At 40.2% G+C, this 72,089-nt stretch overlaps 2 long non-coding RNA genes across 2 annotated transcripts; both read left to right on the plus strand.

Annotated features, from left to right (window-relative positions):
• Nucleotides 1-20,254: 20,254 nt before the first annotated feature.
• LOC131912756 (uncharacterized) lies at nt 20,255-26,213 on the plus strand. Its single transcript, XR_009379707.1, has 3 exons — nt 20,255-20,563; nt 23,714-23,778; nt 25,892-26,213. It is a non-coding gene; the product is annotated as an uncharacterized LOC131912756 (long non-coding RNA).
• A 6,134-nt stretch (nt 26,214-32,347) lies between these two features.
• On the plus strand, nt 32,348-57,246 carry LOC131912757 (uncharacterized). Its single transcript, XR_009379708.1, has 6 exons — nt 32,348-32,878; nt 34,669-34,844; nt 35,741-35,788; nt 54,613-54,704; nt 56,172-56,229; nt 57,045-57,246. It is a non-coding gene; the product is annotated as an uncharacterized LOC131912757 (long non-coding RNA).
• Nucleotides 57,247-72,089: the final 14,843 nt, after the last annotated feature.

Raw genomic sequence — 72,089 nt, forward strand, 5'->3', positions numbered from 1 at the left:
TTCTTCGGTGTTAAATATTATTAGAATTGACTTCAAGTATTGACCTAAGTATTTTTTAGACTTTTTCTTTCCATCTAACCAAATCTAGAGTAGATTTTAAAAGGACTCTCATTCTATATCCAAAAAGTATATGCCACACAGAAAAGCTAACTTGGCTGTGACAAATGATGAAAATCAAATCCAGAATGACAAACAGCACATTGTCTCTCACATCTACAATCTACAATCTAGATTTTTCAAAGACAAAGATGTGAAAGTGAGAGAAGACTATTTTAGGAGGAGGAAGATAACCACAGTGAGGGATGAGCTAAAGAGAAAGTGAGAAAAACAGAGAGGTGAACAGGACCAAAGTCCATTATGTACATACTTGAGAATTTCATCATGTAACTCATTTTATGCAACTAGTATATATGAATACAAAATTTTTATAAATCAAAAGAAAGAAAGTCATTAAGAGGAGAAAATGGGATAAGTCAATTAGGAAGTAATGAATGTTACAAGTTCCAAGATGGCCAATAGCAAGAAAAGAAGAGGCTATTGCTGACTTGTTTTAAAAGCTTGGTACCTGTTATCTCTACAACACTATCCATTAACAACCCAGGGCAGGAACAGACTGTGACTCAACTAAAAATTACAGGCGCTGACCTCAGGTACAACTTACACAATAAATAAAATGACAGGTGTAGTTTCTGATCTTATTTGCTAAAGCCTAAATCCTAGTTATCTTTCTTTTCTTGACAAAAATGAAAGATAAACTGGAAAATACCATGATCCTTTGCAGATTGCTTGAGTTAGCCAGCCCTCCTTTAATTCATGGGATTACTGGACAAACTCAGTGCCCATTCAGAAAACACTCCTGAAATCTGCTCAGGATTACCAATATTGTCAGCAAAACCTGTTTCAAATTTATTGCTTTTATTCAGGTTAAATAATAAAAGGGTCCATTTGTCCCACCACATGTACATACACAATTTCAGCTTTCATCATACCCTACAAGTTTAATCCGGTGATTTATGCATTTCTAGCTCATATTCAAGGATTCTGCTGAAAAAATCACCCAGACAGACAGAAGAACTGGTGGGATTAATAGGATGTGTGCCAGGTTCAAAGCCAGTGAATTCTTTCCTGAGTAAGAAAAAACAACCTTAACATCGTAACCATCCTTCTGGGGTCTAATCATGTTAATGACTTTTGCAAAAGAGAACGGCTAAGGTCGAGAAAGTTCAGAGATGAGGACCATGACTCTAGACACATACTGCATGGAAGGGAAGCCATTCCTGCTGGCAGGTTAAAATGTAGAAGACACCATCCTGGTTTTCTCGGAGGAAATCTGCCCTCTGTGTAAGTCATTGTACTAACAGTTAAATTTGAAGTTTCAGAACTTTTTATTTTCTTTCTGAATCCATTATATCTCACCCAACAGCACAACTCACTGTAAAAAAGCAGGAACAAATATCAGGTGAGCTGACTTTAAAGACACTTTTCTGGAGTGCAACGCTTTGGTTTAGCATCGTCAGAGAATGAGATCCCAGACAGGGAACAAACACTCTGCTTAGCTATTGTGGATGGCTTTAAACTCCTAAACACATCTAGTTTACGTCTCTCTAAAGGAAAGTATTGGAATGGGTGTGGAAAAGATCTTTCAGTTCCACTCTGTTAGTATTTTGCTTCAAGGACATACAGACCTTTACATATATCAACAACTTCTTTCCTTGTTTAAGGAATAAACCCATTCCATCAGCTTCCTCTAAGAGCCTACAAAGGACATCTTGCTGAGCATATTTTGCCACTTCACTGAACTCGATAGTTATTTCAAAGTATTTTCAACTCTCATTTTGTCATAGCACTGGTGTTTTTAATGCCTCGGCCATGTTGTATTTTGTGTTTGTTAACTTTAAAAGACAGTTTTAAAATTTTAATTATGTGCATATGTTTATATGCACATGAGTGCAGTTGTCCATGGAAGCCAGAAGAGACAATGAGATCTCCTGGGACTGGAGATACAGATGGTTTGTGAGTCACCTCCGGATGCTTGTCCTGGGTGCTGGGAACTGAACTCAGATTCTCTGCAACAGCTCTCTCTCTCTCTCTCTCTCTCTCTCTCTCTCTCTCTCTCTCTCTCAGTTTTTGTTTGCTTGTTTTGGAGACAAAATTTTATGTAGCCTTGGCTAGCCTAGAGCACAAGGTGTAGACCTAGCTAGCCTTAACCTTCTGTATACTTGTTCCCCAGATTATTAGTGATGTTTAAAAAGATTAGCATTTGGCTTATTTTTAAATACTGTAGACTTAAGAACACTAGTGTGTGTTGCATTTAAATACGCTGGTATTTGGCTGGTTTACAAAAATTCAGCTGTTCAGGTGATATTTAATTTAAATTTACTTGTGTCAAATTTATGATTTATGAATATAACCAAAATTATTTCAGAGTAGATGGAAATTGCTTCACACTGAAAAATCAGGAATTATTTTCAGAATATATAACATGTTACCAGGGCATAATTTCCTGGTTGTATGAAAAAGCAAACTATTTTCTGGATAATGCTTAGCCTAATAGAATGACCTGTTAGGATTTTTAAAAAAAAAGACAAATTTTTCTGTTCTGTTTTTCTTGGGGTCCTTGCAGGAAGGCTCATGCTTGCTTAGAACACAGGGAAGCTCAGCAGTGTCTCCTTGGCAGTAGTTAGTATTATATTTTTATTTTAAAATGAGCTCATTTAGCTCTGCTGGCCATTGAAACCAGGGCTCTGCTCTGCTCCACTCATTTCATCCTCAGCCCTAGTGTCGTGTTATTTCGAATGTTGCTGCCACGATGACTCTACTTCCACACAAACCTTGGGAGACAGAAAGGAAAGCAGGAGGGGTGGGGAAAGAGAGGGTGCACAAGCTTCAGCAGCTCTGCGTTTTCAAAATCAGCAGACCCGTGTTTCCTTAATTTGCCAGCACATGACTTACTATGGCAAAGCACATTTTGTCCTTATTATTCAATCTACAGAACTGCTAAATTGTCACTTTATCTTTTTCTAGTGTCTCACGTGATTCTACATTAGTCTAAGGCTACAGACACCTCCATTGGGCTCATGTTTTTGTTGGTAATGGGCCCAAGTGAGCAGTGCCATTACTGTTGCCGCCAGCTGTGGGACTGCCAGAAATGATCTCAAGCAACATGATGGCAGCCAGGATATAGGGATGCAATAGCATATTTTCAAAGTGCATACAACACTCTAGTATCTTTTATTTCTAGTAGCCCCCTTCGTATAATATATTTTTTGTTTGTTTGAGTTTATGTTACACAAAGTCTTGCAGGCATCTCCAACCCTGTGACACACTGTGGCATGATGTCATTGCCTGCAACTTAATGCTGGAGAGCCATGCAATTAAGTTACGAGAGAGAGAGAGAGAGAGAGAGAGAGAGAGAGAGAGAGAGAGAGAGAGAGAGAGATATCTCATACTCATAATGTGTTGGGCAGTATTCACAGGTGTCCTGGGGCACATGGATGGTAGGCGGGGTGTATGCTTGCTAGAACATGTCTTTTTTTAATTCCTTTTTTTTTCTGTAGTTCCCTATCTTAATCTAGTCTTTTTCAAACTCCTGTTTCATGTAGCTCCATGCAGAAGAGCCTTAGTAGCCTAAATTCCTCCATCTCCAATCTGTTCTACACTGTCTGTCAATCACATCACCTTCCAAGGTACTCCACTGCACACAAATCAAGTTTGAGACACATCTCCTTCTAATCAATAGACCCTTATAGATTGTTTTAGTCTACCTAAATCACTTCCCAGAAAATATCTTGTCATCTTGTTGCTAAAGGGAAAACATCAGATGAGATTTCTATCGAGGCCATTGAAGAAGAAAGGCAAATGTATGCTTCTGGGGCACTGGTGGACCTCATCTCCAGGTAGTTCTTACATGATATGGGAGAACTTTTTTTTTTCAAGTCAGAGACATGCACAACAGGGGCATTTGGACTGGGAGTGGCCTTGAATCCAGGCAAATGGCTAAGGGAAGTATGGGCTGCCTGGGTGTGTCAACACTACAGAAAGGCTGCAATGCCTCAAAAGTTCTGCAGAGCAGTCAAGCCAGGCCCATGCTAAAACACAAGTCAACCGACAGCAAATGTGGCTACTAATGGCTCCTTCAGTAACAACCCAGCACATTTATCATCCACACCCCAGAGATGGCTGCGCTGTAATGAGAGAGTTAATGTCTGCTAAACAGCCGTTCCTCACATTCTGTCCTGTTCTCTCGCCGAGGGGAACTCGGGCAAAATTTGTGTTTATATTTTGCTCTTTGTTGCTAACTCAATATTGTCCACTGTGTCACTGTATTTGATCATCACAATGGCACTGGGGAAGAACCAGGATGTCCCTGGATTGCCTTCAGGAAACTGACTCAGCTGCAGCCGTCTGTGTTTAGACAGTGGCAATCTTGAGTTATATTTTTAAACATAGTCAGAAGATTCCGGAGCCCACCTTCTTTTTATCATATCATGCAAACATAAGTCATTTATATCTACCAATTTGCTTTCTTGATATTTGAAATGAATGTTTGGTTTTGAAAAGAAATGAATTTTGATCTGGGTAATGTCTGGGTAGTCAAGACATTTCTCAGTTGCAGAAGAAGGTGGGATGCAGCTTTCTTTGTGATGCTACATTATGTCAGGTTTATTCTCTGCTTGAAATAGCAAGGACACGATGAAGGGCATTCTCTTTAGAAATTTCGTTAGAACTAGGCATGCAGATGAGAGTCAGCTGAACCTTTTGAGATCAATAATCTTTGAGGATGCACGATTGCTTTTTAAATACACTTTGATAGTTCTGGGGTCTGGATCTTGGCTTTAGAACATGCTAGGTAGACACTCTAACTCTGAGCTACATCTTCAGTTCAGAGAACATGTTCTCTACTGTGTGGGGCAGCCTCTACAATGGCTCCTAGGGATCCCCTTTTGAGGCTAACTCCCTTGAGTATGGGTTGGATCTAGTGACTTGCTTCTAACGAATAGAAAATGGCCAAAGAAGGGATGCCATATAGATTAGGCGACAGAAAACATGTGGCTTTCTTGATTGTTCACAACGGATGCTTGCTGCCATTCTCAGGGCTAGTCTGTGGAGCATCAGCTTGCATGGAAATGAATGAGAAACTCAACCCCCAGGACAGCATAAAGCCTCTAGTGCAGCAGTTCTCAACCTGTAGGTCAGGACCCCTTTTGGGGGGGTCAAACAACCCTTTCACAGGGGTACGTAAGACTATCAGAAAACACAGATATTTGCATCATTATTTATAACAGTAGCAAAATTATAATTGTGAAGTAGCAATGAAAAGAGTTTTATGGTTGGGGTCATAACAACATGAGGAATTGTACTAAAAGGTCATAGCATTAGGAAGGTTGAGACCCACTGCTCTAACACAACAACTCCTGAGGAGCTGAGTGTTGCCAATTTCTATTTGTGTGAGCTCGGGTAAGAATCCTCCAGGGTGACCCCGAGGTGGCTACCGGTCTGGTTGTCACAGATGTCAACAGGGTGAAAGCCTGGTTCGATGTCCTCTGTTTGGCTGCACCAAAATTCCTGCCCTGCAGAAACTGAGGTCACATACCTCCTTCTGGGGTAATTCACTTCACAACTGCAGAACCCACACATCGACTTCAATTGTTTTTTTCTTGCTTTTCATGGACATAATCCTGTCTACTATCTGTGCTCAATTTTAGAAGTGGATTTGATGCTATGGAAACTGAAGAGCCACTAAGATCATTGCTTTGGAGTTAGACATATCAGAGCTGTCCCTAGATTTAACCATTTATTGGCTTTGAGGCACCGGGGAGTGATGTAATTAGTCTCTGTTCCTCTATTTACTCCTCTGTGAAAGGGTCTACCTACCTCAACTGACACTCCCCACAGGTGTTTGCCTATTCCTTTGAATCTTATTGTGATTGATGAAATAAAACAAAATCTTTAGCAAGTGCAAATATGTAGGAAATGTTTGCTGTTATAACTTATGTATTATGGTCTAATAATTTTTAACCTTCTTGCTATGAGTGCCCACACTCTTCCCCTGACACACCATCAATCAGTCAATCAATCAATCATCAATCAGTCTTAAGCACACACAGCCAGCACACCATTCAGGAGGCAGAGGTAGGCCAGCCTCTGTAAGTTCAAGTCTGGTCTGGCTTACATAAGAAGTTCCAGAACAGGGCTTCCTAGTGACAGCTTTCCTCAAAACAAACAAACAAACAAACAAACCAAAAAACATAAATCAAAACCAAAAAAAAAAAAAAAAACCCAAAAAAAGGAAGAAAAGCAAAGGAAAAAATCATAATGATTAAAGCCAAGCACTAGAACAATGTCACAGAATTACAATAAAAATCAGTCAAAAATATTTTATAAGACATAAAATAATTTAATTACGTGACAGTAACTGATTTGTGATGCTTAAAATGGAAGCCACATTACAATGATCTTCACTAGGTGTTTCTGAAATCCTGTGGGGGCCATCAGCCTATTTCCTCTGTCACATTTCTGAAAAGATAATTGCAGGAAATACTGCAACCATTTCACATTCATGGGTCATACTGAGACATCCTTAGAGACATTGTCAGATACACACAGCATATCACAGCACCAGATACAACATGGTGCCCACCTGCCTGTGAGCATTTACAAATCAAACTAAAAAAGGTAAGCTTTGCTTTGCAAGTAAAAGAATAAAAAAATGTTTGTTGGATGGACAAATGAAGGTTTTTCAAGATTCTTGTCTGTGTAAAATGTCAGTGAAATGATACTAATAGCTACAAGGATTTTTCTTTAATAACATTTAATGTAATGTCCATTAACTCCTTGGGCTTAGAGACTAAACAAGGCATCCAAAGTCGGAAATGCAAATCTGTATACACTTTTCTAAAGAGTAAATAGGAAAACCTTTTGGGAATAGTCACAGAATATTGCTATAAAATTTTTCTTTAAAGTGAAATTTTTATGAAATTCATTTTTTAAACAATGAAAATGAACTTAGTGGAATGTTAAGTGATACTACTGGGGAACAGTTGAAAACAGAGGTTTTGCAAATGGTATTTTCCAGCTGAGATCATATAATGGAACACTTTGGGCTGAGAGGAAAGAAATAAAATGGATTTATTTTTATTAGAAGAGATACTTACAAAGACTTGTAGAAAATGGTTCTCATTTTTGAGAAGGCTAACATTGCCATCTTGCTCATTAGAATATTACACATACAGGATCTAGCTGGAATCATTTAAGATACTTCCTTCGAATGAAAACGTGTGTTGATAAATAAACATGCACTTGCCAGTGGCCATTCAGAAAGAGGAATGATTGCTGTCTTTAGCTGAATCACCGTTCTTACATATGCAAAGGCTTCAAAAAATTAAAATTAATGTCTATTTTAACTGTATACTTCCCCATGGGCCCTTGTGTATACAATTAGTTTCTCCCTCTACTATGGAGCCCCTATCTTCTGTTTATTATTTATAAAATTGTCCTGTTGTTTGCAACCAAAAATGTATATTGATCTTCGTGAATGTCGATTTATCCATGCAGAAGCCCTTGTTCTTGTATCTTAACAGTGAAAATGAACGTGTGTGTGTGTTTAATTTCTTTAAGAAACATTTCAATCAGAGGGACTTTCCTGTAAGTGATGTACATGTATGAATCTTGTGCACTGAACAGAAAGAGAAGAGTTTCTGATTGAGCAGGAGAGACGAAAACCAAGCAGAAGCTTGTTCTTTTGATAACAGTACCATCTTCTCTTATAAAAACGCTAGGCCAGGGCAAGGTTATCATCTCATGAAAACCTACAACCAAAGTGACGTCAGTGTGGAATAAGAATTTTTATTGAATTTAAACAGAAGGGGGAAAATAACGGCAGGAAACAGAATGATTTTAAAAATAAATCCTATGAATGATAATATTTACAGGACAAATTTATTTCTTATGGGTCAAGCATCCTCTTAGGAATGGCTGTTATAGCAGCAAACAAAGTCAACAAAACACTTCTCCAGGGGTTTCTATTTTTGGGTAAGGGCCACTCTGAGGAAGAGAAGGGGAAAATAAATAAAATTGTTACAATGTATCAGAAGGGTGAGGTAACCTGAGAGGGGTTGAGCTGACAGGGTGAGGGTGGGTGGGCTGGAAGAAGGAGGGTGGGTGTAAGAGAAGAGACAAAGTAGGTCTCATTGAAAAAGCCGTATTTGAGCAAAGATGTGATCGAGATGAAATTTTCCCTACAAATGGGAAAAAGGCTTTTGTAGCAGAAGGGAGTTTCAGTGAGTTCCTTAGACTAGTGTGGGGTTCCTCCAAAGGGTAATCAGAAGGCAGGGGGGCTGAAGGAGACAGCCTTGGGGAGGAAAGGTCAGAGGAGCTGTTATCTGGGATAGGGTAACTGCAGATCACTCAGGGACTTGGAGGGCTTTGCGAAGACTTTGGCCTTAATCCTGACTTTTGAGTGACTTATGATTTGTCCTGATTTTTAACTCCTCCTCCTCCTTTTGCTCTTTCTCCTGCTCCTCTTCCTCCCCTTCTACATCCTTATCATTTTCATTGTCAAGGTATTCATTGCTCACCTATTTAGAACGGGTTTTAGGGGCATCTTTCTGTAGTTTTCTTGATTTCTTTAATTCATAATTATGTGTTAAATTCCTAATATGGCCAAAAGTTTAGATTGAGTCTGCGTTTTTAAAGGAGAGACTACAACCCACACATTATTGACTATGGAATGTGTTTCTCTAGGCTGCCACTGCATAGGGCACAATACCAAGCATTTCCCATGTGCTAACTTGTCCTCTCAGCAGCCCTGTGGGGATGAAGGCTGCTGGTGTTCGCCCTTTTGTGACTGAGATGAATGAAGGCAGCAAGATGAGGTAACACAAATTCCTCTCCTAGACACACAGACAGTAAGCCATCCACCTGACCCTTGAACTTGTGTATTTTTTGGCTCCAGTGTCTACTCTTGACTGTTCACAACAATTTCTTCTGTTGTCATAATCCTTGACAATACTCATACTCTTTGAAATGTTTTGTCTGTTCATCTATTAACATCCTACTGTTTGCTCAGCACTCTCTGGTCTTGTGAAGTTGCTAGCCTTAATAGTGTCTTTGTCTGAAGTCTAGAAGGATATCTCTTCTTCAAGGCCCTTTATGAAGAAGTCAGAAAGTCCTAGCAATATTCTGGTCTTTAAAGAGCAAGGAATGGCTTGGGCTGCTGCTTAGTTTTAGTCTGGCATGTGGCCAGACTTTGGGTTCAAGGTGTGTATGTACGATGTAATATGGCTGAAGCAGAACAGCAAGATATTCAACTGCCATTGCTGGTCAGTTCAGCTGTGATAATACACACACATTTATCTATAAGTCCAAATATAGAGTAAACACGAAAGACACATTTTAGTGGTACTAATGATACAAGTCATGCCTTTAGACCTTGTGTCCTGGAAAAGTAAGTGACCCGGAAAGCTGTACTTGAAACCTCTATGTGCATCAAAGAATACATACCACACATTGTTCTCTAGAAATGAAGAGCAAAACCCCCTCAGAGGTTAAAAAAAAAAAAAGACTTTTTTTCTGTAAGACATTTTCAAGTATTATGATAGGCTCAAATTGAAACCCTATGAACTGACATAAATCTGTAATGTTTCTGAACGCTACTAATAAGACAAGCTTTAGCAGTGTACTCTGGCTATCCTTTAGAGATACCTTCAAATTCTTGTCAATTCTGTGTCATGTAGTTTTCATTTTTATTCCAATTAATTCATTTATTTATATACATTGCTGGGACAGGGTCTCTTGTAGACAAAGTTAGCTTGAAAATGACTAAGTAACTGAGGATGACCTTGCATTTCTGACCCTCTGCCTCTCCCATTTAGGTGGGGCTAGGATTGGAACCCAGGACATGCTGAGTAAACACTCTCTTTGTACACATTGAATTCCTAACAAATGCAGAGTTGTATGGTGGGCATATTAAAGTAACACAGTCTATAACCTACAGAGCATAGACCATATTCTGAGTGCTATTGAAATACTGAGTATCGGTTCTTCATAGTAATTATATCCATCATGGCTGACATTAATCAGTTACCTACTTAGAAGAGTCTTCCCCCCCCACCAAGATTAGAGTATACCTTTGCCATTAATTTTATATTAATTAGCACTTACCCTCAAGAGATTTTAAAGTATGATTAGTTATTAATTTCATCCTTACAAATAATGAAAATGAAGTTCAGAGAAGAGAATGGTGAGGCTGAGTTCAAACTCAGGAATTTCTGACCCCAGAACCCACCACCAGAGAAGGGTGCCTCTAGGTAAATGAAATGGGATAGGAGAGAGATGACTTACTCTCCCTCTCCCCTACAGATTGATAGACAGATCAGAGGTGAAGATATGAAGGAAAAAGTCAGCATAAAAGCAGAACTTTGCAAAGGTGAAGAATCTCTGTGTAATAGCCCCCCACCCATCTGCACTCAATTCAGACCCAGCTCAAGTTTTTGCTGTTTGGAGGCAAGTTGGAATACCTGCACCATGTGCTCTAATTTCCAGTACATGACACTGTCCAAGAATGTCTTTCAAGGTTCATTATATCTCTTTTCTTCTCTATCTGTACTTGCTTTTCAGCTTAGATACAGTGATTTTTGAAAGGGTAATTTTTTTTTTTGTTTTTTTTTTGTTTTTTTTGTTTTTCGAGACAGGGTTTCTCTGTGTAGCTTTGCGCCTTTCCTGGGACTCACTTGGTAGCCCAGGCTGGCCTCGAACTCACAGAGATCCGCCTGGCTCTGCCTCCCAAGTGCTGGGATTAAAGGCGTGTGCCACCACCGCCCGGCTTTAAAGGGTAATTTGAAGATAACAGGAGACATGAAATAGGAACAGCAAACATGTTTTCAAAGCCTAACCAGGTGCCTGGTAGCGTTCCACTATATTAATAAACTCATTTGAAAAGTGAGCACTGGACTTTTTTTTTGTTTTTCTTTTTCATCAGAGCAAATTTGAAGAGCTTGGGCAAAACCCTGCAAATATCTATAGCTGAAAGACTTCAAGAAAGAAATCAGATGAAAAAATCTACATCTCACTCTCTCCCAGGTAGCAACATGACCTTGGAAGTGTTCTCAACAGACCATCTGGTGAAACATTCAGCAGAAGTGTAAGTGAAAGCCATTTTGCTCAAAGCTGTTAGGTTTTTGTAGAATCCCTGCATTTCAACGACCACTTATTATTTTTTTATTTGTCTTGTCTACAGCTAATTTGAAAAATAGTTTGGGGAGTGTGTTACTATAAAGAAACTTACTTTCTTATAGTTGATGAAAAAAGTAGTGTTTGTTTTTAGTTCTTTGGTTTTATATATAGTCTTATCCCTGACGGCTTTGTACTAATCATGTAGATAGTCGAGGATGACCCTGAACTTCTGGTCTTGCTGCCTCCACATTCTGAGTGTTATGATTACACACAGGGACCATCACGCTTTATGCAATACTGGGAGTAAAACCAAGCGTTTCTTGCTTGTTCAACAAATGCTCTGCCAACTGGCTTGCTACTTTTTGTTGTTTTTTCCTGTTTGCATTTGTTTTTGTTTTTCAAGACATGGTTTCTCTGTGTAACATCCATGGCTGTCCTGGAACACTCTTTGTAGACCAGGCTGGCCTGGAACTCACAGAGATCCACCTGCCTCTACCTCCAGAGTGATGGCTTGCTGCTTTTTAACTTAAATTTATTTACTTTTGTTTCTTTACTTGATTAAGATCGAGTCTTACTCTGTAGCTGTCCTGGAACTCATGGCAATTCTTCTGCCTCAGCCTCTCTGATCTACATTGCAACCCCTTTCTTCTTTTTTAAAATTTATGTCCACACCGTTTTTTCTACATTGCTGTAAATCCAAGAAAAGGGTAAAAATTTTATTCCTTTTTGAGAGTTCTAGAGTTTACCTCCTATTTTACTCATGGAAAATTCTATTTAGCTCATTTTTTGTTTGTGACCAAGTTTCATGTGGGCCAGGCTAGCCTCCATCTCTGGATATATAACCCAGGCTGACCTTGAATTTCCCATCCTCCTGACTTCATCTCCTAAGTGCTGCGACGATAGGCTTGTCTTATGACAACCATCTTTCATTAAAGTGTCCTGTGATGATATAGGCTTGTCTTATGACAACCATCTTTCATTAAAGTGTCCTGTGATGATATTTTTGAATACCTACTACGTGCCAGATAGTAAATGCGCCTATAAGACTCAGTTTCCATTAACATTGCCGTTATTAGAACATACAGAAGCCTGGCAGGAAGCATGCTATTTCAATACAGTGTAAGATGGCCAGTGCAGTGAACGCTCAAGCCACAGGAAGAGGCACTGAGCTCACTCTGGGGTCAGAGTAGACCCCTCAGAGACAGTGACCAGTATTTCCGAAATTATAAAGAGAGCCACAGTTAGAGGAGAAAAGGCAAAGAGGGCAGCTGGACCTGCAAGGAGCTCAAGCCTCCAGCCCAGCAGGCAAAGTCCTGCGTGCTGGGGACTTGATGCTTCGTGATGGATGAATCAAGAGTGGGGTTCTCCAGATGAGCCCCACCTGAGAGGCAACAGCAGCCAAATCACCAGCAGCACAAGGTTTGTGTTGGGTTTTGGTGTGGATAAGTCTATTCCTACGTGGAATCCATACATGTATGGCTGAAAAGGAAGTCATTGTGACAATCACCAAGTGCTTCCCACAATGTATAAAACCAGAGGGGATGTTCTCATTATAAATTAATCCAACCAGTAAAATGGCTGAAGCATATGGCTGTCTCCTGTTCTGAACCCACCTGCCATCCTTCTCAAGAACTAGGGAGGAGATGAAGCTTGTGGTCAGTGGAAGAATGTTTTTCACATTCTCCAGTGTGTCTGAATACACCACAGTGACCTTTAGGTAAACATAACCCAAATTTTAACAACTACCTGGCCATACAAAATCAAGATAGCTTTCGGCCTATTTGCATTTTGCAAATTAAGCATCTCTCTGAAGGCCTGGATTCTACTGCAAGCATCTTTTAGCTCCTCTGCACCTTCCCTGGCTCTGGAAGCGTTTCTCTAGGATGCTAGGTACTGAACTTTGACGAAGAGTCCACTGCAATAACAGTAAAGTTTAATGGCGCATAACTTTGAGAGACTGACAAATTCCCAGCCAAAGTATTGATTCTTACAGAATTTATGAAGCACACGCTGTATTCTGTGTCATTATGGTCCATTTTTGGCTGAAAGAATCATGTAAAATAGATTTTTAAATGAGTGGTAATAGCCAGACATAAAGAAGGTATTGATGTGCGTCTTGGAGGGTGAAATAGCATGCCAGATTAAGGCAGACAACAAATCAAACACAACAGTCCCCTCTGTTACTACAAACTTAAACTCCCTGTTCCTTTTAATCACCCCCTTCCAGTTCCCATTTAATTTGCCTTCTGTAGACCTCTTCTGAAGAACATTAGGGATGGTAAGATTTTTTTGCATACTTGCAAATACTATTTTGGGTGGTAGTGAGAGTCAAGGAACTGGTTGCTTAAATTTTGCACAGCAGTTTGTTCTCATGTGTAAATAATGTCCTTGAAAATAATGTTAAATAAAATATACTACTATAACAAATACGTGCTTATAAATGGCACAAATATTGGATCAGGGTTTGAAGACCGAACGGTTTTATCATCAATATAAGTATTTTAAAATAAAAGGAACATTTTTACTTTTCAGTAACAAAATTGCATTCTTCCTTTACAACTTTGAGGAAAGCTCATTTCTTTTCCCACGTGCATTTGTGAAGCTGTGTCTATGTCCTCTCTGCGTTGGAAAAGTGTGAAGTTTACTCCACTGTTTCCGGGCTGCTCATCTTAATACCTTGCTGTGGGATGGTCTGTATGTCAAGTGTGTTGCTGATTGGTCAGTAAATAAATCACTGATTGGCCATTGGCTAGGCAGGAAGTATAGGCGGGACAAGGAAAAGAATTCTGGGAAGTGGGAGGCGGAGAGAGGGAGACACTGCCAGCCGCCATCAGGACAAGGAAGATGTAAGGTACCAGTAAGCCATGAGCCATGTGACAAAGTAAAGATTAATAGAAATGGGCTAAATATAAGAGTAAGAGCTAGACAATGACAGGCCTGAGCTAATGGCCAAGCAGTTTAAATAATGTAAGAGTCTGTATGTTTATTTTATAAGTGGGCTCTGAGACTGGCGGGACTTGGTGGCGGGAGCTGGAGAGAAATTCTCCAGCAACAATACCTTTCATAAACAACTGAAACACAAGGTTCCTCCCACCCTGACATTTTGTTTTGACATGCTTGGGGGAAAAGAGTAGCTTTCAAAAATAGTCATTTAAACTTTGATTTTATGCTTCACTGTGGAATACATGTTTATTAAATGCGTGTTTCACCGACAGAGTAATCAATACAGATTGTGTAGTACATTATGAGGGAACCATGTCTGAGATTATTAGAAAAATTAAATGCCTTAGTTTCTGCTTACTTGAGCAATATGGGAAATTAACTGTTTAAATCCTTTTGTGGACATGACTGGATTTAGCCTAGCTCAAAACACATGGTAGCTGGTTGGCTGCTTTATACACATACATTTCTTTTTCTTTAAATCAAGTTACATTTGCCCTGTGCAGTTATCTATAATCCACCTAATAAACATTAAGTTACCCAGCATCCTAATTTTAAAGACTAACGTTGAAGAAAAGGTCTGTAGAGCAATGAGAGACAGACAAGGAAAGAAAACTTGAGTGGCTGTGGCTTTCTCTGAAACTTAGTGGTGTTTCCATTCCATTCTAGAAATCTTTCAGAGCCGAAGAGAGACCACCCTGTCTGGTTGTGCCAGGAACCCAAGGATCCTGGACAACCCCCTCCCCCAACCCCACCGTCCCACTCACACCTGAAACCCTGCCAGAATCAACTAAATCCTTTTCAAACAGCTGGTTTTCAACAATCCAGGAGTTATCCGTCTAATAAAAAAGTAACTTGGCAGGGAGAAAAAGGCTGAGACTCTCAACAGATTTTTCTCAGGCCCAGTAGAGCCTGAAGAACTCAAGGTCTTGGTCAACAGTGAACAGAGCAGCTTGACTAGAAGCCTGGGACAAGCCATAGACTAGATGCGGGGAGGCTCAGAGAGAGCCAGACTTTACATAAGCATTTTCCCAGGACAAATGCAGGCAAATTCAAACAAAATAGGCTGGTGGGGTGGGAGATTTCAACATAAAATTCAAGGGACAGGAAAGCAAGTCCTCACCTCCAATACAAACATTTCACAAGAGATGTCCATTAACATAAGGCAGCTAACCTGAAGGGCTTCCTGTTCACAGAATCAATGGGAGGTTATTCATACGGAACTGGTTTTGGAGAACAATTTTTAGTTTCACGGATTGATGTGTTAGAAGAAGTCAATGCCATGGATGTCATAAGCAATTTTAAAATGTAGTCGTACTCTAAGATCCTTATATCTTCATATCCTGTTTTGTTTTGGTTTTGTTTTCTTCAAATAAGTAAAGCATTTGTTAGACACTATAGCAGATTATATACACTGGATATGTATCTAAGTGCATATAATTGTAACATCCAGTCATGACAAGCTAGTTTTACTGAAATGTAAGATTTAACAGATGATGTGAGGAGGTATGTCATTATAACAGCATATTAGACTTTGCAAATGAATGATTCCTAAGGCAACAGAAATAGTTTTGTGTTCTGACTTCCAATCAGTCTTTCATTTGACAACTAACATTCAGAATCCATCTTTGATCTTGGAGGACTTGAACAGATCAAAGTATAATAAAGCCTGATGCTCAAAGTGACACTCAGACCAAAAATAATTTCTGATAGAATCCCTTTCCAATGGTGTGTGTAGATCTGCCACAGCTATGGTGTCGTGGTGGCTGGCTTAGCTGGTTAGACAAGAGAAAGAATTTGTTTAAGGGATTTAGCATGTCTCTGTGCCCTTCTTCCCATTGAGTATCAAGGATCACCAAATCTAGTAATTATTTATTGGGAATTTATTGTGTGCCACTCCTTACATGTGTTACTCCTGCTCCTTCTGTTCTTTTCTAGGATCTCTATGTTATCCCCATTTCTTGGAAAAAAGAAAGTCAAGGACTCTAAGGGATAACTCTGGGTCTGACCTTGGGTCACACTTCAAAGCCCTCTTGAAGCCAATGACATCATACTGCCTCATCAAGAAGCTGGAGCCTTCCCTGCAGAGTGCACACCCAAACTTGTTCTTCCTGTTTTGGCTCTTTCCAGACTCCCCACCTGGATCTTTGGCTTGGGAGACCAGTCTGAATATAGACAGCTGTAAATAAGTCTTTTGCTTGTTTGCAGGTATGTGTAGCAGTGGTCATGGAGAGCTTCCGGGGCCCCGCCTCTTCTCTTAACTTTTAGCACTAGAGTTTAATTTACTTTTTTGAAATGATGCTTCACTCAGTGGAGTTGTGACAGGATGAATCTCAAGCAGGGTGGCATGTGGTTGATCAGGCAGACGACATGACTGCCAATTTGGCGTGCTGTTAAGATTAGCCATTTGTGTTGTGAAAACTCCTGTTAGCTTCGTACAGACACAAAGCGTGTGATGAGAAATTGTCTTTATTTTGCTTTGTGAATATCTGCCATTTGATTTTTTTTAAACTTTGCAACATGAGCTGACATCTTCTGGGCTTGCAACACCAGTTTTTTTCTCATAGTGAATAAATCCCTGAAAATACTTTCTCTGTAAGTCAACCAACAATGTGTTCAAAAATCACTAGAAATCAATTTCTATTAAGACTCAGATCTGAAATTTACTGTGTGACTTTGGAAAAGCCACTTAACCTCTCCAAAAACCTTCAAATATAAAATGACCGTCATAAGGATCAAGTCAGATACAATCTTTACAAAAGGGCTTTACAAATTGTTGAGAATTATCCAAATGTTAGGGTATTTGTGGGTATCATTTTTAATCGGATTCCTTCCTTTTTGAGAAGCAATCCTGTAGGATACACTAGTGACTATCACCTTCCATCTGTGAATCGCCTTTTGACCCCATTCTAAAAGGGAAAAACTAATACTTCTTGGCTGGTGCTTCTAACTTCCCCTACTCTGCCAAGAATCACCATGCCAGGAGCTCTAAACAGTTCCACCTTCGTTTCCTGATCTTCACTCCATGTTGAATCCTGAAATTATTAGGAAGCCAGGCTTCGTTTATCAATGTCTTACAAAGCGTTTTCTTTTTTCTGGAATTCCTTCCTCTATATGGTGGTAGTTTATCTTTCATAATCACTGATTACAGTCTAAACTGTCTGTTTGAGACTGAGGGAGGGAGTAACAAGCAAATGAGGGATGATAAATGAGAAGACCTCCATCTTCCTTTCTCCTCTTTAATTCTTCCTGTAATGGGAACACACCCAAGTCTTTGAAAGGTACCCTAGCGCCCTCTGCAGGCTATGTGGATCTCTCCTCCCACAATCTTGTTTACACACCAGTTTTTTATTTTATTTTTGTGTTTTCTTATCCTGAAACTGTTGGTTACTAAGCTCTTCCCCGTGGGGAACAGCTCATTGACAGCATGCTCTGAAGAGTGCTGGTTTAATGAAGTTGTTGAAGAAAAGGCTCTAAGATGGTTATTTCCGTCCTTTGTGCAAGTTGGGGGCGAGAAATGATCCCAGCTATTTGACAAAGCAAGTACGTTTTGAGCCCCTTCCCAGACGAGGAGCCGAGTCGTAGGAGCCATTTACAAGTGACCGATTGGAAGCCTGCAAATACCAGGGAATTATGCTGTCTTCCCCAAACTATTCTATGGTAGTTGTAGGACCAGCATTCTGATCTCACAAAACTGAATATTCTTACCTTTACCTTGTTCGTCCTGTTTTCAAAAGTGTCTGCCTTGTCTCATAATCGAATATGCGACAAATCACTCCCTAAGAGCTCCACCCACCCACCACATCAGAACTGACACAACTGGTCTTCCAGGATGTCGAAGGGTCTGAGTGCTAATTTTTTTTTTTTTTTTTTTTTTTTTTTGGTTTTTCGAGACAGGGTTTCTCTGTGTAGCTTTGCGCCTGTCCTGGAACTCACTCGGTAGCCCAGGCTGGCCTCGAACTCCCAGAGATCCGCCTGGCTCTGCCTCCCGAGTGCTGGGACTAAAGGCGTGCGCCACCACCGCCCGGCCTGAGTGCTAATTTTAATCCACTTTGTGGCCACATCCTGGTACCTTTGCAAATGTCTCAGAGATCAGGGGCATGATTTAGTGAAGATCAGCAAACACAGTAAACATGGCAGAGGGCTCTATGGATGACCTGAATCCTGTCTAAAGCATCATAGTCCAGCCTACAAGAGCAGAAAGAGGCAGAAACATTTTTGTTGTTTTTGTTTTGTTTTGTTTCTACTAGGTTCTACAATCTAGTAATTCATGAAAACTTTTTGAACCTTCTAGTTCCTGAAATGTCATTCATTCATCTCAAAATTAATAGGTGTTATCAAAATCCTGAGCTTATTTTGCTTATTCCACAGTGCAGAATAGACTTCCACTGACTCATATCCTTCGTCCTTCAAGAAGCCACAAGTCATGAAAACCTCTTCTGAAAGTATTTTGACAATTTGGAATAAAAATTCCAAGAAGCCATTGCTACAGTTTTACCTAAGTCTTTAGCAAAACAAAGATACAGAGCTACAAAGCCCTACAGCTCAAAATTAAGGGTGCAAACGTCTACGTGAAATTTCTCAAAAGCTAAAGTTAAGAAGACTTTAAAACCGCTTACAAGTGGCAAATCTTCTAGCCCGACTATACTTCTTCAGCTCCAGGATTTCCTCATCCTAAGTAGCTTTAAAACTACTTAGCAGCATTTAATTGACGTCTTACTCACTACTTAGCTTACTTCAAGTCTTTCATACACAAGCTCTCCCAATTACAACTTACACACACACACACACACACACACACACACACACAAATCACCTTAGCCGGATTTCCAACTGGTGAAAGAAATCGGTGCAATTTCAATTCGAATTCTGAGATAGGGAAGGTGGGGGTGGTCGGGCAGTAAAGCAGCATTTTTTAAATGCCAATCATGACCATCCTGTGAATCCTAAAGTCAATTCAGTTGATTATGGCGAGCATTAAAACGAAAGCGGAAGAAATGGAAGAACATAGACTGAGAGGCATTGAGCTTTGTTTCATCATGTGAAACCCTTTCCTCGTGAGCATGCCTGTCAGGACTGTAGCCGTTCTGAGAAAGACTATGCTAGACAGAGTGACTAGCCAAATCCCTACCAGGTCTTCAAAGCATTCCTGGATTCTCTTCTCCTTGTGTGATTACTTTCATTATAGGGTTGTAATAAAAAAAAAAATAAGTAAAATAACAGGGGTATGGATGACCTGAGATCCGCTATGGCTGGAACCCAGTGAGCTTGCTGTTTAACGATTATTGTGGGAATTATTGAAGTCATTTAAAACAGCAGCCCAAACCCCTAACATTTTTCCCTTCCAGCAGATTCCTGGTTTGCAAACAGCAGCCTCCTGAAGGGGTAGAGCCCAGGAAGAAGAAGCTGCTAGTCCTGAGTTTAGAACAAAGACACATGCAAAGGGTTTGCTTTGAATCTCAAAGGCTAGCACTTTTTGACTCCTTTTCCAAGACAACAGTCAGGAAATTGGATTTTCTAAATTCTTTTATTTCTGTAACTATTGAGAAGCAGGCCAGACAAACAGAACTGGAGTGAAAGCAGCGTGAATAAGGGAGGTGGGAAATCCCTGGTCCTTAGTACTCATTGGCAGCTGAGTGGAATGCCCAACTGGTCAGAAGATTTTCTGTTTTCTTTCTCTGGAGCAGTCCCTGATGATGGGGGTTGAGTGGGAAATAAGTAGAGAAGTCCTAGAAGATGGGGGGTGGGGATGAGGGTGAAACAAACAGAACTTTTGCCCTTCCAAGGAGGACCTTGGAAATCATCTTGTCACAGGTTAATTCTGCTTACTTTTTTTTTTTAATGGCAACATCTGGAGTGGTGTGGTCACTCCTCACAAGTCAGCAGCATGTTGTGAAATGAGGTAGTCTAGCAACCTTACCACAGAAGGTTGTCCAGAGGGAATGAAACCGGCCACTGTAGACAAAGGTCTAAGTGGGAATCTTAGTCATGTGCTAAGGACTACCTAATAATCAGCAAAAGTGGGGAGGGAGGAGACTGCAAGAGGAGATGCCTGGAACACTGTCATGGTCCAGTGAATAAACACAAGTGATGTCACCAAGGCAGCTTCTAGAATGTCCAGGACAGTCACTCTGAGCTGTCCAGGAGGAGGCATGGAGAAAGGATACTTTGGAGGACACCTCCTGTGGACTGCATGGTCCCACCCTCTCTGAGATTACACAGGCCTCACTTCACATGAATCCCCATGAAGAAGACACACATCTGACAAACATTTCTGACTCACTGAGACAGAAACTGAATTACATAAAGCAGGGCTTAGGTTACCACATGCGAATGAATCAACAATTTGGCCGAAATAACTTTGACACTCCACCTGGTGAGAGTAGGGTGGTGAAGAAGACCTGGCCAGCTAAAAGGGACCTAGGTCCATGTCATCCATCAGCTTGACATGGTGTGACTACATTCATGATGGCTCTAATTCCTCATTATTGTGCCTTAGCATAAGTATTTCTAAGTTTTTGCCCTAGTTGTATATCAGTGTTAGACAAGGACTTTTAGTCTTGGAGGCCAGGAGGATTGTGGGAAGGGGTAATTTAAATTAGAAGCAAGAGTCCTGTAGAGACACAGAACCATCAGGACTTCTTTCTGAAAACTCCGGCCTTACCTTTCTAAATGCACTGGCTCGGGGTTGCTTCCCACAGAAGTCAAATTCTATCACCGGCCACCCACTAAAGAGCTCGGCCTCCTCTCCAGGCTTGTTGGCTGTTGTCTGCCTCTGCACGCCCTTCCTAGTGGGGAAGACATGCTCCTCCTAGTGCTGGAGATACTGGAAAAGTTTATTAGTGAAGTGAAATTGACAGGGCTCGGCAACTTGGCCAAAAGCTTAATTTCAGGTAGAGAAGAAGGAAGTATGAAATCAGAGAGAGACACCTTAGACATTAAGCTCTTTTACCAAACAGTACATTAGTGCTGATGGGAATGGATTTAGAAAAATACAAGTGCCTTCTGATTAATTTCTTGTTGATTTTAACATGCAACTGACAGCTTTACCTGTTTTGTTGTTGTTGTTAGATTCAAACATGTCTTTATTAGCCAAAATATGGACCATGACAATTAGTGAGCATATTCTTGACAATGAAAATTATTTTATTTATCCCTGTAGCATAAGCACCCATGCTTCCTACTTAATGAGTTCCTGGGAAATATTTCTGAATCCTGCTGATTGTGGAAGCACATTTAGATCCTAAAAGCTTCTTCCTTTCTTTTTCTTTATTCAGTTTTTGGTGTGTGTGTGTGTGTGTGTGTGTGTGTGTGTGTTATGTAGTTCAAGCTGGCCTTGAACTCATTCTATAGATGACCATGACATTGAACTCCTTATCTTCCATGCCACACCTCTGTACATAGCTAAGGATGACCTTGAACTTCTGATCCTTTACCTGCTACCTCTGAGTGTAGAGGTGTCAGGTGTGTGCCATGTTGTCTGGTTTTTGCATGGCTGAGGATTAAATCCAGGGCTTCATGCTAGGCAAGCGCTATATTAACTGAGCTGTATCCCAAACCTAGAATCCCAACCCTGGGATATTGGAATAGAGCCCCTGCTTCGTTTTATTTTTCTTACTGAAGTTCTCACAAGTGCTGGGGCTGTGCCTATTACCATGGACCACAGCAGCAGTTACCATCACAAAAGGAGAAAACCATAGGGTACCAAACCTGAGGTGTAGGGTGAGAACACTTAAGTTGTGGGCAGAAGATTCAGTGGTCTTTCAAAGTTTGCTCCAGAGTCATCTCTGCAGCAAAACAGAGTTACTTTAATTTAGAACCAATGTCTGAGGAAAATGACTTTCAGTTTATTTTAAACCTTTGCTGTGAAGACCTTCTTGGGCTACAGATGGAGCTGAAAGGTGGAAAGCTTGCCTAGCACTCACAAAGCCTTGAGTTCCAACCCAGCACCAGAAACAATTACAAACAACAGCAAAAAGACTTCCTTAACATGGCACACTAGTTGACTATAAATAAATTAGTTGCTATATCATTCTCTTTTCTTTTGGGTATATGGTGTATGTGCATATATATTGATGTGTATATGGGTTCATATGTGTGTGTGTGTAGGGTGGGTGATGTATGTGCATGGAAGCCAGACAAGTTTTTTCACTGGCTTTTTCACTGGATGTATTATGAATACAACCAATAGCCTAGGTAGGCACCAGGAATACGCCTGTCTCTACTTTCCAGAGCTGGAATTAGAATTTATGCCACCATGCCTGGCTTGTGTGTGTGTGTGTGTGTGTGTGTGTGTGTGTGTGTGTGTGTGTGTGTGTGTGTGTTGTGTGTGTGTGTGTGTGTGTGTGTGTGTTGGGGTAATATGTTTATACATGAATATGTCATGTGTGCATGCTGAGGCCAGAGGTTGATGTTGGAAATAGTATACTGCTGGTCTTCACCTTATCTTTTGAGTCAGGGTCTGTCTCTGAACCTAATGCTCACTGATCCTTCTGTCTCTGTCCTTCCCGAGTTAGGGTTACAGTTGTGTGTGACCATACCCAGCATTTATGTGGGTGCCTGGGATCTGAATCCAGCTGTTTATGCTTGCAGCACTTCACAAACAGCTAAGCTATCTCTTCAGGACTGATCTTCTTTTCTTACTGAACTGAAATAAGTTTATTACAATCTCTAGAAAGCAGAGTTTCTGTCAGCCATCTGTGAGTTTGTCCCTTATTTAGACTGAAGTGTTTATAAAGGTGGGTGTGTGAAGAGGCCAGAGTTCAAGATTTCTGTGGGCTGGTGTGAGCAAGATCTCAGAATATACTAGCAAAGTCTAAATTGAATGTTCTTTTAATCTTCCTACAACTAGCTACAATCTGGTACCAAGCCCACATCTGTGACCTGGCTTAAATAAGGGATTCGGGGTATTTGGAAAAGACAGAAACAGCTCTGTTGACATTGGTCTCACTGTAGCTACTGACATAGGAAAATCAAGTTGCAACTGTAATAAGAAATAGTAACAATACAACCTGAGAACTGTTCAGCATAATTCTATGTATATGCCTGCTAATTCAAGAAACAAGGGCCTTTTTTAGGGTACAGAGAAGATCCTGGGAGATCACCAATCCAGTTCACTATTTTTCTTCCATACTGGATGTACAGTCAGACCTGAATTATTGGTGTAGTATAAGTTGTATTCAGATGTAATTGTACTTTAAATATTACAGTGTTTAGGGACAGTTGCTCTTGGACTCTTTCCCACATGGCAAAAGTGATACCAGACTGATGACCAACAGGCCTGATTCTTTCTCTTGGAAATGTGCAGTCTTTTCCTGCTGAGACAAAACTGCAGGAAATGGGACCTGCTCTTTTTACACCTTCTTCTTGGACTCCTTACGGCCTTTCACAGGCTGTCCTCTCTGTTTGGAATATTCTAGAATGTTTTTTCCATTCTCACAACTTGCACCACCAGGTCATTGTCTTGCAAAGGTGTCCAACATTTGCAGGTTACCCTGCTTAATGCTGGCCATCTCCCTTCTCCTCCTATTGAAACATTTGTAGTTTTTCTTACATTGTTTAAGTTATAACAGCTATATATCTGTCCTTATTTTCCATGAAGGAAGATGCTGTGCCAAGCTTTCTCATTATCCTGTCTCTGAGTGTCTAATCAGTGTCCAGCATGTGGTAAGTATTTGATATATACTTAAATTATGATAAAGACACAGTGTGAACATTTTTCATTCAATTTCATGGTCCTTTGTAAGATTGGGATTAATTCTTAAGAGAAAAATCATTCATTCAGATGAAAAAAATTATAAAACAAAACAAACAAACAAAACAACTCAAAATTTTAAGATTGTGTCCTCATGAGAAATCCTGAGCAAGAGCTCCAGTTCTAGTGGGTTCTGGCACTGGGGAATTTGAAATTAGCTATTCAATCCTCTTTCTTGTATTGCTGGAAAAGAGAATTCCAGAATGCTGTTGGATGGTCTTTCTGTATGCCGTGAATATATGTTGCTATGATTGGTTAATAAAGAAGCAGCTCTGGCCTATGGCGAGCCAGGTTATAGCCAAATGGGAAACGCAAGAGGGCGACAGGAAGAAGAAAGACAGAAGTGGAAGAGACAGCAGCACTGCCCAAGGGGCAACATGCCAGGAGACCTGTAACGCCACAGCCATGTGGAGAAACATAGATTAATAGAAACAGGTTAATTTAAGATGATAGAGCTAGCTAGCAAGAAACAGGAACCATTGCCCATATAATTTGCAATTAATATCAAGCCTCTGAGTGATTATTTTATAAGGGACTATGGGACTATGGGGCCAGGTGGCACTGGAGAAACACAGGGCCATGGGGCTGGGTAGGGGACCGGACAAACTTACGGCTACACCACAATCTACGTGGCCTTCATGGGGCTACAAGGGCAAATCCCAGGGCATTTGGAGTTAGATTTCACTTAGGGATTATTTCACAGAGCATGCCCACTATATGCTTAGAGTAACCCGCAAGAACAGTTCTAGAATGGAAAAAATGCAAGCCCCATCTTCTGGGAAAGCTTGTGGAAGATGTTACCCAGCTTTGAGATTGACCTCAAAGAAAAAGACCACACTTTAACAAACAGACAAAATATAACTTTTCCCATTTTATTGATGTTCTATAGGTGTAATAGCTAGAGCTAAAACAATCCTATTAAATCCTTGAAGTATAAACCATCTATGTTTAGAATATAGACTAAAAAGAGAGGAATAACCAGGCTCCCTATGTGCTCAGTCTGCCTCTTCAGTCCTGGAGAGCCAAGGAGAATTTTTATGTGTAAAAGACATACGCTCCGTGCTTCTTAGGGCTGCTTTATGAGAACAATCTACATAACGAGCACATGACTGACAGGTTGGCACACAGGGTGTTCTCAGAAATGTCTAGAAAGTATAGCATCGGGTGATGGGCGGGGATGATGCAGATCCTGAGGCTGGGGATGTGGCCACTCAGCAGGAAACCATCGTATGATATGGGTTAAATGTTATCTTAAGATGCTGAACGTTAGACCATGTGCCAACGTATACTGTAGCTCTAGCACTGTCAGTGTGACCCAGGCTCCTTTGGGGGGCAGGCTGATTATTAAATACGGTGCAGCTGTTTCTGGTCATTACGATATTAGGAGGGAATTTAGAGAGTAGGATCAGGCACTGTAATTGTCTAGGAAAGTATAAGACAGTTTTCCCCAAAGAACGGATCTGTCTTCCATGATTATCAAATACTCTTGTTCAATATTTATGCAGGTAAAACTCTGCATAACTGATAATTATCCAAGCCTAATTCTTTTTGACCAACAACAACAAAAATTGTATTATTTTGTTTTAACAAACTTTTAAAAAAATCAAAGATCACATACATAGAGGGGCACTTTCATGCTGTTTTATTTTGAATTTTGCTCAGTGTTGCAGACCATTTAAAAATTGGACTTGAGGGCGGGGAAAATTTAAAAAAAAAATTCAAACTTGGGTGAGTATGGAGGTGAAAACGGATCTGGGAAAATTGGGGAATGAATGTGACCAAAATACATTCAATGCAATTCTTAGATAATTAATAAAAATATATTGTAAACAATTGCTTGCAATCCATTGACTGACAGGTCGTCAGCACTTTGATACCCTTGGATGGGTTGCTGCCTATAACATTTTATTTGTAGGAAACACATAATGAGGTGCAAACCTCTCTCTACCTTGCTGTGTCCTTTAGTGTGGTTATGTCTGACCATCTACCATAAATCGTGATGGAAGTTATTTGTACAAATTTCAGATTATGTCCTCAGAGGGAAGAAGAGTGTGCTTCCCTATTCCTTCCAGCTGAAGACAAGCAGGATGGCTGGGGCTGGAGCAACCCTGTTGGATCAGGAGACAGAAGCTACAGTTGAAGTTGGCAGAGCAGTTGGGCTGAGGAAGCCTGTGTCTAGGAGTCTGGAAAGCTGCCACAGCCCAGTACTCAGGATCCAGACCGTTACATGCGGGAGAACACATTTTTATCTTGTTGAGCCACAGTTTGGGTTTGTCACAGCAGCTGAACAAAGGTCCTAGTAATAGAAATAAGATAGCCAAACCATAAATAAAGCCTAGTCAAAGTCTCAGAGTTTCTTCTATAAAATTTAAACCTAAAACTGGGTTTAGTGGCAAATAGAAAACAAAACAACAACAACAAAAAACCTCAGCATGATAATAAAATCAACAACTTGAAATGGACATTTCATTTTGTTTTCTCTTTCTTACTATAATCAAGAAAATAGAACTGGCATAAAGATCAAGGGAAGAGAAAATAGCATATTCACATCCAGGGAGAAAAAAAAACACACTTCATTAGAAACAGTGATGCTGTGAGTGAGCTCTAATTCACAATTTTAAAAGGCACAGTATGCATGTGCTTCTGGCAGGCACACCATGCTTTTCTTCTAATTATATTCATATGTAAATATACATATATAAATATACATGCTCATCCAACTTTCCAAATATATACAATGGACATATTCCATAAATTTAAAAACAGTAATTTGAAAATAGAATTAAAAAAACACATAAGGGATTTGAAATGGTTTATGTGTTTGACAAGTATTTCCAAAAATAGAGATTTTTCTTTATGGATAATGTGCGTAATGATCTTTTTTGGGGGGTGTTACTCTTAAACTATACAGTGTTCCTCCCCACATGGTCAAAGGTATTGCCTCCCATTTTATCATGATATTGTGTTTACAGAAGAGAACGAGTAAATATCTGAGCCAAAGAGTGCCATGGATCTTGTTTGTATGCTGGATGCTGTCTTTCAAAAAGACAAAGCAAGGCTGGGGATGTGGTTCAGCTAGTGTAGTGCATGCCTAGTATACACAGAGCCCTGGGTTCGTTCCCCAGCACAGCATAAATTGCCTGGTGGTGCACACCTGTATCCCAGCATTCATGAGGTGGAGGCAGGAGGATTAGACATTCCAGGTCATCCTCAGCTGCATAAGAAGTCCCAGGCCAGCTTAGGCTACATGAGAGCTTGTTTCAAAAAATAAAATAAAAGCTACAGTTAGAACAACCACTAAAGGAAGGTAACACAAAACAGCCACTGTTCCTGGGGCTCACAGAGGTGCAGAGGGAAGGAAAGAAACGCAGAGGGCAGGAAGTCGCAGGCTCAGTCTCAGAAGAGAAGCTGTAGCTCCCCCGACCCTGTGGCAGGGCTGCATTGGAACTGGCCAACTGACTACCTTCCTCTCCAAAATCAATATACTATGAAATTATCTGTACCCATCTCTGGTAAATAAATAGCAGAAATCATTCTTGCTTTGAGACATCAATGTGGAACAATTGCACACATTTGGTTTGTTTTCCTCAGCAGCACTTCAATTTTCCATTTGCCAACATAAAATGAAAGTGAAACATTTTTATAAAATGAGCCAATAGCAACTACCAAGGCCAAGGGCTACATTGAAATGCCATTGAGGGAACTACCTGCCCCCCCCCCAACATACACATATTTATATGATCAAGATGACTACTTACAAAAATATATGTTATACATTCATATATATGTATTGTAGCTGGAAGGTTTCTCGGGTCCCACCAGGCCCCATGGTCCTGCCCAGCCCCACAGTCCCTCAGCCACTTATAAAATAATCATTCAGAGGCTTAACATTATTTACAAACTGTATGGCCTATGGCAGGCTTCTTGCTAGCTAGCTCTTATAGTTTAACTCAACCCATGACTATTAATCTTTGTATTGCCATGTGTTCCATGGCTTTATCTGCATTCCATTACATGTTGTTCCTAGGATGGTAGTCTGGTGTCTCCTCCACTCCACCTTTCTCTTTCCTGTCTCTCCTTGGATTTCCTGCCTGAGTCTGAGCTGCCTTGCAATGGGCCAAAGCAGCTTATTTATTAACCAATGGGAACAACACATATTCACAGCATACAGAATGATATCCTCCAGCACTTCCTCTTTCCTTTCTAATCCAAAAGGAAGGGTTTAGATTTAATATAGTAAAATTATATATAACAAACAGTTATTAAGCAAAAATTATAGTTATAATATCTAGTCTATTTGTATTTGGCAAAATTAAACAAAATATTTTATCATTTATCCTATATTTGTGAGTTTAAAGTTTCATATTTAACTTATCTTTTATCATAACTGTGGGAGCGTGAGGCCGGGCAGGACTGGAGAAACCTTCCAGCTACAATGTATAGCACACATTATTTGCAGACAATGTTTACATGGTTATGCAAATCTGTAATCTAAAAAAGAATTGAAAGTAATTAACATTGAGACTCAGTTTGGCTTTAAGAAATGTGAAAGGTTTTTGGTTTCATGTGTACCAGGAAGTGTACAATCATGGCTAAAAATACATGTACAACATCAATGCTGACATTCTTCCTTGTTGAAATGTTAAACCTCTTCAGGGAATTTCATATTCTGTCTCCATAGTTTGTATTTAGATGAAGAACCTGCTTTTCAGGGATGTGTTGAATTCCATGTTCTTTGCAGCATTGGGCATTCTACTTGGGCTAGGAGCTACTTCATACTGGAGGACTTTCAAGTAAACACAGCATGGTATCATCTGCCAGCATCCTGGTATGCATTTGCACACTTTTGGAAACACAACCCTAGGAAACCAAATAGCATGGCATGCTGTCCACTCCCTGCTTCCTGGAATGTTCTGCTCTCACTTGGTTTTTCAGGGTTACTTCCTGTACTTCAAGATTCAACCTCTTTTACTACAAATTTATTTATGGAAGAAAAGTTTTCATTCTGTGATGAATCTTTAGCATTTAGAGAAAACATAGGGAGGAAAAAGAACACACACATACAGAGGGGGAGGGGAGAGAGAGAGAGAGAGAGAGAGAGAGAGAGAGAGAGAGAGAGAGAGAGAGAGAGAGAGAGAGAGCAGGAGAATGTGCTGTCTCTACAGAGCAGTAACCCAAAGATGGAGCCATTCAATTCAGTGGTTATCAACTGAATTTTCATTTTAAAAAGATTGAAAAACCAAAGAGATATTTAATTAAAAAAATGACTCCCACATCTTCCTTTGTTGCTGCTTTTCAGTCCTATCAAAGAAACCTGACAGCTCTGGGAAAACAAAACCCTTCAGCATTTCTTGGAGCAGAGTCTCAGTCCTCAGAATTGTGTTTTTTTCTTTAGTGTACACACTTGGGCAACTCAGAGGCAAAACAACAGCTCAGCTGCAGCTATTTCAAGCCTTATAAAACCCATCCAGAGATGCAGAATGTTTGAACCAGAAATCCTCAATTGTGGGATGAAAAAAGAGGGGGAGGGTACTTAAATGCATACTCTTGTCATTGAAATAAAAATTTACAATAATCACCCAGGATTTGAATTAATAAAGAGTCTTTAAGAAGAACTTGCACTTGACTGGGTAATCTTTGAAAGCACTTTAAATAACAGTGGCCTTACTTAGCTCTTGCCAATCCCTTATTTTCTCAGGCATAAACCAGGAAAAATGTCACTAAGATGGGATGTGCTTCTGGGAATCATAGATTTTTAAAAAAGAAAAGAATATTTAGCCAGGTATGGCAGCTCACACCTGAAATTGCACCTGTAGGAGACTGAAGCAAGAAGAGATCAGTGACAGACTGGGCTACTGTCTGAAGAGGAAAGGGAGAGAAGGAGGGAGGAGGGGAGAAGAAAGGAGGAGAGAGGAGAGCACGGGGCAGTAGAGGAGAGGAGAGGGGAAGGGAGAGGAGGGAAGGGAAAGGGAAGGGAGGAGAGGGGAGAGGAAGGGAAGGGAGGAAAGGGGAGAGGAGGAGAAAGGAGGGGAGGAGAGAGGAGGGGAGAAGGGAAGGGAAGGAAGAAAGAAGAGAGGAGAGGAGAGGAGAGGAGAGGAGAGGAGAGGAGAGGAGAGGAGAGGAGAGGAGAGAAGAAATCAGCAACTGACATAGGTCCTCCAACCTGGGCCTAAGTCTCTAGCCCTAATTTAAAACAAAGAGCATCATGGCATTTGTGCTAGATATGAGGAGAGTGATGCCCAGACTTTTCCCCTCTCCATTTCTATTTCATTTTGTTTTTCATGTTCCAAAAGGGTACAAATAGGTTCCCAGTGTGTTAGTGGCTCATTAATACATGGGTTCCCAGCAGTCATAACTTGAATCTCAGCTTGAGTGAAGGTGAACTTGGTTTTCTTCTTAAATATAAGGTTTGAAAAAAATGGCTCAGGGGTTAAGAGCACTTGTTGCTCTTACAGAAGACTGGAGTTTGGTTTCCAACATCTGCATTAGGGAGTTCACAACCACCTGCAACTTTGGTTCTAGGGGATCTGATGCCTTCTTTTGGCTTCTAATGGTACTGCATGACCATGTGTATAAAGAGACAAGCAAGCCGGGTGGTGGTGGTGCACGCCTTTAGTCCCAGCACTCGGGAGGCAGAGCCAGGCGGATCTCTGTGAGTTTGAGGCCAGCCTGGGCTACCAAGTGAGTTCCAGGAAAGATGCAAAGCTACACAGAGAAACTCTGTCTCGAAAAACCAAAAAAAAAAAAAAAAAAAAAAGAGACAAGCAAGCACATACACATAAATAAAATGAATACAGTATTAAAATGAATGCATTATTTAGTCAACGCTCTATTTATTGTCTATCTGGTATGTCTTAAGCACATAATGAATTTCTAGATTACAACAGAGAATCAGAGTCTTTACTCCCTGAAACTTCTATTGAGAATTTTCATCAGGGATACCACTTCTCAGCCTGTGGCTGTGGCTCTTCCCTTTCCATGGACACACATGCAGTATCATGTGTTTCCTTTCTGATTCATCCCTAAATATTTCTTTTCAACAGCATAAGAGCATTTCTCCTTAAACCTGGGTTATTGCACAACTTCTAATCTTCCTTCTTTCAAGAAATCTGTACCTTGCCTCGGGGGTATGGATAGACAGAGCGCCAGCAACTGGTCTTGCTTAACCGGGGTTCCCTCCTTTTCCACTCCATCCTGCCAACTCTACTTGTTCCTGAGAGGAATTCATCCCTGAGTAGTACCCCTGACCCTGAAGAGGATGGAACTCATTGAGGATGACAGGAGAGATCCAGGAGTGTTCCTAGGGAAAGGGGCAGCTTGGATTGTTCTTAAGGAAGAAGCCCAACTGGATGGGAGGGGAGAGAAGATGCCACCCTAGGCCTGCTGTCACTGTGGAAAGATGGCTGGAAAGGTGGCTGGTGGTCAGGGTACAGTGTGCATTAAGGAAAGATCCTTTGTGCTCAGCATTGTAGCCATTACCTGGGTTAGATTTGAACTGACTCCTCTCCCCTCCATCACTTACTTCCTGACAGCCAGGCTGATTTCTTCAGTGTTCCTGGATATTTTATACTCATTACTGTCTGCAAGTACTTAGACATTTCTCTTACAAGCTCTATATTACACTCCAGCTCTAAAGCAAAATTCATGATACCACATGTTTGTTGTAGAATAGTATTTAGTCCTGTGATCTTAAAAAGCTGTGCATATACATGTATGTGACTTAAAACCGTCACAGATGCTTATTAGATGCCTATTGACTGCTTACTACACACCACACAACATGTTAGGTTTTCGATTACCAATACAAACAAGGACAGACTCTAGTCTAAAAATCTCAGTTACCCCTTCTAAGTCCTATGGCATTCATAAGAAGATTCATTTCAGTCCTGATGCCATATTACTGGTTTTCCCCAAACTTCTGAATCTATTTGGAGGACTGTAAACATATCTTACAGTGAGCAATTCATAGCCAACAGACATGGATCCATAGCCTTTAGTCAGACTACATGAATTCTCTGTAAATCTACTTGTTACTGGCTCTGTCATCCAGGCAACATAATTTCCAGTGTAAGACAGAGTTTATATGTTTGTCTCATAAAGGTGTTAAAGGGTATGGTGGTTTGAAAGAAAATGGTCCCCATAGGCTCACAGGGAGTGACACTATTAGGAGGTATGGACTTGTTGAAGTATATGTGGCTTGTTGGAGGAACTGCATCACTAGGAGGCAGATCTAGTGTGTCATTCACTTCCTGCTGCCTGGTGATCCAGATGTAGAATTCTCAGCTTCTTCTCCAGCACTATGTCTGCCTGCACACTGCCATGCTTCCTGCCATGATGATAATGGACTAAACTTCTCAAACTGTAATCCAGCCCCAATTAAATGTTTTCCTTTATAAGAGTTGCTGTGGTCATGATGTCTCTTCACAGCAATAGAACCCCAACTAAGACAATGGGTTAAATAATGGTAGCATTCTGACCCACCCCTTGGAGACCTGGCCAGTGTCCTGATAACGTCCCCTTTAAGAAAAAACTGCTCCCTCCCTCCTCTCTCCCCGCTCCCTTCCTCTCTCCTGCCACAAGGTAGCTGCACACCTTCTCTTTTCCTTTCTTCCCCTTTCTGTCTCTCTTCTTCTCCTTCTTCTTCCTCTCTTAGCCCCCACCTGCTTTCCCCCTCTTCCTTCCTCCCTCCCCCTTTGATACAACTTAACACATGAGTGTGGCCTGCACGGTGTAAGTGACTTTGCACGGTGCCCCTTGCCTCCATCTGCCAAGGCTGCTGTGCGCGCTGTTTTAAAAATATAGCAAGTAAGATACTCGGTTTAAGGAGTCCAATACTGCTATGTGCTCTAGATATAAAAGAAGATCACCATGAGAGGGTGGGGCGATCAGAGGACAACTCGAAGTAACTGGATCTTCCACCAACTGGATCCTGAGGCTGGAACTTAGGGTATCAGGCTTGGTGGCAAACCATCTTGATTGCCCTCGACTTTCATCTCAACCAGCGTACTGAGGGTAGGTATTGAAGCCATTGACTCAGTTCCTCCCCAAACACAGTTCAACAGTTACTGTGGTTTGATTTTTTTTTTTTTTTAGCTTTTCACTAATTTGAAAGGGAACCATGGAACCATTCTGCTTCTCACCTTCAGTACTCAAAGAACTGAATGAAACAGTCTGCTCTTGACTTTATTACAAAATAATCTTTGTGTTTAGACGGGCTGGGCTAAGTTCTGTCTTTTCTATAGATCTAGTATAACCTGGACTGAAAAGGAGCATTTGATAAATACCTAGTTGTACTCGGTATCTATTGGACAATTTGTGGTAGGATATGACTCAGTGTTTCTCAGAAGAACACTGCAAGACTCCTCTGAAGTGGGCTGTGTTCTTTCTTCCTGCTGTGACCCATTATTGGTAGTTCTATTGCCTTCTCCTGGTCCCTCACTCCATCTTTCATATTAGAATGCTTAGGAGGTCTTGGTCAGCCATTCTCCGGGGTCTGCTCCTCCCTGGCTTTCCCGCCCTTACCTCAGCACTGACAGTGCAGCAGGAGATGCTGCCTCCCCTGTGAGTAGCTCTGTCCTCAGACCCTTTCCTCCCACCACCTCCAGGTTAACTCCCTAAAACAGCATTTCCCTCAAGCCTTTTTGCCACTGCTCATTTACTTACCTAATAAAGTCCACAGCCCTCAGCCTAGTTTTTAAGACTCTTCATAAATCTCTTTCCACCTTCCTAGCAACACTTAGATCTAATGTTTGGCTCCATGCATCCTCAGTTCTAGTCTGCACAACTTACTCCTTGTCCTCCTGAAGCACGTTTCTTATTTCCTCTCCTGAGTTTGGCTTCTGCTGTGCTCCCATTTATAACCCACTGTTCTGTTTCCTCCTATCAATACAAACCCTGCCCATCCTTCCAGATAGCGGGAAGTCCGTTTTATCTACAGGATTTCCCTTCTGTATCAGCCAACAATGACCCACTGTTCACTTAAATCCTGTAACAGATGTTTATTGAGTGCTTACTATAGACCAGGCAATATGCTAGGTGTTAGATTACCACTAAGAACAGGGGTCAGCTCTATTCTAAGGAATCTCAGTTACCCACCTTCTAACTCCTACAGCATTTATGAGATGACTCATATTGGCACCAGTTACGTTTCTGATTTTTTTCCCAATCTTCTTAATTTTTTCAGGTAGCTTTAAAAATATCTTGCAGTGGGTGATTTATACATAATAGACATTTATTTCTCATAGGGCAGGAGGCAGAGAAGTCCAGGACCAAGGTACCTGCAGATTCAGTTTGGCAAGAATTCTCTTTTTCCTTCCAGGCAGGCATCTCTCTGCTTTGTTCTCACATTACACACATCTCCCATCACCCTCTCGGGGCACTGGTCCCTTTCATGAAGACCCTATAGGAAGTGACCTTGACATTCCCAGAAAACCTTACTTCTTAAGGTTGCCATATGGTGGGGGTGGGTCGGTTCAATGTGTGGATTTTGAAAGGACATACATTTGGATCTCAATACCAACTGAAAACACTCTGAGACAAGGAAGCTGTTGAGAAAGTATAGGGTTTGGTACACAATGTGATCTGCTGTCTTTGGGCTCCTGAAGGGGAAAGCCAGACTTCTATTTTATTGGTAATTGTAATCACATCGAATAGACTAAATCCTTGACTTGAACCTGTTAAATGAAAACATTCTATGTTTATATTGATTGTATGTTTGGTTTTGCAACATTACAATGAAGTATAATTGAAAACTTTTGGCTTCTGATTTCAATTTCACTAAAATCTATCCATGAACTTGCTAGAGACGCTGAACTCAGGGTGTCACCAACAACTCTTCCAAAAGTAAATAAGTAAAGCCGAGGAAGTGTGGAAATGAACCAGAAGGAAAGGGGACCTGAGTCTGAATCCCTGTACTCACCTAAAAAGCCAGGTGCGGTAGCAGGTTCCAGAAATCCCAGCACTGAGGAGACAGAGACAGGTGGGTGTCTGGGGAATATGGGCCGGTTTTTTGGGCCAATCTGCAAGCTCCACACTCAGTGAGAGACCCAGTCTCAAAAACTAAGGTGGAAAAGTGATTTAGGAAGATACTTGACAGTAAACTCTGGCTTCCACAGGCATACCTACCCACATATACACACAGCTATATACCACACATCATGTGCACATTTGCTCTCATGCATACACACACACACACACACACACACACACACACACACACACACACACACACACACAGAGGAGGGGGAATAGAGTAAATAAATATATTGTAGCAGGATAAGTATGTTTGCATTAGCTTAGCCCTTGGGCAAACTTACACTAGAATTTTAACAACAAACAGACAACAACAACAAAAATCTGATTTAATTTTCCTGTTCCCAAATATGGAAAGTTTATATATTTGAAATAAACTTTCCTTTGGGTATCACTGACATAGGTAATGGCAAGGTAGAGATATTTACATAAGTAGAAACTATGTTTAAAGTAGAAAAAGATGTAAGCATTATTTCCAAACAGTATTTCCCCTCTGAAACAGAGAAAAACCTCAATAGAAGCAAATCCTAATTGGGGCTTATAAAAATTTAAACACAAAGTGATGTTAAACATTAACTATTTTTTTCTCTGCATTTAAGGTAAATTTTTTTGAAGATGTATAAGGACATTCAGTATGTCTTCTTACTGATTTAAAAAGATTAATTCCTAGCTACCTATTTATAAGTAATTTACCAGCTACCAAGCTGTAGCACTGAGATGAATTTGTTATGTCAATCACTGGATGAGGTACGGGAGTAAAAAAAAATCCCCAAGTAAAAAAAACTGTGGATCATAGAAAGCGAGCAGGATAGCCAACCAGAGCTCTGCTATCTTTATCTACAGCGTTTCTGGACCACCCTTGCTGGACATCAACTCTCACAGGCTCAGAAGGTATTCCTCACACCTATGTGCTAAAGTTGCTTTGAATTATATATAAAACAAGCAAATATTAAAGCAGTAACACTGCATGTATGGTACAAGGGGACAAAATGAACTTGCAAATCTACATGATTTTCTCTCTTTAAAAAATCTTAATGTTATATTTTATTTACTGTTTCTCTCTCTCTCTCTCTCTCTCTCTCTCTCTCTCTCTCTCTCTCTCTCTCTGTGTGTGTGTGTGTGTGTGTGTGTGTGTGTGTGTGTTACTGTGCATACACTACGTAGATGTCAGAGGACAGCATTGGGGACTTAGTTCTTTCCTTACAACATATTGACCCATGGATTTAACTCAAGGAGTCATCCAGGGCAGAAAGTCCCTCTACCCTCGGAGTTGTCTTACCACCCTTGATTGTATTACCATAGCTTTAATGTAATTGCCTTAAAATGAAAGCAAAAACTCCATTCAACCTAGGAGACATAATGAGTAGGATGTTTGCTTTCTCTTTACATTAGAGGTCACTTACGGTTCATCAATAAGAGGATATAATTAAAAATATCTTTTGGATATATTTATGTGTGTGAGTGTTTGGCCTGCATGCATATATGTGCACGATGTATGTGCCTGATATCTGAAGAGTCAGAGATCCCTTAGAAGTGGAGTTATCTCAGCATGCAAATACGTAATTAAAAGTGAGCCAGGGATGGGAGTGTGCTTAAGTGGGTAGAGTGCTTGCCAACCATTCTTGAGACCTTGGGTTTTATCCGCAGCACCACATATATCAAGTATGGTGGCTTATGCCTGTAATCCCAGCATATAGGAGGTAGGGGTAGGAGAATCAGGAATTCAAGGTTATCCTTAGCTACACAGTGAGTTCAAGGTGACCCTTCAGATCATGAAACTTTGTTTCAAAATAGTGATAATAATAATAAATAATAACAATTTAAAAAGTAATAATAATAATACAAGAATTGAGCTATAAGATCCTTGTTAAGGAAGAGGAAGTTAGACTATTCAATATATTGGAATGAAAAATAAAAATCAAACAAGAGTTAACTTCATTATACTAATAATTTAAGAGGTCAGATGAGTTTTCATTATTATCAGAATTACATATTAGTTAACTGGTTTAAATAACTTTCAATGTAAAATTTTTGTTTCCTTTCTCCTTAAAATGTCAGCTAGTGGTAATTTCCTAAAAATAGGAAAATGCATGTGTCAATCTCTTGGTTCGATCCCCACCACTGCAAATTAAGTAATTGATTAATTAAATAACAAAATACGAAGAAAATAAGCGCAAGTACAGGTTAAACCACATAGAATTTTGTATAATGTACAGGGCTGGAAGAGTAGTTCAGTGGGAGAACACTCGACAGAACTGTGGGAAGCTCTGGGTGTGATCTTCAGATGGAAAAGAGCACACACACACACACACACACACACACACACCATACTCGGGGCCAATCTCCGCTAATCCTGGGTTTCCAGTTCTCCTGGCTGTGTGATTGGTCATTCATACACTCTGTATAAACCATTTGTGTCCCCTGCCGGTGCATGGATTACTTGGAGGTGAAGTGCTCTTGAACTGACCTATAGCATGTCTTCCTATGCCTGTCTAAAGAAACTCCTTCATTCAAATCAGCCAGCAGCTGCCTCTCGCCTTTCCCCTGGTTTTTTGGCGCATACTGTTCCACCATTGCTTATGCTGATTGTATTCTATCAGTGAATTCAAAGAAGTGTGCCTCTGGATCTGGGTATCAATGACCGTACCCTCTCAACACTGCCCACAGCATACAGCAGTTACCACACACAGGGGAAGGACTACTAAATCATACTGTGTGTTTTGTACACTCAGCCAAAAGAAAAGAAGGATTTAATCCTGGCACATCATCTTTTCCCATGTCTCAGTGGCCTGACACCCTCCTCAATCACATAACTAATGTGTGGAAAGAATGAAAGCTCTTTGAAAAATCAGTGACCCAGAAAGTTAAAAACCAAAAATTATGAAGCATCAAATGGCATGTTATTTGTCATTTTTCTCCTACATAAAATAGACTCTGCTTAAGTGTCCATGTATAAACATGTTCTATTATTGGGTGTTTTATATTATTTTAATACAGATGTACATACAAGGTATTTTATTTTAAACTTATTATTTATTTAAAGCTCAGAACAAAGAAAGGGAGAAGGTCTGCAATTCATTTGTGTCCTTAAATTCAAATATAACCTTTCCCTTGAATGCTGAAATCATAATTTGACCTGTGTACACTCCATATGTAATTTTATCCTCTATAATGTATTTAAACATTTCACTCTATTTTAATTGTGAAGATTCTTAAAATCCACGACTGAAAAATGTGACATGAATTTCCTACATCCTGAAGCAAGGTAATTAGCAGTGTGTGACCTGGGAGGGGAGCAGAAAGCTAGGATGGAGGGCAGCAGGAAGTGATCACGGAGGGCAGCAGGAAGTGATCACGGAGGGCAGCAGGAAGTGAGCACGGAGGGCAGCAGGAAGTGATCACGGAGGGCAGCTGGAAGTGATCACGGAGGGCAGCTGGAAGTGAGCACGGAGGGCAGCAGGAAGTGAGCACGGAGGGCAGCTGGAAGTGAGCACGGAGGGCAGCTGGAAGTGAGCACGGAGGGCAGCAGGAAGTGAGCAGCTTTGGGCTTCCAAAGAGGAAGGCATTCAATACACAACCTCTTCACTTTTTCTTCCATTTCTCTCTTTATTGATTGAATTACTGATTCTTAGCTACATCCTGGGCCTCTTAGAACAATGCTTATATTTCTCTTGTTTTCTTGCAGCTGGTAGCTGTAGAAGATGTGATTCCAAGAAAGAGGGACGGGAAAGTTCCAGGCTTTATCTAAATGTAATTATGCATTATTTGGTACTGAAATCGATTGTATTGCTTAGGAATTAAAAAGCCATGAGAGACCTCACCTCCTTCCAGCCTGACTGAGATTTACACATTTCAGTTTCTCTCAGAAAAGACTTGCTGGGCAGTCTGGCAGTCTAGCACATTCCATGAAGCCCTCATGAAACCCAAGCTTACCTGTCTTTCAATCTGCCAACCCAGGAACATACCCTTGCCACTGAGACCATACAACTGCAGCAGTGCCAGCGTTTGTATGTGTCTATCAGGGAACAGAAAGAAAGAAGGAAGAAGCAAAGCCACAAGCCAATACCACAAAGTCAAGGGCACCACAAGACTTACTTTTTACAAGACTGAACTCACTGTTGCCAGGTTGGGGTCACTCATCATTCACCTAAGGCTGGTGACAGTTCTTCAATAAAATCTTGAGTTCTTGTCCAAATGCCAGCAAGAATGACTGAAGAGTGAGTGAGTCACCGGTTACCTGTGTCACGATAGTCATAGTATTGTGGAATTTTCTGTGAAGTGGGGTTATCGTAATACCCAATTCTTAGGAAAAAGTATCATCTGAAGAAGTATGTAAGGTGTGCCACACCTCCTGGATGGCCGTAGATAATTATAAGCATTCTAGAGCTGGTGTTGTTACAGTTGACTAAACAGATGCAAGATCACTGATAATGAGATTACTGCATTGGGGTCTACTGTTTATAAAGCTAAAATTAGTACTTCTTCTTACACCTTTGTTTTTCTTCATCCTCTGCTTTGGATGCGTACATTTGGACATATAATTACTGGATCATCCAATATCAATGGAATCCACTGTGATCCGCCTGGGGTGGTACAGGTACCATAGATAGGTCAAGCACCTGGGCGTGTTCATGGGCAAGTCTGTGAGGCTGCAGACAAGGTGTTTAGAATCAGGGAATTGTGAGCATCTGCAGGCAGGATCCATCCTGAACTGTGTTCATTTCCCCAGGACCAAATACTTTTTTCTTATAAATAGAAATCAATGTGGCAAAGCAGAAAGTTCACAGAACTTGTGTCTGTGTGACACTGGGCAGCCACATGCTACCTATAAGGTGTGAATGAGGGAAGTAACCTACCTTCCCCAAATTCAAAACACTTAAGGGAAGGCTTTAGAAAGTGTAAATCACAAAGCAAAAAACTATAAGCCTAGAAGATACGACCGAAGACATATTTGTGGTCTAGAAAATGATTGCTGTTTATGCTCGTTTTTGAGGAAGGGTCTCCCTACCTAGATCACTCTGGTTTCTAATTTGTAATCCTCCTGCTTCATCTTCCCAAGAGATAGGACTACGGATGTGTGGTACTGTGCAACCCACAATGTGCCATGGCTTTATGTAAAACAAGGCTCCAAGATGAATCTCTTTTTCATATTCCAGAAGCAGCATGTAGTCAGCCCTTCCCATCCCTCAGGATATGGGTCCTGACTCAAACTATACTTATCATAGTGTAAAACTTGGAGCAGAACCCAGTAGGAAATTAGGCCCAGGCAGAGAGAGTTTTCTCTTTTGTTCAGAGTATAACTGTGTGTATTCATGTAAAGCTATACATGTGATCAGACACTCTGAGGATCAAAGAAGGAACACTGAGAGATATCCCTGGGCTAAATTGTAAAGACAGTGACATTTGGTTTTGATATGTTTATATTGATCTTTTCTTTAAAAAATTATTTTTTATGTGTATGTATGTGTACCTAAGTGTATGGCTGTGTACCCTGAGTGCAGAAGCCCTCTGAGGTCATAAGACACCAAGTGTCCTGGAACTAGAGTTATAGATGGTTGTGAGCTGCCATGTGGGTACTGGGAACAAAACTGGGGACCTCTGTAAGAACAGTAAATGATCTTAACTGGTGAGCCATCCCTGGGGCCCTTTTATCTAATTCTTTGTCACAGCTCTGCCCCCTTCATTTCTTTACAAGGCCCTTGCCTTCTCTGATTACACTGCAAGCTTCCATCTGGGCAGCTTGGCTACTGAAGGTCATGCAGAACTAAGCTTTCTATCCTTCCTTGAATGTCCTTGTCTCAATTAATTTCCTCTTTAATGGGAGTAATCTATGAATGTCTTGATCACTGATGATGTTAACAGAAATGAAACAAAGTGATAGTTTTTCTCTTTGGCATGTATGAATTTTTAAATTTAAATTTTCAGGTTGCATATAAGTAATGGGTTTAGTTATGACTTTTTTTTCATTTATACTGTCATGATGCTTGAATCTAATACAGAATGGACAGCAGTTCAATTCACAGTTACTAAGGCTTTAGGTATTCTGGGAAGTGGTAGAGGAAAAAGAATCATGGGATGGGATTAAATCCTTAAGTCCTGCTACCTTGACCAACTGTGTTACACAAAGCATCTGAAAGAAAGACTGGACAAGATGGTAAAAGTATTTTTGCAGACAGTAGGCTGCTGTGAGGTTTTTAGGAAAGGAGAGGCAAGTTCCTCAAGTTCCCTGGGTAAGGGTAGCCATAACCTAAGAGATGAACTGGGCGTGTGATTCTGTGGTAAAGCCCTTGCCCAGCATGCCTCAGACTCTGATGTAATCCTCAGTACCACAAAGAGATTACTGGCATTGCCACTAGTAGTAGTTTGGTGGTAATGAGCACCTTAAACAGGTCCTAGATGCAGTTTCATTGGTAGAGTGCTTGTCAGGTAGGCATAAGGCCCTGGGTCTGCTTTCCAGCATCATATAAAAATGAGCATTGTGATGCACTCCTGTATTCCTGGCACTTGGGCATGGTAGTTTAAGGTCATCTGTTTTGTTTGTTTGTATTTTTTGAGACAGGGTCTCGCTATGCACCTCTGGCTATCCTGGAACTCAGTATGTAGACTAGGCTGGCCTCAGACTCACATAGCTCTGCCTGTTTCTGTTTCCCGAGTGCTGAGATTAAAAGCATTTGCCATCACTGGCCAGCTCAGAATATTTTATTATTATTATTATTATTTTTTTTTTTGGTTTTTCGAGACAGGGTTTATCTGTGTAGCTTTGCACCTTTCCTGGAACTCACTTTGTAGACCAGGCTGGCCTTGAACTCAAAGAGATTCGCCTGGCTCTGCCTCCCGAGTGCTGGGATTAAAGGCGTGCGCCACCACCGCCCGGCAAGCTCAGAATATTTTAAAGCATGAATGAGAGGAAGTTGTGGCAGAGGCCACAAGTACAAAGTCTATTATATGACCACAATATTTAAGGCGATGAAGACCTGGCAAATATCAGCTAGAGGATAATGATTGTTGATAGATGGGGATAGTAGATGATGATTGTCAGTACATATTTTTATACATATTTTTGTATTAGATTTTAAGTCAAGAAGTAACATGCTTAGTGTCTTTTTACTCTCCTACTTTCTCTCCACCACGTCACTATACAAAATATGTTTATGTATCCCGATTGCCAGGCATAGGCATATGCATGTAAGCAGCATTATAGAGATAACAAGACAAATGTTTTATTAAATTTAATGCCTGATGCAGAATTTTAAGTTTGTTGTCTTCCACCCAAATTTAATGCTTTGGGGTTGGGGAACTTAAAGCTTGACAAATCAACTTTCTGTTCTTGAGTTAAAGGCAAATCAAAAGCATTCAGCAAACTTCATGAACATCAAATGTCAATTGCAACAGAAGATTTTGATACAACCGTAAGTAAATCTGAAACATATGGATTGAATTTTCCTTGCAGTATTCTAATGTTTGAAAGGAAAATCTGTGCAAAAACGTGTTGCAGTTTTTCTGAAACCCCTAAAGTTGAAAAAATATTTTTTATTTATTTAGATTTAGAAATAGGATAACCATTTTGCACCCCGAGAAATTTAATTCAAAGCACCAAATTTCCTTAAGCTCTGCACGGCCCAGGAGCTGGCATTGGCAAAGCCTTTCTTTCGGTGGTTCTGAACTGATTATATATATATATATATATATATATATATATATATATATATATATATATATATATATATATATCAGTGGAGAAGTCAGGGCCTTTCTCTCTGGGGTTCTAACCACCCACATAATGTCCCCCACCCTCAGGGTACCCCCAAGAAACACACTCTCTAAATAAACAGAAAAGAAGCCCAAACAGCCACAAAACCTAAACAAAAACTGTAATGAAGCTGTAAAACCCAAGATTTTGAATCAGTCTCCCAACCCTCTGAAGCTGTTGCATCTCTGCTCCTTGACTCACACAAGAACACAGGAGGGCTCTTCAGATGCTGTTTGGTTGCTTGGGGTTAGAGCTTCTATCTTGGTCCTTGAGTTTGGTCTGACTAGACTACATTTTATTATGGAATCCTGTCACACCTGCCAGCTGCTCTGCTGGACTGTATAAATGTATAAAAGATGACAGGAAGATGGACAGTTGGACTCAAATAAACTTTATTATGACCTTCCGTTCTATGGTTGGTGTATACAGGATCATCCTTCAAAGGCAAGGAATGTAGTTTAGAAGAATCTTGCCCAGGATAAGAAAGCTTGTCCTAGGCAGAGATTCAGACAGAGAACCAGCTTATGATTTGTTTTCCTAAAAATGTACAACTATCACACACACACACACACACACACACACACACACACACACACACACACGTACATTTACAGCATAAGCTTTGGGTTTAGGTGCCTTGGGCATTGTGCCTCTGAGCTCTGTACTGAGTACCTGAGTACATGTCTTACATTTGATTATATCTCACCTATATAAGATATCTTACATTTTGAACCCTGCTTCTTCCTTTGTAAATGTGGGGATTGTGGTCCCTCCTTCATTAAGCCATTTTAATAAATAATGAAATCAATTGTTTACCTGGAAGAATGTTTTGCATGTGGTTGACTCTCAGTAGATATAACTTCTGCCTCATTATGTTGTCTGAAATCCTAATAATTCATCCTATGGTATTTTGATTCACATCAAAAAATCATCAAAAATAAATAAAACAAAAACCAAACCTTCAAAGACAACATCTATTCTCTGTTAGAAATGTTCTAATTGTTGATGCCCAAGATTACAGATTGATTATAAAACATCTATTCTAAAATTATGACCATTATTCTGGCATTCTTGATGAATGGAGAAAATACTGAGGGATAAATAGAAAATGAAATAATCTATCTTTTGTCTTTCTAAAAAATTAAGCATTAAAAAGAGGGAAAAAATCCAAGTAGAAATTTTAAAGGAAAATGACATTTTTCTCATATTAGATATTAAATAAAAACCACATATTTTCTAAGACTCCTTCCCCAAATACATCACAAACTTAAAGATGACTCCTCCTCCCTTTATCAAATATCAAATACTAGCTTGATAGATATTTGCTATTAGCAGGCACTGGGGACTAGGTTAAAAAAATTAGCTAACAGAAAGCATTGACTCTGATTAAGTAAATTCCATTGAACTCTTTCTAGTAAGCATTATTCAGGTCATGAATGCTAATTTGTCCTGCAGGGGGCTGTGGGTAATTACCCAGAACAACTATCAGGTTTATTGAGTTGTTACAAAACAGTATTACCGAATGGTGTGCTGTAAAAGAAGACAACCTTGGTATGGATTCAGAGAAGAGAGTATTCTTTTTTCCTTCTCTTACTGGGAAGATTTTATAGGCAAAGTAGAAGTGGTAATAATCAGCCTTTTGCTTAGGAGCATAATGCCCCCTCCATGTCACGTCTTCTTTAATAGTCATGTAAAATTCCTGACATGCAAGGACATGTATCTGGGAAGTGGCACCCAGCTACCCAAAACAATTTTAGCTTTCTGCATACTTAAGATTGCGTCGAATCAGAGCCGTCTTAAAAACGAGGCAAACATGGTACATTGGCTGCGTTCCAGCGACTGCACAGAACTGCTGACATTACTAAAATCTAGATAATTTAGTCCCATATGGGGATCCATACCACAATTATATTGTCCCTGTTTCCACACAGCCCTGATTTTGCACTTCTTTAAAGCCTGGCTTTTTATAATTTTAATTCCCTTCACCAATAAAGCAATTTGCATTTGCACAGTCTTCTGCCTGAGTAAGAGGGAGAAAAAGGCAAAGTCTGCAACACAACCTTGATCTCTTTAGAGCTGATTACAAGGGAAGAGATTCTTCAATGAACCCAGTCTCTCTTCTCTGTTTAATTGATGTGAAACATCATCACACTGTAAACTTGAATGGTGAGCAGACTGCGGGTGCGTGTGGAAAGATGCACACTTGTTCAAATCCTGAGTTTGATCAGACATATACCATGGACAACACTCAGGTATTAAACAGCTGGCATGCCCTTGGGAACGAGGTAGTGCATCTTAAAATACTGAGACTTAAAAAAGTATTTTTTCCTAACTCCCTACCATTTACAGAAATAATTTGAAAAGTATGCTGTCTTGATCCAGAGTGGCTGATCCTGATACCTCATAAATGTTTAATAAAAAAAAAAATAATTTCCAGTACACCCTTTTTTCTATAATTTGGACTAAATAGTGTTGAAGTCAAATACTCATGTGAAAAATTTGTTTTCTTTTCTCTTTGACTCATCTTGGAGTAAAAGGAAAAGCGGTCATGAGAGAAATGAGTGCAACGTATAATCACACTCGACAAGTGAAGTCTGAGGAAGATTGCCAGCTTGGGGCAAACTCCTTGCCTACCTCCTTCTGCATACAAAGAAATATGCGGGGCGGGGGGGGGGGGGAGTTATCAGTGACCATTAGAAGCGTGCTTTCAGACAAATGGGGTGTTAAGAAGCAACTGCAAACCTCTGTAATCATTCACTTATTGAAAACTCTTCATTCTTCTTCCTTCTGCCCTTAACTGAAAGGAAGACACACTTCTTGGGTACCAGTGGTGTTAGGTCCGTCATGACTTTGGGAGGATTCCAATCTTTCAAAATGGTCATGTAGCATTGCAACAGCAACAGCCAGTAACTGATTTTGTACTGTTTTAGACACAATATCAATTGTACTGCCAGGGAAAGTAAGAGATGTTATTGATTTATTTTATTTATTTATTTTTATTATTTGTTTTTCGAGACAAGGTTTCACTTTCCATGCTGTTAACACATGAAGCTCTGATTGCATTCCGAGTTAATGCAGATCAAGTCTTAGGGCATGCTCCTCCTTCATTCTCTTGTGAAAACCTGTGTGAACTTGGATGTACTCACATTTTAGACCCAGAATGCTGTTTTCCTTTTGTCAAAAAGCTTTGTTGGCGGTTGTCACTGTGTGAAGGAGTCATAAAATGGCTCCTACTTTGAACAAAAAGACAACTCAGTAATGGAGACGAAACAGTTCATGGGTACTAACGATGATTTACATCAAGTACTTCTCATTTTTTTTTTTTTCTACACCTTGACAATGACAAAAGGATCCTGCAGAACTGCTCCCTCCCCAGGGGAACAAAAGTAGTTCTCACTGTTCACTGTAACTATAACCTATGCCTACTAACAGCCTTTTAGTAGTTTTTTTTTTTTTTTAAAAATCAATACTACCACCAATGCGTATCTTTTCATTTCTAGCCTTGAGAATATAAAATTGTTTTTCTGTTTATCACGGCTCATTTTAAGGGAAAATGAGTACCATATGTATTTCATGTATAGTATTAGAGAGTTTGTGTGCATTTTTCAAGTTAACACTTTTGGTTCTAACACAGAATTTTCTGCATACTTGAATGTATGTGTGTGTGTGCATGTGTGTTATATGCATATGTGTGCTTGGGAGTGGGTGGAGGCTGAAGTGATGTGGTCTGTCTTCCACTATTGTTCTCTATCTTCGTTTTTGAGACATGGTATCTCACTGAACCTAGAGTTCACTATTTGAGTTAGTGTAGCTGGAAAACAAGCCCCTGAGACACACTTGTCTCTCTTTGTCCAGCCCTGAGATGACAGACATACATCATGTGGGTGCCAAGCGTCTGAACCCTAGGCTTCAAGCTGACACTACAAGGGCCTCACCCATGGAACCACCTCTCCAGTCCAGAAATTTGCTTTTAAAGCATTTTCCTTATCCACCTAGGACCTAACTGACCATCACAACTTCAGAGACAGTCCTTGTAGCCTTCAAAAGTGGACCAGGGAGGGTGCTTGCACATTTCTGTCAAGTCTGTTTTAAACTGGAGACTATGCACCTGAGAAATATTATATATTCAGCATTCACATTACCAGTAACACCTTGAACACAGCTAGCTCTGCAGGTAGTAATTATTAACACGAATGTTAGTTCAGTCTAATTTAGTTCATTAGTAGGATAACTCCTTTGGTTTCCAAAGAGGCATCATACGTAGTGCTTTAATCAGCAGGCAAGACCAGTGTGTTTATCACTATCATTCACTCACTCCTCCCACAAGCCATGTGTGTTGAATGAGCATCCGCTAAGTCTGTGACAAAGTTATGTGAAGTTTCGTCCCTGGACTTCATTGCGTTTATTGAGAGACTTGGATGCACCCTTTTCATATGCCACCCTGGAATTCCCTCTGCTGGTCAGACTTGAAAGGATTAAGAAAGCTGTCCTGAGTGTATTTCACTAAAGCCTCGCATGCCATTCAGAGTGGCTGCCGCCTGAATGACTTCCTCCTGTTTGCACACAAGAAGTGACTGGTGTGAGCCATTCACTAGAGAGCCTGCCTGGCACTGAGAGACAGGGCGTCAGGTCAGCCCTGTACCAGTTGTTCCTAATCTATTTGCTTGACACAAGAGATGGAAATAGGGCTTTGTTCCTTGAACCAGTTCTTCAGGCCCTGTGAACAGGGTCTTCCCTGCCCCTGCACCCTACACTCTTTTATGGTTTCTAACATCATAATGTGTCTAGTTAGGAATCTGATAATATGATTTCTACAGGGACCAGAGGCAGGCATGGGGTTGATTATAATAAACTTGCGAGAATGGTCTGTTGAAATGTTGCGTGTTCCACGTCAGTTGTAAAATGTACGTCTGGAGAGGGCAGAAAGTCTGTGCAACAGCCCACAGGAGATAGGGAGGTAGAAGGAATGTTCTAGAAGCAGCTTTTCTGACAAGTCACTTAGCCATGTTTTCCAAAGTGATCCTAGACGATTTCCTATGAAAGGAAGATAGTCTACCCTGAGCAGATTGAGAGAGATGCAATCACCAAGAGGAGATGAAAAGGTCCCCAGGCTCTGAAAGGCAGACAGTAGGGGGCTCAGAATTATGAGCATGTTTGGTGGCATTATGTGTATTTGTGAAATGATCTCTAACTCATTCCACCATGGCAAGGGGTTGGGTAACAACAGCATAGGCATTAAAAGAGGACATTAAAAGATCAATAGTTTTGTGGGTTGAGTTAAAAGGACACATGACTTGGGGTTTTTAAGGTTAGTGTTCAAACTGAGTCCCGAAGCTACCTTCAGCTGAGTCCTGTATACTCTTGGTACATAGTTCAGCTTTATTATATATTTATTTTTATTTTATGTGTGTATGAGAGAGTGCCTACATATAAGTGTTGTACCACATGAGTGCCTGGTGCTTGTAGAAGCCAAAATAAGGTATTGAAACTCCAGGAACTGGAGTTAAAAATGGTTGTGAGGTACCATGTAGGTGCTGAGAGCTAAATGCAGATCACTTACAAGAGCAATTAGGACTTTTAATTGCTGAACCATATCTACAGTCCAAGGGTAGTTCAGCTTCTAAATATTATACTTGAAGTATATGTGGAAGACAAAGGAAAGGCCAGTGTTGGTAGCATTCCTTGTGAGATGGACAAACCCTCACTTGGGTGCCCATTAGGTATTCGACAGAGTGTTGGCTAGGTCACCTTCACAGGTGTCGGGTCTCTGTGCTTCACTTCAGCAGGGCTTAGCACCAGGGTTCACTCTCTGTGTTCACCAGCCTGAAATCTGTAATGGTTGCCTGTTCGAGCTTGTGTTTGGCAGTGGAACTGAATGAAATGTGTGTACTAGTCCTCACCTCCCCATTCAGACAAGTCATTTGGGATACCTTAGGATGTGCAAGTCTGCTTGGTGTTTTTATGTGTGGGAACTCAGTGAGTTGAGGTAAGTATGCTACATCCATGTCCAAAGGAGGGTTCATGATGAAAACATAGAGGAAGACTCAGTTGTAAGACACCACAGGCTCTGTGTCCTTCAGGGTCCTCGCTCCTCAGGGTAACAATGACAAGAATATGTGTGAAACAAGACATGAAGAAAAAGCAGTTGCGTTTGTTTTGTGTGGTACTTTTATTATTCTGGCGAGGACGAAATGCATAGACAATCTACAGACCACGAGTTCAGTAATTTCTGTAAAGTCCACACAACCTAAATTCCTACTTGCATTTAAAATTGGCATAGTGCAAAATAAAATTGAGAAGTCAGATTCTGGTAATTATTTATAGTTTTTCTGTAGCAATAGAAACCATGGCGTGTCATGAAAGAGGCCGTGAGAAAAGGATAAAGGAAAGTTTTCTACTCAAAGACCTTTAAACTATTTTCTAAGTGATCTTAGAGTAAGAGATTCTACACCATTCACTCTGAGCCCAACACACATTGCAGCTGGCTCTGAGAGCAGGAACCCTCTCTTAGGAAAATAGAAAGTGGATGTGCATCTGTGTGCATAGGTAGTATCAGCTCTCCACCTTTTCTAAATTACTTCATCTCTGCTATCTCAATGACAATGGTGAACAGGACCTATTCTTAAAGTATCAAGAATTGAATTGGAAAGCAAACCTGTCAGTCCCCTGTCATTGTTCCATTCAACTTTACTCGTCGGCTTGATGGATGCCTTTCTGGTTCTGACATATGATGTATAGCCACTGTTCCCATGTGCTGCCTCCCTCCTGAGGAGCGAGATAAATGGCCACCAAGTAATGAGAAAAAGACTTGAGATGAACGCTGTTCCCACACACATGGTCACCAAGGAGAATGCCACTAATTAGAGGCCAAGAAGCAAACAATTTGTAAATGAATTAGTAAATGAACAATACCCTAGGGGCCCCAATGAGTTCATTTGCTTTTAGAGGAAGAGCAATTTACCCATCTGCACTGGTGAAATCAATCCCTTGTTAGGACTGCTTAATGCTAGTGTCTTTGGGTTGAACTTCCTCGTGTCCACAGTACATGTGGCTAGCAGGGAGGAGAGCTGAGGGGCACAGTCTCCAGGGTACAGTTCTCATCTTCCTGGAGGCTCAGGGTGGGTTCCCAGAAACTGACTGTATCAGCACATCTCACCTAGGCTTGAAACATCCCAGGATTAGCCATCACATTTACTATGCTGCCCAGGCTGCCTTCAAACTGGGTGCTTAAATAATCCTAGTGCTCCAGCCTCCTGAATGGGTGGTTGTAGATGTAACACTTGCTCATTCACGTCCCTGTTACACTGCAGTTAGAATACATAGTTTGCTTTGGGCGTCCTTGGGGGCTTGGCTCTAGAACGCCTGAGCACACCAGTAAATCTTACACTAGTTTCTTCTACATTTTAAACTGCCTGTCTGTTACTTGTAATGTACACTACAATGGGAAGGTTGTGCAAGCATTTTGGACAAGATCATGTATTAAATGGAACTCATCCATCTTCATGACTGCAGGACGTATGTAACAGGGCCTTTGATAGCACAATACATGAAAGACATAGGACACAAACTGCAGAGTCCTGGAAGCCTTCCCCACCCATTTAGAATCAGCGTTCTTTGGGATACATTTTGGGAAATGCCATGTGAATTGCAAATTCACTGACCTCACGGAAGTCTGAGTTAGCTTTCTAGTGAAGCAGATCCACCTCTTCCCTTAAGTGCTTAATGCTTGAAGAGGCAGCCTTGTCTGGGTTGCTGAGAATAATTCTCACCCCATCCTACTCTTTCCAGGCTCCTAGAGTCCTTGAAATTCACACAGAAATATCTTTACTCTTGACTGTCTTTGGAACAAAGGTCGCTGTTTTGGTAGCTCTGTCTGTTCTGATGAGTCCATAACCCATAATTCTTTGTACTCACCAGTCTGTCTGTCTTGGAACAGGGTGAAAAACTCGATGGTAGGAAGAAAGGATTCAAAAGACACAGAATAATAGGTGTTCAGCCCCCATCTCCCTGTGAATACATGATATGGTGCTTTTTAGTTGAGTTTGTATGTATGCATGTTTACATGATCACCTGTATATACACATATATGTGCACATGTGTGTGCAAGACAGAAGTAGTAATGAGTCTTTAATCCCTCCTTACTTCAATTTTGAGACAACCCAGAACTCACTAGTTGGCTAGATTAGTCGGTCTGTAAGCCCCAGAGATCTTTCTGTAGTTTTCTTCTCAACGCTGTGGTTACAGGTACATGCCAGCTTTTTAAGTGAATGCTAGGGATGAACTCAGGTGCTCAGACCCTCTACTGACAGCCATATCTCCAGCCTAAATGAACCCAAGGAAAATGGTGCCCTAACAGGAGTGTATCATACTTTCTAAACAAAATGTGGGTTTGAAGAGAAGGTTCAGTGGGTAAAGGTGCTCGCTGCCAAGCCTGGCAACCAGAGTTAGATTCATGGAACCCACGTGGTTGGAGAGAACTAACTCCTGCAAGTTGTCCTCTGACCTCCACATGCACTCTATGGCATGGACATGCAGGTATACACACACACACACACACACACACACACACACAAAATGTAGTAATAATTTTTAAAGATGAGTATGAACAGTTGCTAAAATGGAACTTCTTGTTACAACAGGCCGTAGCAGAAAACCTTCCTTTGAACGTTTGGCACACATAGGCATAGACCTGGAGGCTGGTGACAGTGGCAGCATAGAAACGTCATAGAAATGAATACCCACCAGTTGCTGGGGCAGCTCTCAGACAAACGTTCAGAAACCTGTCTCATAAATGATCTGCTCTTTTTTAAGGATTAAAATGTTGTTGTACATCAAAGTGAACAGAATAAGTTTTGTAACATGAAGGACTGTTGTACTTGCATTTCTATAATAATGACATTCAGTGTGTCCTAGAAGGCTAAATGTTGTAACGGTGGTGACTTCTGACCCTGAAGTTAACACTGTTTGCTAATGATGATGCTGCCCATTGTCTTTGGTGCCAGGAAACGTTTTGGATCCAGGGTGGAGGAACACAGTATTATTTAATTGGAGACCAACATCTTTGAGCTTTGACTCTGTGTATGTGTGTGCACATGCGTAGGTTAGTATGCATGCATATGTGTGCACATGGAAGCCACAGGTGCCAGCTGTCTTCCTTAATAGTCCTCCTAATGCTTCAAATTAGGTCTCTTACTCAAGCTGGAGCTCAACCATTCAGCTAGTCTGACTGGCCAGAAAGCCCTAGGGATCCTTCTGTCTCCACCTGCCCTGTGCTGAGATTACAGATGCAAGACACATGGCTTGGCTTTTTATGTGGATGGCTGGAGTGCAAACCTGGGTCCTCATGCTGGCACAGCAAACATTTTACCAACTGAGCCATCTGCTCAGTCCCCAAGATTTGCCTCTTTATGATATTTCTTTTTTCAGAGAGTTAAATGATTAGTTTTAGGACTCAAATGGCTTCTTTGGGGTGTCGGGGGGGCATGGGAATCCTCTTTTTCTTCAAGGTACATGCTTTATCTTTTTTATTGGTATATTGGTATAAAACTTAGTAATATGAAGTTGACCACTTTGGTCAATTTTAACTATGTGGTTCAGTGACAAGCACATTTGTTCTGTTGTCTTCTAGGCCAGCGTCATCATGCCAGACTCTGAACTCCTTAAACAGGTCATTTCCACTCCCTCTTGTTCCTCAACCCTGCGAATCACTCTGCCTTTTCCCTGTAGCATGAATCTTAAAAGTTCTTATTAATAAAAACAAACCTGAAGCCAGGTATTGGGGTGAATGCTGGAAGATCAGAGAAGCAGAACAAGCCACAGCCACCTCACCTTGCCAATTCCTCAGCTGATCCTGTTTCCTCAAGCTTCTGTGTCCTCATCTGAATGAATCTCAGCTGAACTGCTACTCAAATGCATAAAAGCTTAACCAGCTCTAGTTCCTGGTCTTCAAGCCTTATATACCTTTTTGCTTTCTGCCATCACTTCCTGGGATTAAAGGTGTGTGTCACCATGCCTGACTGTTCCCAGTATGGCTTTGAACTCACAGAGATCCAGGCAAATCTCTGCCTCTGGAATGCTAGGGTTAAAGGCGTGTGCTAACACTGCCTAACCTCTATGTTTAATATTGTGGCTGTTCTGTTCTCTGACCCCAGATATTTTTATTCTGGGGTTTATTAGAGTGCACAATATTTCGGGGAACACAATACCACCACAATCATCAGTATCCATTTTTAGGCCAGAATCATCATGCCAGACTCTGAACTCCTTAAACAGGTCATTTCCATTCCCTCTTGTTCCTCAACCCTGCGAATCACTCTGCCTTTTCCCTGTCCACAAAGTGAAGTGTTTTGGTCTGTAAAATTCCAGGTAAGCAAAAATCATATAGTATTAGTCTGGTTTATTTCCTTTAGACTAATATCTTCAAAGTTCATCTTTGTTGCAGCATGTGTCAGGATTTTGGTTCATTATGAAGGTTGAAAGACATTCTGTTGTGTGTATATATAGCACATTTTCTAGATTCAGTAGGATATAGGTGGATATTTGGGTAGCTTCCACCTTTTAGCTATTCAGAACATGCAAAGTTCTCTTTATGTTTCTTTTAAATTCTTTTGGGCAATCCTATATTCAATCTTGTGCATGCTATCACACTCTTCTCCACAGTGGCTGCACAATATTAGGTTCCCATGGGTGCAGTACAAGGGTTCCGCCATTTCCATATCCTTCTTACACTTGCTTCTCTTTTTATAACAGTCGTTCTAGTGAGGAAACCTACTTTAGCCTCTTAGGTTCATGAATATTTTTACTCTTTATTCTGTGTAAAATTATGGCAGTAAGCTGTCCAATCCTCTTCCATTCCAGGGATAAATTATTCCATCTTTCTAATCAGATCTATTAGTTTTGTCAATAAAGCAGGGTGATACTCCATATATTCATAAGTGGAGATTATATGAGCATAAAATCTTTGTTCTCTTTGTTTCATTATAATAACAATACATACTGCCACAGAATACTGAAAACAAATAGAAAACTACTATCTGAATTATATAAAAAGGAAGGCCAAATGGTTTCTTCTGACACCAATTTTGTTAGTATTTATAGCAGGTGGGCCTATGTTCGGGGGTTGCTGGTGATAGAATCCATATATCTCTCTGTAACTTTTTGCATTCAGGCTCATATCATGCGGCCTCACGTAGTTTCATAAATGCAGGCACTTCCTGCCTGTGGGGTTCTCACAAGGGCACAGATTCTAGGCTCAAATGATGAAACATTGCCTTTGTTGGAACCAACACCAGCAAGATGTTCCTATTAAATAAGACAAACAGGTGGCTGGATGTTTTGTGATCATTTTAACAATTGGGTTCAAGTTCTGTTCCCTCTTCTAAATTAACTGCAAGGAGATCCATCACCCAGGCCAATAACTTACCTGGCAGGTTGTATGGCCCTCACTGTCTAGGCCTCCGTGATCATGGGTGTGAATCATAGCATTTATGCTGCCTAAGGCACCAGCATAAGAAAGCACAGCCTAGACCCAGCTGATTAAGCTGTAGCATAAAACAACACTTCAGTAGTCAGGCACATGACAGCTCACGATAGTTTATTGGACCAAAGAGTATAACATTGTAATTTACTTCTCTAATACATGTCATGTTCTCTCTTATTGTTTCCCTTATGGAGTGAAATATGCAGGAAAGAGATTGCTGTACAAGCTTCATGTGTTATGCCCCTCCAAAATTAGAGGGTAACAAACTGTCTTTATTATCCTGTGCCTTTGGTAAGCTGCCACAAATCACAGAAGCCACTGCAGGTGAGCATCTAGTGGCTTAGAAAGTCAAGGCAAACTAAAAGACTTCATGTCTCCGCCTGAAGCTATTTCTGAACTACAGTTGCAGCAAGACACAATTACTGCACTTCCTGACCCTTCCTTTTTATTGTGAGCTCCTAACCAATTTTTCTTTCTTATTGACAGAAAACCAGGATTTATAAAGTCGAGCTCGATGCAAATATTTCAAGGCTTAATTTCCCCCCTCAATACAACAGCATAAGTTGCTTAGCGTTTCGGTGAGTTTATTTTTCTTTCTAAACTGGAATTCATGGCTGCTCTCCAGCTGCAAACAGCCCCAGTCACAGATAATTTAAAGAGAATAGCTTACTTGTTTGTCAAGCAAACATGTGTAATCTGATGAAATTATTAATGTCATAGTGTGAACTCTGTTCTCATAAATACAGTTAGCAGCGCTGACACCGCAATTAGACTCCAATGTTCTGGCTCCCTGCTTATTCGCTCAATCTGTCAGTCCAGTGTGGGGGAGACAAATTGTGGTGGGCACTTGACAATGCACAAAAGAGATATAAACCTCCTCTGATTAAGCCTTGGTGAAAGATTAAATGGTTCTGAATGTTTGCCAGATTCTTACGATATGACATTTTTAACCAGTGGTAATAAAAAGTCCCGTTCAATAGAGGTTTTTAAAAGATTATGGGGAGATCATATACATACGTCTATATGAGGAATGTTCATGGACACACATGACAGATCGGTAAGAAAGAACGGTCTCTTTTTACCCCAGAACCAGGCATTATCGCAATATCATAATATGCTTGGTGCTCTCTGGATGTCTGTAGTGATTTGTTGGAGAGGAAATGACAACTCACATGTTCCCAGGGTGACTGCTTTCTGTTATCCTAATCCACTAGTGAGTCACTGGTCATATTGACCCATTCATAACGAGGGTCTCTGTTCTCATTGGGTACAACCGTCAGTAAAAATGTCCCACACCTAATCTAGCAGCAGTCAAGAGTGAGTATACTCGTGTCCTTGAGCCTTATAATTTTAAACTCACTTTATATCTTTTCTATTTTTGATATGAGATCACATGAAAATAGACAAATTAATAATCATGGTCAACACCTATACTGTACTTTTGATAGCACTTCCTATGTCCAAGGATTGCTCTGGTTACTTCATATTCTTCTCATCATTTAATTCTGCAGACCATACAACTTCTTGTATTTACCCTCATTTGCAGATGAGGGTACCAAGGTACAGAAAGTGGAAATAACTTGCTTAAAGTCAAGTGGGTAATAACAAGTGAATTAAGACTTGGATATAGACATGTAACTATATGAACCTATTGGTTTAAAATTGTACCTGTTGTTACCATCTTTGATCTAGAGATTATTAGCCTTTTATGTTCTGCAAGGTCTTCTCAAATTCCCACTCAGCACAGATAAATACTTGAATATAAAATAATTATAAGTAGATATTTTAAAAATCTACAGTAAGTTCTAGCACTCCAGAGGCTGAGGCAGGAGGATTTCTATGGGTCCAAATATAGCCTAGTGTGCATAGTGAGTACCTGGCTAGCCAATGCTACATTGCAAGACCTTGTCTCATAAATCTGAAACCAAGCAACCAACCAGACAAAAGCTAGAGCACCACAGACTTGTAATTCTGAATATCCACATTAAGGAATATACTAAATTGGATGATTTCTTTAAATAACAAAGAAACCTCTTGTATTTCAGGGTCCTCTAACAACAGAAGCAAATGCAAGTGCATTCATTGAAAATGAGCCCAGAATAGGTGAGCCCTCTCTACCAAAACCTTGTTGACTTGCAGATAAATAATAACACAGGCAGCTGTCTACACTCAGTTATGGCTAAAACCCCCTTGAAAATTCTGAAGGAACCTACAGGAGTCATTTCAACCCCTTTGTTTTCTTTATGTTTGGTTAGTAAAATCTATACTAGGGCCCTGTCTCCTCCACTGTAGGAAATGTGTGGGGGAACACCCTTTTTAGGGGAATGGCATTTAAAGCAGTCAGTAGAAGAAACCAGCCTTACAGGGAATAAGCCAAGGACAAAGAGAATTCCTAAGAACGATAACACTTTCAGTTGTGCTAAACAGTGATCTCCAACTCTGAAAGTTCATTGTATTTATTTGTCATCAGACTAATTATTCTGCACTTGTTGCTAAGTCTGTTGCTTGCTTGCTTGTGAGCAGAGTCACTTCATTCTCTGCTAATCTCTGTCTTCTAAATGCGATAAGCGCTATAAAATTTCTTTCCTTGTATGGGAATTCTAAGGTCTTTTTCCTCCTCTCAACAGCTTGAATTCCTGTATTCTGATTAAGATAGATGAAGTATTTGCATTCTATCCATATTCATAATCTTCTTTCAGAGTCAACCTAAAATACCACATTTGTTGCCCAGGCAGAGACAGGCAATGTGCTAGCAAACTCCACAGCTTTTTGTTTCGATGGATAAGGACCCATCACTTTCAAATCCAACATAAGAGTGGCCACTAGGTGAATGCAGGCTGTAAAAAACCCAGGACAATCATAGTGTCTTTTGTTATGTGCCTGAAATGATAATTAATGATTCTCTTTTTATGTTACAGAAAAGAAGAAGGCAGTGCATTTGACAGACATGTTATTAATAGTTTCTGCCAACTTGCCATGCATAAAGGGTTTATTGGTTACAACACCAGTGTATGAAGACATTCTTTTCCTTGAAATGTTCAAGATGGTTGTTTTATGGATGAAAAATGAATGCAATCTGTCTACCGCCACTCAAAATTTGGGTTTCAATAATAAAATTAAAACGAGTGTGACATTTCTTACTATGGTATTTAACCACCTGCTTCCTGCTGGTCTGAGCAATGATGGCCTTACCCAGGTAGTCTTCATTTAAGAAGACCCGTCAATATTGTGTCTCATAGTTAATTTATAAAGAAGATTTATTATTGATAAAGGTACTTGCATATTGGCCATTGTTCCTCTGATAAAAGTGAATTCTTTCATCTTGGGTTGAAGGGATTTTTGCCTTGACAAATAACAATGGATGCTTGGAGCTCCTCAAGAACTAGAAATTTAGAAAGTGTACTTGGGGGCAATGTACATCAATGACAAATTCTTGCCAGGTGGGTTATGTATGACTTTAGGTAAGAGCCCAATATTTTCTTACTTAACATTAAATAAAAAGATAGGTTCCCAAATACTTTCTCAGAATCTAGAAGTTAAATCTATAGACTTTATTTACCTTCATGTTAAAATTGTTTTATGAAAGTTTTCTTTAGGGTAGATCTGCTATGTCAATGATTTATGTTTATTAACTATTCAGGAGAAACAAACACTTTAAAACAAACAAGTAAACAACACTTTACCACATGGATTCACAGTAAAGCAATAGAAATACTGCCCAGCAGCTAACTTAATCCTCCTTAGAGAGGGGTGGGAGGAGGGATAGTCAATATTTTAGTAAGTCTTTGGATTTTGTGTCAGACAAAATAGAATTTAGACACATGAAGCATTAGGTTCACAAGTATTCTCATTATTGACAAAAAGTGTCTGGCTTATTTCGCTTGTAATAATCGCTTATTAATTTATATAACTGCTAGGGTTTGCCTATATTCTTACAAACTTTAGTTTTTAAAGATCATCAATGGCTCACATGGAAGAGAAAGATGCAGCTAAAGATGTGTGTTTTGCACATTGATCTTTCTTTTATTTGTTGTCTCCGAGAATTTCCATGTAGGCACCCTGACAGGGAATATGTTAATGACATCCACCATGATTACTGATTTTCTCCGAATCTTTAGTCCTCTGTGGGTGAACCAGTCAGGAGGGGAGAAGAGGAATGTCCCCCTCTCTGCTCTGCCTGCTTTAGCATCTGCTCCATTCCCGTTCACCTCAGGGAGACCCCGGTTTTCAGATTTTCAGTCCGATATTAAAAAGCATTTGAACTCTTTCTTGTCAGGAATTTCTAGTTATCTATCTGTGTTACAGGCGTGAGTCCTTGATGAAGTCTTAGTACAAACTTGTGTCCTCCTATGTACTTGGACGGATTACTTTTATTAAGTGAGAGCTGATAATGGAGGTGAGTAGCTTTGTTTATTTGGGATGTGCCAGCTCTAAACATTTTTCATTAATGGCCTGGAGCTTAGATATTGCAAACAAAAATAAATGTAACCAATGTATTAAAATATCCCAGTGTGAAGGAAAAGTGAGGGGAGTTGTAAAAGGTATTGATTTTCCCTGTTCTATTGTAGGCATTCTGACAAGGGAGGCTAGTTAGTCCTGGAGACTTTTCCACGTCACCCCGTGCTGACAGCCAAAACACTCTGTGCTCTTGGAGGATTTATTTATTTTCTCAGAGGTGTTTCCTTACTGGTGACATGAAATAAGGCTGTAGGTGATCTTTTACGTCTTCTCCACCAATAAAATTGTGACTATGTTATTTCCATAAAGTAGATTAGAGATGATGGTAAAATTGTTTTATGATGTGGCTTTTGAATGGATATTTGATCTTGACCTGGGAAAAGCTATTTAAGAAAAACCTGTCCATCTTCAGAGAAGGGACTCTGAGATTTCGAATTAGGAAATTAAAAAGGATCATAGGCAGGCTACAGCATATTCAAGGCATCCCAGCACCTAGGACTATGAGACAGGAAGATTTTGAGTTCCAGGCCAGGATGGACTACATAGTGATATCTTGTCTTGAAAACCAAAATAGAAATACAGAAAGCAAACAAAATAACCAACTGACAAATCAAAACAGATAAACACATACATATCAGTTTCCAGAGGTGAGACTTTTTTCGGTTTAGGGTAGGAGAGAAATAAGGATGCCACTACTGATTGATGGAAGCAAGTCTGCCCCTTTAGTGACTGGAAATCTGCAACAATCTGACATTACCAGAAGGACAGAGCAACTGAATATGCAAGATTGACACTTAGGTAAAAGAGTTTGCAAAACTGGGTGCCATTAGCTCACCGAACACTGTCAAAATGTGAGAGACATGCTTGGGAAGGCTGACTCTGGTATTCTGATACGATCTGAAGGACAAACCAGCCACTACTATTCACGTTGCTTCTGAAAGTATCCGTCTCCTTCTACATTTCTGCTTTTTCCATACTGCGACTCAGACTGAGAAAATCTTCATAGCTTCCATGCTTTGAGCAGAGAAGCTTCTCATGAAGGAAATTATAAGATTTTTGGCAAAGTAGAGAATCTATAGACTAGAATTTTCTCTGTGTGTGTTTGCATGTGTAAAGGTACACATGTGTGCATGTGACCTGGAGGCCATAGGCTAACTAACATTGGTGGTTACTTCCCAGTTGCCTCCCACCTTCTTTTTTGAGGCAGGGTTTCTCACTGCTCTGATACTTAGGCTAGACTGACTGGCCTATGAGACCCAAGTGTCTCTATCTCCCCACTGCTAGGACTGTGAGCTCTTGACACCACACTTGGCTTTTCAGTGAATTCTCAGGGTAGAACCCAGGCCTTCGGGTTTGCATGGCAAGCACTTGACTGACTGAGTGCTCACCCAGTACCTGACCAGTATTGCTGTGCATGACCCTCCTCTTTGTGCCTCCCTCCTGCTGTGGGATGGTCTGTATGTCAAATGTGTTGCTGATTGGTCAATAAATAAATCACTGATTGGCCAGTGGCCAGGCAGGAAGTATAGGTGGAACTAACAGAGAGGAGAATGGAGAGAACAGGAAGCTGGGTAGGGGAGACACTGCCAGCCGCCACCATGACAAGCAGCATGTGAAGATCACGGTAAGCCACGAGCCATGTGGCAAGGTATAGATTTATGGAAATGGATTAATTTAAGCTGTAAGAACAGTTAGCAAGAAGCCTGCCACGGCCATACAGTTTGTAACCAATATAAGTCTCTGTGCTTACTTGGTTGGGTCTGAGCAGCTGTGGGACTGGCGGGTGACAAAGATTTGTCCTGAATGTGGGCCAGGTAGGAAAACTCTAGCTACACCCTCCCTTACCCTTGTAATAATATTTCCTCTGGACGTTTTCTCTGGCAGCTATTACTGGTTTGTGTTATAATTTCTTTTTGATAATTCTGGCTTGCTACACACAGAATGACAAAGCCAAGATTTAAATAGAAATGACTTCATTGACCTGTCTCAGCTGACCAGAGACAAACTCACACCCCAAAATAACCTCCCCTCCCTTCCTTCCACATATCCCAACAAAGGGAAGAAACACACAGTTACTTTGTCTTTTTTTTTTTTTTTTTTTATGTATTATACAAAGAGAACCCTTTGGAGAAGCAGCCCTAAAAATAGGTAAGCACAAATATATCTTAATATTTCATGAGCTAAAATTTCAAGGGCCTGGAATTAAAGATAGGAAATTCATTAATGAAATATTTACTGCAACTCCAGATCTATGACAGTAAACACTCGTTCCCTGGGAGTCTATCTTTGGACTGTTGTGACTGAATTGGATATAGTAACAGATAATGTCTCTACTGATCTTTCTTAGGAAGACATTTCACTGAGCCCCGTCCCACACTCCTCCCCCACCCAGATAAGGTTTCTCTGACTACCCTGGTTGTCCTGGAACTTACTTTATATACCAGGCTAGCCTGGAACTCAGAGATCCACCTGCCTCTGCCTCCTTAGTGCTGGAATTAAGGGCATGTGCCACCACTACCTCACTTCACTGAGGACCCATATGTTTCTTTGCTTCTGAATTTTTCTTCCAAATCGCCCAGAGGCTTGATGACCGTGTCTCTTGTATTTTTTTTTTTTAGTTGAATAACCTATAAATGGGCTTGTTTCTTGTGAGTAGATCACACTGGTTTTTGTTGAGTTTTGATCCTTTTTTCAGGCATTGTTTGTTGAGTACATGCCATACATGGCTTTATTATAGGACCAAACAACACACAGTATAGGTTTGACACCAGTAGAGTTGACTTCTGCTACCTACAGACTTTTTCACTCCCAGAGTAAATGCTTTTCCTGTTCTGACTCCGGATGGAGAAAGAGAACCAGATTAAGGATGCTCATGCGTTCCTATGCAAGAAAATTTAGGACTGACGTCAGCAGAGCCCTCTATGTTGGGGGCTCGGAATAGTCTCTGGTCCACAATATCAAAAACCACATGTGCTTCTAAAACTTATTTCTGAACCCAAAATATTGAACTTCTTACCCAATTTTGAGGATGATTCTTTTCATTCAAAATCAGTTTTCCCAGTTTAGAAATGAAGCATTTTTAAGTTTAAATCCCACATAGTGATCATTTTCAACCAGAAACACATTTGGACTTTAGTAAGCCTAGGCCCAAGTATAATATTTCTCATTTGGAATGTCTTTTTTTCATAGCAATAACCTAAGTATTTCTTTTTATTGCATTTTTCATTCCCGTGTGGCTTCAGTCAATATGCTATCATTATCAGACTAAAGACTTTTACAAGCAACTGAATTTCAAACTTATAAAATATATACAAAACTATTTGAAAATTGGTATTTAAAAAGTGAGTAGAATGTAATGTGTGCTTCACTTCTTTGATCATTTTCCAAAGAGATTTACATAAAAACCTCATTTATGTGTATCTCTTTTCTTTCTCTTCTAGAAATTTTGGTAATTCAAACTGTATACACAAAGTGATGAGTGTCTTCAAATCTAATGAAAATATTAGACTCTACAAATATAAATGAACAGAACACAACTACTGGATACTTATCAGTTCTCATGTTTGCAAGAAAGAAACAAAGCATTTGTGTCTAACACACGTACACATTTTTAAATAAAGGAGAAGTTTCTTCCTTTCATGTAAAATGCCAGAAGTAAAGGATCAGTATCTGTAAAGTCACCCCAGATTACAGGGTGCTTGCTCTAGTACCAGCTTCCATATCTATATCACTTTGAACAACCCTAACCAAAACAGAGGATGGCAAAACGTATTCTTCTGTGAGCACAGAATAGATTTAGGGTTCTATTTCAATGTAGGAATAAGAGGAAGGACTGAGAAGTAAACTACCTGAAGTGGTGATCCATTCATCTTCCAATCCAAGATTTAGTTTTCTTCCTCCCTTCCTCCCTCCCTCCCTTCCTTCATTCTCAGATTTTGTCAAATCTCTGTCTGCTACCTTAGGTTCTAACATGGATCACTTTCTTTCCCTTCCCATTTAAGATGTTGAATCATCTTCTGTCTATATTTTTTAAAAGATCTTTTTAACATTTTTCCTTAGTCTAAAATGATGCCTTTCCTTATCTCCACATTCACAAGCATACACTGTTCCATTTTCTCTTTCCCAATTAAAGATCCACATACAAGGTTACCATGAGATTGTATTTTACCTGTCTCTGCTTTGTCACCACTCTCCAGAATAAAATGCTGAAGACATGCTTGGCCAGCTTTAGGAGTTTATTAGTGAGCCAGGTGTGGTGGCGCACATCTTTAAGCCCAACAGGCAAGTGGATCTCTGTGAGTTTGAAGCCAGCTTGGAGCCTAGTCTACAAAGTGAGTTCCAGGACAGCCAAGGCTGTTACACAGAGAAACCTTGTCTCAAAAACAAAACAAAACAAAAACAAAAACAAACAAAAAAGAAACAAAGAAAGAAAGAAAAAGAAAGGAAATTCATTAATGAAATCTATAGCATATCACCTTGTGTGTCTCTCTAGCCATTTTCACACACATGGTATATTTGACTAACATGTAGCATGGAAGAGAAGTTTATTTTCATTGCATTATAGCAGTTATACCCAAGGAACAGGGCATTGAATCCCTCATAGAGAAATATGGCATTACAAAAAGGCATATTTGGATGTCTTGTCTGGGGAATGATGCCAGTATGTGGCAGGTAGAAACTGGGAATGCTGCCAAGCACCCGGAGCAGAAGGATCAGCTCACCATGCCAGAGTTACATGGCCAAAATATCTATTTAAACCAAGAATATCAAATATCTAACTTTGAAATACTTAGTTATCTATTACTTTGTTCCTAAACAGGAAACTTTTGTTGTCTGCATGTGAGGATTTTATGAGTAGGGCAGCAGAGAACATTCTGACACTTATCTCTTAGTTTGCATGTGTGTGCATTCATTTCATGATAGGCAGGAGGCATATTCAACTTCACAAAACCTATAACTTATCTTTTAAAATAATTGTGGTGTGCCAGTGATATGGCTCAGCACCTAAAGGTGCTTGTTGTGCAAGCCTGGTTACCTCAGTTCAGTCCCTGGAACCCACATAAGGGTAGAAGGTGAGAACAGACTCCACAGGGTTGAGCTCTAACCTCTATATGACTGCTTCCGTGCACACATGCATACACACACTAAATTTTCAAGATAATCATGTTACTGATGGGCCCCAAAGCCACGTTATATATTCTAGCTTCCCCATATTCACATATATTCTTGAAATTGTCATAGAAAAAATTTAACCATTTTATAGATATTGAATTTTAATTTGAACGTGCAGTTTCTTGATGACTAATGAGATTGTGACCATTCCTCATGCCTATAACTATTTGGGTAACATCTGGGTACTATTGGAGCAATTTGCTCCTTTTTACACAAGGTTATTTGCAGTTTTAATGTATGAAGTCTCTCAAATAATGTAGAAAGTGAGAAGTAGAATATGAACCGTCCTCAGAGTACTGGCTTTGCCGGTGTTCCTTGTATTCACCTTTATGGGCTTCTTCATTTCTTCCATCATTTTTTTCTTTCTTATTGGTTGTCTCTGGACAATTTCACACTTCTGATGGTTTGAGTTACTGGCCATCATGCATTCATTTTGTTTATGGAGCTGGAACATTTCTTGCTGGTTCAGTGGGAATTAATGTGAACTGTGTAGTCTAGGGAAATCTGCATGTCTCTTATACTCTTGAAGAAAAGTTTTGTGTGATATACAGTTCTTTGGTCAACAGTGTTTTCTTTTAGCATTTTGAATATACTGGCCATTGATCTTTGGTCTCATAATTATTTTAAGGATCCCTGGCATGTGATTGATCTCTTCTGTCCTGCTTCTTTCAAGACTTCCTTTTTGCCTTTTGAAAGCTTGATTAAAGTATGTCTTCATATGTGACTTTAGAATTCTTCTCAGTTGAGATTGCTGGTGATTGTATTCATGTGTCCTATCAAATTTGAGAGGATGTATACTTTTCTCTTCATATATCCTTTCATATTCTTTCTTTAACTTTCATTTTTGGAACTCCTACAATGTGCATATTATGTTCATTGTCCCACTTGGTGGTATCTTACAAGTTTCTGCTTCTTTTCTTTTTCTTTTTCTTTCTCTTTCTTTCTTTCTTTCTTTCTTTCTTTCTTTCTTTCTTTCTTTCTTTCTTTCTTTTTTTACAGAACCCCCTTTACACTCGGTTCTTCAGTCAATTATTTCTATTGTCCTAGCTTCAAGATTACTAATTCTTTTCTTCTCCTGAACAAATTTGCTTTAGAAACTCTCTAGTCATTTTTTTCATTTTTTTTTTTATTTTGGCCATTGCACTTCTTAACTTCTGCTCCTCCTCTTTCCCCATCTCTCCTCCACCTCCTCCTCTCCCCATCTTTCCTCCACCTCCTCCTCTTCTCATCTCTCCTCCACCCCCTCCTCCTCTGCTATCTCCCCTTCACCTCTTCTTCTCCCCATCTTTCCTCTTCCCGTTTCCCTCTTCTCTCTCTCTTTCTCCTCTCCCTCCCCATTTTTGTCCTTCTCCACCTTCATCTGCCCTTCTGCTCCCCAGCTACCTTCCTGCTCCTCCTTCTTCCTTCCCCCATGTCTCCTCCTCCTTTCCCTTCCTTCTCTTTCTTCTTCTTTTATGTTTTCTCCCTCTCACCTAATAGCTCTATTTTGTTCAACATTTTCCTGGCTTCTTCCCACTTTCTGTTAGTTCCCATCTTAAGACAGCGATTTCCAAGCTTTTGTTAAGTAAATGTGCTATCAGGTCTTTGCAATAGTTCTTTTGGTTTTCACTTTTGAGATGGATCAGAGTGTCTTGTGCATGTGGCATTTCCCCCCCTTTTTTGAAAAGTAGACTTTGAGATCGTTAATATATTCACTCTGAACATCACGTTCTTCTCTTTCTCTGGAGTTGGTGGTTGCTTGTTAATGGTTTTGCTTGCAGCCTTTGATTTGTTTCCCTGTTTTTGCCTGTCTCTGTGGCAAAGATCAGCCAGAAGTATAAATTTAACAGATTTTTCAGAGCCTTTCCCTGGGAATCTACAGTCTCTTCCTAATTTATCTTACATTTATGGTTTCCTTTGAATGTCCTAGTTTTCAATATCTGACTCCCAAAAGAAGGGCAAAAAGAGAGAGAAATAAAGAAAATACAAGGAGTGCTGGCCCTTTAAATCTCCAGGAAGCCTCTTACAAGTCTGTCTAGTCAGAGGGGGAATGGAGCACCCACCAGTACCTACCTGCCTGCTTCGATTTTAGTGATTAGGCACAAATCCCCGAGGGTAGGGTGCATTAGACTCCCTTATTAATCTAGATTACTGAATTGAATAAATTACTATATGTGCCAAGGAGACTCTCAGTTTCTTAGTATTTGAGGAAAATCTACTTTAGGCCAAGAGACATATGTGCAGCAGTTTCTGTGTTCTTCTCTGGTCTGTCCATTTCCCACATAAATGAGTATTTAGATAACCTCCAAACTCCAAAGTCATGGTGGAAATGGTTGCACATATCAAAAGTGTCATTAAATTCACTTCCTTACATTTATTAGTGCATTTCTGCCATTTTCAAACACATTTTTAGATGGTTTATGAGGTTTGAACCTCCTGTTACTTGTCCTTTAGTATTACTTTGTTTTAACCTCTTCTACCATTCAGCCTGCTTATTATTTCTATCCTGTAGCCTTATCATTTCTTGCTACCATTGTAAAGTCCTAACATCTCCAGACAAGCATACACTCCTGCTGAATCAGAGGTGAAAAAACTCACCTATTTAAAACTGGACCTGGTGATGTGTCCATGTAGTCACAGCACAAGGGGAAGCCAAGGCAGAGCATTGCTACAAATTTGAGGTTAATTTGAGCCACATAACAATCAGAGATGCTTAACAGGACCCTGCCTTAGAAAATAAAAGCAACAAAATAACTCAAGCCCTTAGAAATTTGCCAAATATGAAATAGATTTTCTAAGTCATATGTATGAAAAATAAATTTCCAGGAGCTGAGAATGACCAAAAAGGGTATAGTAGTATATTCTATAAATTTAGAGATAAAAGATAATTTCAGAAACTGAATATGGAATTCTGGGAGAAAAGGTAACATATCTTTTGGTACCCATTTCAATGAATTCTAGTCACCTAATAGCACTGTACATGATATTCAAGCTTTTTCTAAGTGTAGATGATACTCAGCATGAGCCTATAAATCATCGCATTTAGCCTTTTGAAGCTCAGCATGGGTACAATATTTTCTCTGCAAATTAGTTAATACTTAAGGCAAAGATGCCAATGATGTGCAATTCTCTTCTGGGTTGACTTTAGAGACAATTTGTAGACCACCCTGAAATATTTGCTCTTTTTAATCAGTGGGCAGGAATTGGAAGAGGATCACAGAAGCAGCTTGTCTCCTCATTTCGAGGTGCCTGTCATCAGGTGAGAATAGAAGCCTTGTGAATAGAGGGCATCAGTGAAATACAGCAAGGGTCAGAAATGGTGCCCACTTACTGTTTTTGACCAAAAAGTTTACTTTTTCTGGCCTGATTATTCGTCTGCTCTGGTAAATAACATTAAAAAATACTCAAATCTGCAGAAAGGCACAATGGTACACACTTTTGTCCCAGCTACTTGGCAAGCTGAAGCAAGAGGGTCACTTGAGACCAGGGATTTGAGGCCAGCCTGGGCTACTGAGTGGAGAAATTCCTTCTCTAAGAAACAAACAAAATAAAACAACAACCAAGCACTGAACACCTTTTACATATTTGGTGTCCTTTTGCTGAAGATGATGTTGAATGGAAGATTTAGGTGTGTCTGTATAAAACGTTTGCCCGATGGCTCAAACATGGACGGTATTAACAAGTCTGCTGAGGCCCAATCAGCCCAGAAAGCTGAGGAAAGGGGCTGGGGAGGTGGCTCGGTGGCACACTGACTGCACGTGTATGAGGGTCAGAGTTCAGCTCCCCATTATCCATGCAGGGTGGATATGGTGGCCTGAACCAATCTCAGGGCTCAGGACAGGATGGCAGGGAATTCCCAGAGCAGGCTGGTTAGGTAAACCAGTCAAATTGGTGGGTTCTAGGTTCAACTGAGAGACTCTGCCCTAATGTATAAGGTGGAGAATGTCAGAGGAAGATACTTACTAACCTCTGTCTTCCACTTCTGTGTGTATACTTGCACATATTCAGTGTCCACGCACATGTAGATATGCATACCCACAAACCAAACAAAACACACATATACACAGAAAAAAAAAAAAGCCTGAGACTGAGGAGAGTTCTGCGTGTGAGGCCATGGGGTTAACCCAGCAGGTACCTCACCTCATGCGGAGGTTATTTCTCAGTCTTGGTTCTCCATACTGATGGGCTTTGATCTCCAGTTCTTCACTTGAGTCATCATTTATACATGGATTGTGGATAGGGAATCAGGCTGGACTAATCAATTTTTACTCCCATGCATCTATTCTCATTGGAACAAAACATTGTTCCCAAAAGCTTTATTTGCCTGAGGGTAGGGCAGTGACCTTAAGGCAGAATGGAGAGAAGACTGTGTGCCCTACAGACAACAGCATGCCTGCCAAAGGATGGATTCTTCCCTCCAGGGATGTGGGGTTCATTGTTCTTGTAAGAAATAAAACAATATAACTCAGGCTCCAACACACCATGTAGGACAAAAATAGCTGTGAACGTGGCCTGACACAAGGTGGTGATTTTACTTAAAATATCACAAGAGTCTATTTTTTTTTTTTTTTTTTTTTTTTTTTTTTTTTTTGTAACTCATGGTTTCTGGGCATAAACTTTGTACCTGATAATGTTGTGTCTCAAGGTCAAAAGGCTGAGTTTACTCTCCTGTAGATCACATGTATGTAGCTAGAGTTTTCCTGCCTGGCCCACAGTCAGGGCAAATCTCTCTCACCTGCCAATCCCACAGCCACTCAGACCCGACCAAGTAAACACAGAGACTTATATTGGTTACAAACTGTATGGCCGTGGCAGGCTTCTTGCTAACTGTTCTTACAGTTTAAATTAATTCATTTCCATAAATCTATCCCTTGCCACATGGCTCGTGGCTTACCAGGATCTTCACATGCAGCTTGTCATGGTGGCGGCTGGCAGTGTCTCTCTGACTCAGCCTTCCACTTCCCACCTTTATTCTCCTCCTTGCCCCGCCTATACTTCCTGCCTAGCCAACGGCCAATCAGTGTTTTATTGATTAATCAGCAACACATTTGCCATACATCCCACAGCACATGTAGATCTGATGTTTCTGGTCTTACTCCATATCAAATGTGCTTCTAAGCACACAATTTTGATAAATGACAGAATTCTTATATCATTAATATGTTCCTATGATCCCTTAAATTCCCAAGACCAGAGTAACATGGAACCTTCAGTCCTTTCCTGTAATTGGATCCTTGCAGAGTATGGCCTCCTAAAGGCCTCCACATTTCTCCTCTCTGTTTTCTTAAAAATTTCCTAATGAGTCTGATTTCTTTTTCTACTTTTTAATTAGGGATGCCACACAGATGGTAACTTTGTTTTAGCTCCTGGAACACAAGGCTTTTTCTTTTTGTTTTCTTAGTTATTGAATGTAACTACCCACTCTAGGGTGAACCTAGATCATGCTGCACTGATGGACCTTTAAATTTCATGGTTGGGGCAGATCGCACATTTATTATCTGTAAAACCTCTCTGGTTTTTATTTCAAGTTTCCTTCTAAATCATATTTCTTACTCAATTACTATTATTTTTTAAATGTTTAAGACTTATTGTTATCATTTTTATCCTCTCTCTGTGTGGGGTTATTTATGTACATGTGAGGGCAGTATACATGGTGGCCAGAAGTGTTGGGTCCCCTGGAGCTGGTGTTATGGGTAGTAGTATGCTTTGTAACATGCTGGAAAAGCAGTATGTGCTCTTAACTACTGAGCCTTCTCTTCAGTCCACTGGCTCAATTGTTGAAGCAAAACAAAAGATCACATCACACACAAACAAAACAAAACAAGACAAAGCAAATAAACAACAAAGAACACCTTTTCTGGATAGTTTATACATAAAAATCACATACATGTATAGTTACTAAAATTTTCTTCAGGGGAAAGGTCCCTGAGATGTACAAACTCAGCTTTATCAAGAACAAAAATGGAATTTTGAATTTAGTAACTGTTTTTCCAGTATACTACATAAAATGATGGAAAAGCCATTGAAACAATATATTTTCCCTTGTAAGACAGATATTTTTCATTTTAAAAGGTTGTGCTCAATGGAGTATGGTGGTGAATGCCCACAGTCCACACTTCTCTGGAGGCTGAGGCAGTGGATCACTTGGCTCATGAGTCCTAGGCCTATGTTAGCAACTTAACAAGGGAACCTCTCCCCACCTAAGCAGCAATGTGTGCTAGCCTGTGCTCAGAAAGCAAGAACTGGATGGTTATATCGTGTAAAAGACAACTCAATTTATCCGAGGCACATAAGCAATAAACATCACAGTATGGAAAACTCAACTCTTACTGCCATTGGTTTTACACAGTGGTAAAGACAACTCTCCCAAATGCTGCTAAGCACAGTATGCATCCTTGTAAGGTAGTGGTGGAACATGTCTGCCATCTGACCCAGCACTTAGGGTCACTCAAACACCAGAGGATTTAACAGTTTAGATGTCTACAAGGGCCTGTGTTGGAGCTTATTCAGATACCTGGAGCCCAAATGAAATGAATTACTGCCGTGGACAGTCTGTTTTCTCTCTTAGTCCTGTCAGCTGTTTCTACCACAAGAAGAGCCTAAGACTTAAAAATGAACTCTTTAAGGAATTAGATTTCACAACACACACACACACACACACACACTCACACACACACACACACACACACACACACACACACACACACACACACCCCTTGTGCAATGTTGATCAATTGCTCTTTGAATTTCACTCTTGAACTTAGTTTTGTAAAAGTCAGAAGGATGACAGATTTAACTCTCGCATTCTGTGAGTCTAAGCAAGGAGCACACAGCAGGTACCCATCTGGGGAGGGAAGGAAGATGCTCTCCTTACACAGGAGACATACAACTTAGAATGTGGAAACCAGTCATTTTGGAAATGCATAACCTTTCTAAATGATCAAGTATAGCAATGAATTTGTCCTGATTAAGTCCACCACAATTGCTCTCATTTGAGGATTTGATTTAGTCTTTTCAAAACCACAGATGCCATGATACAGAGGAAGCTCAAGGCTCAGACACTTCCAAGAGAGCTTGTCTTATCATTGGTAAGCATGTGCCGTCGTCTGTTTCCCTGTGCCTATTAAAGAGTTTGTGAGAGAAAACATGTTTGAAAATACCTTGTTTAAGCTCAAGCTTCAACATGAAAAACAACCTGTCTAGCAGCTCTCTCATTTCTAGAACCTAATCATGCTTTGACTGTCAGCATGAGGAAATGTGGGTGAGACGTCACTGCCTGGCTCATTGCTTTGTTTACACAATGGTGAATCTGTGTTATAATCACGCTTGGGAAACAGTATTCCTGTGGATCTTAGAGGTTTATACATTGCTAGGAATAGCCCTGATGGTGAAGTAGTTTCTCAGGGGATTGACTCATAGGAGCACTGTCTTTTTGCTTGGCCTTGCCTCTCTCTTTCCCTTCCTCCTCCTCCTTCCTTCTGTTTCCTTCCTGCTCTGTTTCTTTCCTTCTCTTTTTCTCTCTTCCTTTTTTCTTCCTTGACGAGGTCTTGTGTGTTCCAGGCTAATCATTTTAAATAAAATTAGGGTGACATATTACACATTTCTATGTGCTTTCTAACACATGTTTTCTATATAATGAAAGTATAATGTATATATAAAAGAGAAATACGAGGACATATATGATTAAGGAATAAGGATAAAATAATAATCTATAGGAAAGAATTATTTATATCACATCTGTAAATGTGTGTCTAATGTCTGTTGTATTCATGGATATGAAGTATGGATATATTCATGTTATAACATAATGAGGGTTGTGTATTTTTATTATTATTTATTTATTTAACAATCACAGTGCAAGGAATTAAGCCCCAAAGCTCTGCCCATGCTGGGGAAGTGCTCTTTCACTAAGCTTCACCCTCAGCTATTTTAATAACTATTTTAATAGTTTTCTAATTTTAAATCATACTCATAATTTATAAGCATTGATAGTAACGAAAGCACAGATTAAAAGAAAAAGGCAACATGCTTAGTTAATTCCTCCAAGCCAAAGTGGGGTTCATGGGCTTGTATAACATTCATCTTTTGGCATTTTGGTTTCATCCTCAGAATTATACAAGTAAGATGAGGTCTATGTGGTCACTGACCTCACTTTGCAATGGTCTGGATTCAAGGTTCAGGATAAAAAGTACAATAGTGATTATATATTCTTTAAGAAAAATGCATTTGGATAGTAAATAAAACATGCATTTTAAAGGCTGTACTGGGTCACGGTGATGAATCTTTCATTAGCAAATGTTCAAGAAGAAATATATGGTGACTTATTTAAACCCCTAAAAATATTTCAGCTGCAG

This window comes from Peromyscus eremicus, chromosome 6 (assembly GCF_949786415.1).
Source record: "Peromyscus eremicus chromosome 6, PerEre_H2_v1, whole genome shotgun sequence".
Classification (NCBI taxonomy): Eukaryota; Metazoa; Chordata; class Mammalia; order Rodentia; family Cricetidae; genus Peromyscus; species Peromyscus eremicus.